Below are 72,089 nucleotides of genomic sequence, written 5' to 3'. Positions count from 1 at the left end.
AAAATAGTTCTCTGAGTTTTGATGGTTAAGTATTTCACTTGTGGAACATGACAATATATCTTGCCAACCAGAATAATACTTATACAGTGTATGATACTGTATTGTTTTAAAAGTGATTTCCCTTTTCACATTCTTCATTAGTTACATGCAATTTAATAATTTGAAGTTACTTTTGAACATGAGATTACCTTTCCATCATGTTTATTTGGCAAAATTAGATTTGTTGGGCTATTCCTAATAGTTTACATGGAAAGAGAAACAGGGATTTAGATGCTTGTATATTAATGGAAAACAAGTGGATTTATCTGGCTAATTCATGCATCAATTTTTTTTATTGTGTGCACCTACAAACAGAGTTCTTGTTCTTCTTGAACTTAGAATAGCATGTGAAGAGAGAATGTGATCTGAGCAAAGACACAAATATACAATCATAAACTATGATGTGTGGTGTAAGGGGAAAGAAATAGGTGCTGTGAAAAAGACAAGGGTTGGGGAGGGCTTAAATTGGGTGGCTAAGAAGGGTCTCTGAAGAGCTGACGTTTAATCTGAAACCTGAAACCAATCACTTGGAAGAATATTACAGGTAGAGGACCAGGATATGGAAAGGCCCCAACACAAAGTCTTACGGCTTTTTTGCTTCATTTCTGAGGAATACTCACATTTCCATTTCTATTTCACCCATGATATGAGACATATCTTGAGTAGTGGAAGGACTAATTGGCCTTCATTAATCCTTTTTTCACAGCCCATCCTATTTGAAATGTTAGTGTGGCCTCCAATGTCAGCAATTCTAGTTCAGGACTCAATATGTAGGTTTAGGTATTTTCTACTACTGATATTAGGTTAAATTAAATTAAATCACTTTTTTTTTTTTGATAAAAAACAGACAACTGCTGGCAATTTCACTTGGTTCAGTCTGTATATTGTCAATATCTTCTGTGGATCCTGGAAGATGTCTCATACCAAGTAGATCACTGGGAGAGTGCTCTAATACCAAGTAGATCACTGGGAGTTTTTGGAGAACAAATTGGAGAGCATAGACTTATTTTGAATGTTATTCACCATCTCACTTTCTGAAGGTATTGATGTTGCAGAGAGAATTTGGCTTCATGAAAATTCAAATTTTATCAAATTATAGATTATCAAATTATGGAAAGGAATTATGCATACTTTTTACCTTTTACATTTTTCTTACACTGGTGCATAAAAACTCCAACATTAAAACAGATTTTAAAAACAAGAGTATTTTGAAATATTTTTAATGCCTCAGAATATTATGTTCTCTTTTTGTATGCACTGTAAAATATTTTGGAAGTTATACTTTATCAATTGGTTCAAAGTTATAATTTGTCCTTTATTTTACCATATTTCTACATTTATTATTATATTATTATTATTCCTTTATTTATACCATAGAAATAGTATTTCTATGCTTCTATCATAATCATGTAGAGAACTATTAAAATATAGATTATTGGTCCCAGTTTATGCACAATTGATACCAACTGACTCAGAATCTTTGGGAAGCTACATATTCCATAATCATTGTAGGTAATTCCTCTGTACCTTCAAGTTTGAGAAAAACTGTTCCAACCAAATAAAATCATAGATAATTGTATTTTGTTTTTTCTTTGTTCATTTTAAGTACTTCTGCTGTGTCACAGAAGAATATATGTAGGTGGAGGTTACATACAATAGCAGTTATAAAGGACAGGATAAAAGCTCCAAAATGCAAAATTATGCTTGTACTTAGAAAATAAAAATATGATATATTAAAGAATGTATATTTCTAAAGCTAAGCACCTGAAAAGTGAAATTTTCAAAAGATAGGAATAATTCTTCCCAAACAGAGAAAGTCTCTGTGGTCAATTTTACTGTTATAAACCAACCACTAAAAACAAACAAACAAACAAACAACCTGGAATATAATTCTAGCGGTAATTTCTAGCTTGTAGTGTATATACCTTGCAAATTTTTGCAAAGTGCTTTCAATTACATTATTGGATAATTTCTCCATTATTTGCATCCAGTCTAACCCCTTATATTCAGTTTACTTTCTTACTTGCTTGTAAAATCACTCATAGTTTTATTAAATTTGTGTTTCTGTTAAAACTCTTTGGCTTACTTAGACATTGTTAACTTATGATCAAATCTCCACTGAGAAAATAAGTTTTTAGTTAAAGTGGATAAACTTTACTGTGATTTCTGCTTCAAACTCTTTTGGAAACTTTACCTTTATTTGTGGTATCTGTGTCTGGCTAGAGAAAGCCATATGGCCAATGAAAATGTGCAGAAGTCGCCAAAAACAAATCCACAGAAAGCTGGTAAACTATAACTTTGGACTGTGATGGCCACATACTGCTTTTCATCAGCCAAGAAAACCATACTAGCCAAGTTTTCCTAATGATTAAAAAAAAGTATAAAACCGCAATTGTATCTTCTTGCAGAAAGTCCTGGTGGTGAGATATAAATCCTGGGTACAGGCCTCATTGATCCTCTCAACACATAAAAATAAGGAACTCCGTCTCGCCAACTTATTCTTAGGACAGTGTCTTTCTTCTCATTGAGGTGGTCATGTCTAGTGGTAGTTGAATCAGTTGTGCAAGTCAGTCTTAGGATTTATTTACTTCTGCAGCATTGAGATTTTATTTGAAAGGTCCTCAAGACTTTCCCTGCCTTCCGAATGTCTTCCCTTGCTTCAGTTTCTTACACTGTGGGCTAGCTTGGTGAGGATATCTTTGCCTTGTAATAGTTATTCACTTAAAAAGCCTTCAAAATATTAACCAGTCGCTGAAGGTTCTTTGAAGAAAAATATGACTGCTCGTGTAAACAATTAATGGTTGTTAAGCATGGCAGTGTATATTATGACAAACAACACATGCTACATTATGCCAGCTGGTGTAATGATGTGATAATGGCTGACTCATTAACTCTGGCACACAGTTTACGATGCCCTTCTATGACAGGATTAATTGATTCACACATACATTAAAACAAAAATAACTACACTGAAATTCAGCTGGAAGCCTGGCTCCTCATTTGTCATAAACCCTGCTGTTGGTGATAGCTGACAAAGGCCCGAATGCTGAATGGGTTGAGGTTCCCTTACTGACCTCATCTTTGTTTCTGACTGAGAACCAGAGCCTTGGAAATATATCAGAATGCTTTCAGGTAAAGGCTTTCCCTTGAGAAGAATTCACACAGGAAGAAAATATATACACACATATAGTTTTAACAGTGAAATGGCTCAATATACTTTTTAAAAGCAAGTCCAGTAGGAAAACAACCATTATAAGGTGTGTCTTACTACTAGAAATATAGTTTAGATGCTTTTCCAAAATAACAAGATATTTAAAGAATTTTTTTTCAGATTACCAAATACTTTGCAGAGTGCCTTTTAGAACTGCAATTAATTCTGACTTATATTAGCCATACTAATAAACAGAGGACTCAGCAGACTGCTAATTTTTTTCTTATTTGCCTCAGTTGCAATTTTGTCTCTTTATTGCATTTTGTGGATTGGTAATGCCTAAAATTTGAACCTGGGCAACTTTTCTTCACCTATCTAATAATAATAATCTAATAAAATTGAAGGTTCACTCATTTTAATATAAAATCTCTGTTTATTGTTATTCTAGGGTACTTTCAACTAAGAAATAAGTTATTTCTTTACGAAATATCCTTTGTTTCCATTGATAACATATATATTGTATTTAACAATTCCTAATTTTGTTAATAGAAACTGAATCATAGAGTATGACTTTCATTTCAAAAGTTCTTTACATATACTGTTCTTATGTATTATTATTGTTACTAGCAATTACGGCATTAATGCTAGAGAACATAGAAAACCTGAGAGTTTATCTGAGTGTATTTTTTTCAACATACTGAAGAAAAAAAGTGCTAATTTTTTAAAAGTTAGAATTCCTTTTATTATTTTTAGTCATTTACCACTTTTGTTTTCAGAATTAAAGGAGACATGTCACATCTCTTCTTTATGTTGAAACTGAACATTGTTCTAAGCTGGTCAAGTAACCTAGTGATCAGTTAAGATTAATGAGAGTTAAAGCTTAAAGAGAGACTCAAGAGTCATCTTGGAAGAAAGAAATGGAATCATTAATTTACCTCTCTTTTTTTTTTTGCTAATTTTCATTACAGTTTAAGGTAGTAATTCCAAACTTTTTCAGGCTCTACGCTGTCAGCACAAAGCCCAATGTGACGCTCAAACTCGTGAACCCCAAGCTCATGACCCGAGCCAAAGTCCAACACTCAACCAACTGAGCCACCAGGCACCCTTAGAAATTTTGACAAAATTTCACCTTACTACACAATTCTCTCATGGCTGTAAGTACTTTATAATTGTAAGTAAAATAACTTGTCCCATTCCTTCAAATTCAACTAATAACCAAAAAGAAGTGTTCAAAAAAAGAAGTAGAATAGCATATGCAAAGCAAATGAAGCACTTATATCAAATGAGATAATTAGCATAAAGGACTTAGAAATGTGTCTGCAAATAGGAAATGGTCAATAAGTGTTAGGCATACATTACAAAAGTAATCATCAAAGTGACACAGATAATTGCATGACAAATAATTGTCCATACTCCCTCAAAGAAATGAAAATTCTCTCTCTCTCTCTCGCCCTCTCTCTACATATATTGCTATGGTCTGAATGTTTGTGTCCCCCCACAAATTCATATGTTGAAATCTTAGTACCCAATGTGATAGTATCAGGAGGCAGGGCCTTTGGGAGGTGCTTAGGTCATAGGGGTGGAGCCTTCTTGAATGGGATTAGTGCCTTATAAAAGGGACACCAGAGAGCTCTCTTGCTCCTTCCTTTTCTGCCATGTGAGGATAGAAAGTTGGCGATCTGCAATTCTGTGATCAATGGACAGATGGGAATTTGTGGGAATTATGTACGAATTATAAAGTGTGGCACTATAAAACTAATAAGACACTTAACAAACAGGATGAGATTCTAGGGCGTGGGTGAAAAGCACTTATAGGTGTGTTAAATTCTATCTCTCCTAGCATCACGTCAAAAGATAACTATTTAAAACTCAATCAAACAAATAAACAACAACAAAAAAACACCCATGAACTCTGACCTCTTAAATTAAAGTTTTTATGTTAAAGAAATATTTGGAAATTGCAGTGTTTTATTGTAGACAAACATCTGAATGTCCTTAATCTCTTCAGTTTCACTTAATAATTTTTCCATTGAAATTCAAATAAAATTAATTTCATACTGATCAAGTATCACAATCACCCTTTTTTTTTTTAAGTTTACTTATTTATTTTTGAGAGACACAGAGACAGAGGGAGCACAAGCAGCAGAGGGGCAGAGACAGAGGGGGACAGAGGATCTGAAGTGGGCCCTGTGTTGACAGCAGAGAGCCCAACACAGGGCTCGAACCCATGAACCGTGAGATCATGACCTGAGTGGAAGTCTGACATTTAACCAACTGAGCCACCTAGGCGCCCCCACAATTGCCCTTTTCTTATATCGGCTTTGCCTTGATTAAAGTTTTAGTGAGGTGTCTTTCCTTCCTGTGAGTTCTAATTATGTCCCAGCCTGAGCAAGCACTAAAAAGCAGGACTAACCCCCTGTATCAGTTTATTCCGAGAATCTAGCTGACCACAGCAAGGCACCTTTCCCATTGGACCCTCTTGGTCATTTCTCCTTGCTTGTCCACCTTCCTCTTAAAAGTTTCTGCTAATATTTACTTTCCCCTTGTATTAATTTCCTAGGTCTGCTGTAACAAATTAGCATAAACTGGGTGGCTTAAAACAACAGAACTTAATTCTCTTACAGTTGTGGGGGGCTAGAAGTTGGACAGGTCTTCAAGATGTCTGCCATGTTCCCTCTAAGATGCTGGGGAAAATCCTTTCTTGCCTCTTCCTAGCTTGTGGTGGTTGGTGGCTGTTAATCATTGATGTTCCTTGGTTTACAGTTACATCATTCCAGTATCCAGCTCCTTGATATTCTCTCCTCATATCTTCACACAGATTGTATAGTGATATTGGATTAAGGGTCCACCCTACTCCCATATGATCTCATCTTAACCATGTGCAGTGACTATTTCCAAATCAGGTCCCATTCAGAGGTATTGGGGTTCAGGACTTCAGCATATCTTTCTGGGAGACACAATTCAACATGTAACACCTCTCCTTGCCCTGCATGTGAAAATACTTTTTTTCTGTCTGATTTTGAGATGCTTGAAGATTTCTGAGATTGCAAGTTTCTCCCTATTGTAATGATCTTTCTTCTGATAAGTCTCTTTTTATCTAAGTTTGAATTTGCTTTTGACAATACTTTATACTAATATAGTATGATTCCATGATTAGATAAAATCTATTTTATCACCTTTCTATTAACTGACACAGGATTAATGATCAATAAAAGTTGATGATTTGGGAGGTTTTTTTGTTTTTAATGATGACATGTGCCATTTTTTTCAAAATCATAAAAGGCATTTTTTGGACTAAAACCTTCATGAAAAAACAAGTTTTTTTTTTGTTTTTTGTTTTTGTCTCTCTTGCAGAAAAGACTGAAAGAAAGACAGCTGGCAGTGAAATGCTTATAAAACTGGAGCCTACATCTTAATTGGTTAATTCAAACAGGGCTGCCTTAGATATTAGAGACAATTCATATGAAAATTAAAAACGCAGCCAATCATCTCTACGATTGACTTTGATTTTATAACATTAAACCAAAATCTGTGAGTCTAATGATCTACACTGTATAGAAGACATCAGAACGTTTTATTCTTTGTCCAAATATTTGTTATTATAACCTTTTGGTTTTGAAATGATTTCCTTTCGAATTCATAATACATTGTGAGAAGTCAAATTAGCATGCAGGAAACTTGGTGAGTAGCCCAGAAATGAGCCTTTAACATGCAGTCTTTAGAGAGAGGTTATGTTAAACATATAATTAACCGGTCACTGAAGACGTACAGGAGTATTTTTGCAACAAATCAAATACGGTGGAACCAGGATCCTCAAATTTCAACATTTTCTATCCAGATAAATGACAGTAAACTTCATAAGGGAAAAAGAGTTTTAAGCCAATGATTAATCTTCAGTGAGTCCACAGTGGAAATGAAGGTAATGAAGCCATCAAGATGGCACTAAAGCAAATTTCGTAACTAGAGTTAGGAGTAACTTGGAGTGACAACAGTAAGTGTTGGAGTCACAGGAGTTCAGTAACTTGGAAATTTATGCAGGAAAATAATCCGAGAAGGTAAGAAGGATCCATGGTGGTCACTGAGGAGGAATAATAGAAGGGGAGCTCTGCAATTAATCACAGGAAATCAAGAGATGCCTTTGGAGTCAGACAAGTACTACATCTGCTCCTTAATATCTGCGTAATCTCCCAGGCTGTGTTTCCTAGCACTAAACTGGAGATAATGGCAGATAACACTCCAAGTTGTTATAAGGATTAAGAGAGAGACATCTATTAAATCCTTATTACGTTGTGTACTTCCTAGTAAATATTAATCTTTTCCTAATTTTCCCTCCTCCACACAATTTAGTTTCTATCCCCTGGATCATAGGTTAGATTGACCCGATTAGATTACAACTCCCCGTTCAGAATCAATTCAGAAATCCCATTCAGAAAACAGCCTGAACCACACATTTATTTCAAAATTATATTCTTTCAAAGAAATTGCTGTTGAAGTTATTTTTACTCTGAAAAGCATCTGTGCCTTTCTCAGTCAAAACGTGATTTTTTTTCTATGTGTATGAATTTATTATTTAACATCTTCATAAAAGATATTTTCTGTGGGTTAAAACTATGAATGAATGATATTTTAATTAATGCATATGATAAATAAAGTAGCCTTTGTATCCACAGTCATTGTGCAGATGGGTGTTTCTTGTCGTGAAAATCAAAGAAAAAAAATGATTGCTTTGAGTTGTAACCTGTGTTCTTTACATATGGTGTTGACAGTGGCTTATTTGTGAAGAAAACAACTTAAAATATGTATTATGCATGACAGAGCAAAAGTTCTAGTGATATGTGTCTGCTCAGTATGACATTATCCTGCAACATTATACTTCATTCATTCATGCATTCATTAATTTATCCTGTGCATTTATCAAGGTATTTATTGCCTTCTACCCTATGCCATGTGCTGTGCTAGATATAGGGTCACTATAGACAAATGCCATGTTCCGGAAATTAACGTAAGTTCCTGTGTCTAGAACACAGAGAGTGGGGGTGGGGGTGGGGGGTTGGTGGGAGACCAGGTAGGACCAGACCACATTGCACCATGAAGGTCCTGTTGAAGGTTTTGGTATTTACCCAAAGAATAGTTCAAAAGAAAACAGGAGACATGATTAAATTTGCATGCTAACATGCAAATAGCTCTGGTTCTAAAATGCAGAAGAACCAGGAGAAGTCCAGAGTTGGGATGCTATTAAATACATCTGACGAGAAACAGCGGTAGTTTGAACTAGGGGTAGAAGCAGTGATGGAAAACTGTGAACGGATTTAAGAAATGTTTATGATCTAAGATTGGTAGAATTTTGTGAAAATGTGGATATGCTCTAGACAGTAATGAGATATGTGGGAGAGAGATGTCAAACAGAATTGTCAGGTTTCTGGATTCTGACACTGGATAATGACACCCTTTGCTGAAACAGACACAAAGCGCTGTAAGAGGATCATGTTAGGGAATGAAACCTTTGGGTTGTGTCTACTCTCTTTGTCTTCCCATATCCAAAGTTTATAATGCGTTATTTCCTCTATCATTTTTTTGCCTTATTATAAAAGTAATCCGGTTCATTGCTTTAGAAAAAAGGAAAGAAAGAGAACTACAGAAAAAGACTAAAAAAAAGGCTGTTGTTCTATCAATTTTAATAAAGCAGTTATAGCTGAAAAAATTGACTAGCTGGTATATGGATATTTTACTTTACTTGAGATTTAATTATTAGAAGACTATACTTGTTTTCAATTTAACTTTTTGAAAAGAGTCTAAAATGTAAATCCAAGATAAATGTAAGATGTAATTGCTAAAAGTTATAAAAAAAACTTGTAATTAACCTTAAAACTGGCTAATACTCATTATATTAGAATTTTCTGCTCATTTGCAACAAAGATGAACTACCTTGCATTATCTTCAGAGTCTCCCTATTTATTCAAATTCATTGTTCACATCATACGTTAATACAGCTGGCATTCTGAGAGCTTGTCATGATGCCTCAGGAGAGTGATGACATATTCGGACACACAGAGATTTTTTTTCTAGTTTATATAATGAGATAGTTTACACTTGGGATTTTAAATTGCAGACAAGACTCTAGCTAATGTTCCAATGTTCAATAACTCTATCTTTATTAGGCAATATTGAGTTTTCCAAGACAGGTTTCCCCCGCTATCTGAAAGTAGAGCATTCCCATGAAAGCTTTTGTAAGCTGAAATGGGATAAATCAAAGAAGCAATTACCATTTCATAAAAGCTAAAATGTTCTTCCGAGTCTGTTAGCAAGAACAGGTGTTTATGTAGGACTTTCTTAAAAGCAAAGTGGTGTAAGTGAACTTTCAGATAGTGGGGGAAACCAGTATATTTTATACACAGTGGTTCTTTAGTAAAATCATGAAGTGTGTCATTTAGGAGATGTATGACATCTTGAATAAAGGAAAATCAGACAAAAATAAATACAGATGAAACAAAGCATACAACCAATTTTCTTTTGTTTTACATCTGGCCATAGTTTGAGTGATTTCTTTTTTTTTAAGCCTTATTTATTTATTTTTGAGGGGTAGGGGAAGGGCAGAAAGAGGGAAAGAGAGAGAGAGAATCCCAAGCAGGTTCTGCATTGTCAACACAGAGACTGATCTGGGGCTTGAACCCATAAACCGTGATATCATGACCTGAGCCAAAATCAAGAGCTGGATATTTAACAGACTGAGCCACCCAGATGCCCCCATAGTTTGAGTAATTTCATTGACCCTTTAGCTTTCAATCAAAAAGACTAACAGAAAACTTATTCAATAATAGATTCAATTCCTCAGAACACACAGTATTTACAGTGGATAAAATTTAGTGCCTTCAGAATTCTAGGCTTGGATTTTTTTTTCTTTTTTTACTATGTGTCATACCTAACTTATAATACTACCAACTTTCTGACAGTCACTCAGTTGTAGAATGTGGTAAAAGGCATAGGGGGATGGGACAGCTAAGTGGTGTTTAAGATCTGTTGTTGATTTGTTGAGAAATATTAATATTATTTAAAAATTTTTTAAATTAAGAGAGAGTTTCTTTGGAGCAAGTTTAGAGTTCTGGATATTATTTCTGTTGAAGAAAGAATATAACAATTTTAATTATGAGGAAAAATTCATTTTTTCCTTAGCTATCATGCTTTTTTCTTTTTTTAATTGAACACCTATGATCTGCCAAACTCTACTACGAAAGAACAAAAAGGAAAGAAGAGAGCCCGTACCCTAAAGAAGCTTGTAGTCTAGCAGACAAGAGAAATAATCAAACACATAATTAAGATGTAATTTGACGTACGTTCCTAGAGGAGCATACATTTTATGGAACTCCAAACAGGTAGCCCAAATTTCAGCTGGGGAAGGAGACCGTGTTACCCTAGGAGTATCTTCAAGTTGCATATGATAGAATTCTGATTCTGACTCAGCCAAATTTGGATGTATTTGCTCACCTAACTGAGCAACTGCTCTCACATCTACTTGGGATGGACTATTCCTATCGAGTACAAGAAACTGTGTCAAGATAGGGACAGTGCCCTCCATTTTAGTAGACTTGAGAAGTGGTCAAGTTTCTCACCTCCGTCTCTTCTCCTGCTCTGTCGGGCAGCAATTTCAGAGCCCAGAAGCAAGGGATGGAAAGACCAAGAACCAAGAGTCTTTTCAGTGATTGGAGGCCCAAAAGGCTGTGTTGTTTGTATACTGGCATGGCTGGTTGAGTCAAGGAATTTATTATAGTTGGAAGTCACTTTGGATAGCAATTTTCAAACCTGGCTGCAGGTTAGAATAATTTCCATAACAACAACAGCAACAACAACAACAACAATGAAGTCAACAAATTAAATAGAAATTTCTGATGATGGAGCTCCAGTATGGGTATTTTAAAATATTCTTTGGATATGGAAAGGAAAAGAAACTTTGTGGTTGTTCTAGTCCCAGATGGTGTAGAGATGGCTTGCTTACAGAGGAAAGGGCACAGGCACGATTCTGTAAAGAACAGTGACCAGAGCAAATATCATTCTTGTGAGTAGGATGCTCCTCAATGTTTTGCTCTAAGGAAGTGACCTCAGCATGAAGGTTGGAGCGACCCTCAAAGACAAGAGGCTAAGAGCTTGGGGAGATGGCAGTTTGCAAGACATCTTCAAGAAATAACACTTACATGATCTTGTCTTTATTTATATTCCCAGTCTGATATAATAATGAGGAAATGGCTATCACATTTGCACATTTTTTACTTATACTGTGAAAGAGTACATTCTCCAAAGGTAAAGTATTTTACTCACCATTGGATTCCCATACCTAGCTGACACAACATACTGGACACAGTAAATGACAATTAGATGAATGAATTTAGTGCTATCATAGCATGATCTCAAGTTTTCTATCCTATAGTTAAAAGGATTTATTAGAAAACCTATAGGATTTTCTATTTGTGAGAATAGAAGACCTACCAAAAAATGTACTTCTATAATATTTCTGTTTTCAGAGGTAGCAACTCAGAAGCAAGTTATATTTCAAGATTGACCAGACAATCTATGGGAATGGAAACAATGAAATTCATATCCATGCATATTCATTTAAAAAAAATCAAAGGACCTCCAGCTCAACACATTTTTCTGCTATATTTTAAAATTTTCCCTATGATTTCATCCTAGAAGAGAATAAACAGGAATTATATCTTTCCATATAGTTTATATATTCTGTTAAAAACATTCATGAAACATAATAATATCAGCCCATTAGGAAAAGTCAAGTTTAAAATGCCACATTTGTTGGACATTTGACATGTTTTGTTTTCTGTCGCTTAGTATTCATCTTTAAAATTCATTTTGATAACAGGTCTAATACCAAATACATTTTTTCCTGCTGACTATTGCACACTCTCTCTAGTAATAAAGGTTCTGGATCCAGGCAAGGGCAATTCTTTTGAGGACACATAAGGCAAAAGCTTATAATGCAGTTTACTTGTCCAAAGAGTTCTTGGCTCTGCAGTGTTGACAATAACAGAAATGTGTTTGGACATCCCAAACCCAGTCAGATATGACTAGGAAGACAATGAAAGGAACAGATGGATATCTTTACAAAGCAACAATTTCTGAGCCAAATTGGGGTCATGCCCATTTTGTTCAGGAGATGTGAGAAAGGGAGCAGAAAAGGGTCAGGGAGAAGGACTTAAGGATCTCTGTGTGAAAGCTCCCTCTACAGAATGTTAAAGATTCTGGAAACTAAAATGCATATTATTTCAGGTTTATTATACAGAGAATACTGACATTTGGAACTCTTGTCTTATGGATAATATACCACGTTTAAAGGCAAGCAAACTAACCAACTTTGAAGAGTCTATTTCAGCACATAAAATGTGAGTTCTTCATTATTAAGATATATTTTCCTCTAAAAGAAAAGAATAATTGAACTAGCAAGATAAACCCTATGTCCTAAGACTTCTTTGGAGTTTGGGGACATTTTAATGAGAATTCTATTATGGATCATTCAATCTCCCTATTTTGTTGTTCATAGTCAATGATACTTTCATATCTGTGCAATTAAACTTGTATACCAATATAATATAGGAGTGGTGAAAGAGTCTCACGTGCACTGATTTTTTAAATTGTGGTAAAATATACATAACATAAATTTTATAATATTAACCATTTTAAATATACAATTCAGTGGCATTAAATACATTTACATCTGTCACTACTGTCCATCTCCAGAACTTTTTCATCATCTCAAAATGAAACTCTATATCCATTAAACAATAACTGTTCATTACTCCATTTCCCCAGTCCCTAGTAATCACTATTTTTTTAATGCTTATTTATTTTTGAGAGAGACAGAGACAGAGCTTGAGCGGGGGAGGGGCAGAGAGAGAGGGAGATGCAGAATCCGAAGCAGGCTCCAGGCTCAGCACAGAGCCCAATGCGGGGCTCGAACCCACCAACCGTGAGATCATGACCTGAGCTGAAGTCGGATGCCCAACTGACTGAGACACCCAGGCGTCCCCCTAGCAATCGCTATTATACTATTATACTATCTCTAGGAATTTGACTATTCTAGTCCCCTCGTAAGTAGAATCCTGCAATATTTGTACTTTTGTGTCTAATTTATTTTGTTTAGCATAATACCTTCAGGGTTCATCCATGCTGTAGTATGTTTCAGAATTTCATCCTTCTTATGGCTGAATAGTATTCCACTGTATGTACTTAACCATATTTGGTTCACCCATTTATCTGTCAGTGGACATTTGAACTATTTCTACCTTTTGGCTACTGTGACTATTGCTGCAATGCACATTGGTGTACACTTATCTGTTTCAGTGTATGTTTTCAATTCTTTTTTACCTAAAAGTGGCATTTCTGGATTATATGATAACTCTATGTTTAAGTTTTTGAGGAACCATCATACTGTCTTCCACAGTAGCTGCACTATTTCTCATTCTTACCAGCAATGCATAAGAGTCCCAATTTCTTCACATCGTTGCCAACACTTTTTATTCCCTTCCCTTCTCTCTTTCCTTCCTTTCTTCTTTTTTTTCTTCTGATAATAGCCATCCTAATGGGTATGAAATAGTATATTTTTGTAGTTTTGATTTTCATTTCCCTAATGACTAGTGATGTTGAGTGTCTTTTACTGTGTTTATTGGCTTTTGTATCACTTCTTTGGAGAAATGTCTATTAAACCCACTTTTGAATTGGGTTGGTTTTTTTGTTTTTGTTTTTGGTTACTGAGTAGCAGCATTTCTTTATGTATTGTGGATATTAATCCCTTATCGGATATATTATTTGCAAATATTTTCTTTCATTCTGTGCATTGCCTTTTCACTCTCTTAATAGTTGTCTTTTGACACACAAAAGTTTGGTTTGTGATAAAGCCCAGTCACTCTATATTTCTTCTGCTGCCTGTGCTTTTGATGTTATATTCAAGAAATTATCGTCAAGCCCAATGTAAGAATTTTTTAAATGTGTTTCTATAGTACTGAAAAAAGTTGATTAACTTCTCTCTCCACTCTTTTTAGTTATACTTTTTTCATCCTCTTAATCACACAAAGGATATATAGAACTATCAGCCAGGTTACCAAATAATTCCTTAGTTTATAAGCCATGCTTATAATACAGTAATTAAACCTGTACTGGTATATGACTATTCTTTCTCTCTTTTATTAACTCTTCTGAGATTCAAATTCAAAAGTATCAAAAGCAAAGAATTGCCCAGATTTTCTGTATTTATACTAATGACAGCAATAATAGCAAGGAATTGATCTAAGCACTTTCCCTATGTTAGTTTTTTTACTCTTCAATTGATCCATTTTTTTCTTACAACTATTATTATCATCATCATTACTATCCTCCTCCTCATCTTTATTTTAGAATTGAAGAAACTGAGGCACAGGGAGATTAAGTAACTTGGCAGAGGTCACACAGGAAATGGTAGAGCCCAGATCCAAAGCAAGCAGTATATGCTCCTACTGTTCCTCTATGCTGTCTTCTTTCAATAATAAAATTAGCAGTCAAAGAAGCACAGACATGAGATTTTTATCATGTTACCCACCCCAACATAAACCTTTAATGGAGCTCTAGTCCCTGTGGGAAAAAGTAAGGCCTATGTTCTTCGACTCGCATTCAAGATTCTTCAAAATCTGGCTCCAATTTTCATCACCTACTTCTTTCCAACATCATCTGCTAATAAGTTAAGCTAATAAGCTTACACTATAAAACTTGTTTCTGATGCTATTGCTCATATCATTTCTGACAACTAAGTTTATTTTCATCTCTCCAACTTTATCAATTGATATCCTATCCATTTTAGAAATTTGGCTCACATCTTAGGAGTCTGGCTCTGCCATCGCAATATTTTTCTTCTGAATCCAGATACAGGTATCCTTTACCTCCTTTTCATTTACTGCAAATGCAACCCACTCGTTTGCACATGCATTCTTTCATTCAATCACTAAATAGTACTTTTCAAATATCAGCTTTCTTCAAGGTTATTTATGTATATGACGTATTGATGCTACTAGATTATAAAGTCTTACTAGGTAGACACCATGTGGTTTCCACTTTTATATTTTCCATGGTGCCTCACATAGGAGGAATCTAGTGAATACAATGGACTGATTCATCGATAAGCTGAATTATATACCCAAACTAAGTTGTTTTTATGAGACATTATTACTGGGAAGATAAACCCTCTTTTTTCAGAAGCTCCTATAATGGTCAATGAGAAACTAAAGACTAGAAAAGGAAACTCATATATTTATTGACTACTCTATACTACAATAGGCATCAATCTAATTAGAAGAAAAGATACAAGATAATAAAATCCTGATTTTTGAATGAATGGTGGGCATTGTGGGCATTATAGATACAAAAACTTTTTTTAATAAAAAGATTTTATTAATCTGACTGATGCAGTTAGAGTTATCTTTAGAATAGTGTACTAGGGTTAAGTGTAAAGAATTAACGAAAAGCAACACAAAGAGCAAATAACATTAAAAACAGAAGTAACTTGAGTATTGAGAAGATTTTTCAACAATTATAATGCAATTTCTAAAACAAGCTAGTGATCAAATTTCTCAAATCTTTAAATCTTCCCAAGAATCCTACTTATTCATCCCTAGATAATGAAGATAACATCTACTTCAAAACATTTTTTTTAACATTAATTTATTTTCGAGAGAGAAGAGCACGAGTGGGGGAGGGGCAGCGAGAGAGGGAGACACAGAATCCAAAGCAGGCTCTGAGCTGTCAACACAGAACCCGATGCGGGTCCTGAACCCACAAACCGTGAGGTCATGACCTGAGCTGAAGTCAGGCGTTCAACCGACTGAGCCACGCAGCATCTACTTTTAAAGATGAAAGAATGATATTCATCCTGTGAAAGTGTTTTCACTTTCCATCAACAATGTCTTATTTTATGTCTCTAATTTTGGCTGCCTAGAAAATGTGACTTGTCCTGACAGCTTCCAGAAGAGCTAGCTGTGTGGTGAGTGAAAAAAATCACACAACTTTCAGTCATGGGAGCCGAATTCCAGTAAGAGACGATCAAGCTCTCAGGTATTTGATTAGAGGACCCTCCAGCTGGGAGGTATGGTGGCCAGGTCCATGGTGGTAGCAGTGGGTGAAGTGAACCTGTTAGAAGAGGTTGAAGGCTGACCGTACATGCGTGGAGCTTAAATGCTACGCCAGTTAGCTTACCTGGGAAATGGTGAAATTAGCCCAAGCTTTAAAGCTGTACGAGAAAATGATCAGATTTCTGTTTTGAAAAAGGTAGGGCTGCATCTGGACTGTTGGCAGCAGAGGTCTCCAGCTGGGCCCTGCAGGCTCAGAGCCACCAGACCACACCCTGCTGAAGGCTTGGAGTTCGGGTCTGACTCAGGCGCTGGCCCAGAGTTCGGTCTGCCCACACGCCCAGTGAGGAGGCTGCCTCTCCCGTGCTGCCCCGGAATCCCCAGAACAACTCTGGAATGAGAGGAGTCAAATGTCAAGAAGAGATGCCCATCGTGGAGATGACAAAAGGAAAACACTGCTGAAAATAATTCAGGAGCAGACGAAGAACACCAGCTCCTGGAGGCTCCAACTGTTGCCTGGACAATCCAGATCTGCAATTATCAAGAACACATGTGGCAACATCGAAAGGTCAGCGCACACACACTCCTTCATGATGGGCCACGACTAGAGGAAGATACTCAAGAAATGTTCACAAGAACAACGAAGAGGGCTTTGGGAGATTGAGGACCCCGAGACAGCACCTCCTTTTCCAACTGGGCCTGCCTTTACCCAGCTGCCTTGCATAGCGCAGCAGAGAGGCCTGTAAGGCTCTGCATGGAGAGAAGACCCCTGGGCTCCCTTGCACAGGGCAGGCGAGTACTTTCCAAGCCAGGTTTGTGGCGCTTGAAAAACAAAGCAAAACAAAACAATAAATTATGTAAAATCAGAGAGAGACGGAGATGGAGAGGGAATGGAACGGGAAAGGAGGAAAAACTATGATGGAAATGGAGAGGATAAATTTGAGAGATGGAACAGGAAAAGTTAGGTTACTGAACTACTGTATCGAGCCCCATTATTGGGAGATAATGGTGATGCCTGAACCAAAAGAGTGAATGAAGGGGAAGAAACAGAGAAAAGACATTTTGTTTTAATTTGTTTTCTAGTTAAATTATTGAACTAATTTGAACAACTACCATTGATGTGCATATTTAAAGCTTACTTTCTTTTTTTCCCCCATTTTTATCTTTTGTCTCATATTTGCTAAACAGTTTTCTTTTTTTATTCAAGTATAGTTGACACACAATGTTACATTAGTTTCAGGTGTAGAAAATAGTCATTCCACAAGTCTGTCCATCATACTGTGCTCACTGCCAAGAGCTATAGAGAAGAGTTCTTCTAAGATCTTTATGTGGGACTAAAACCAATTTCGAATGTTGAGGGGAAAATCCCATGTTACCACTAAATATCTAAATATTCTTCTTAAAATTGAAATCCTCAAATAAAGGCTGGTGTATGCTATAGAATAAATTTCCTTTAGGTTCTAATACCAGTATTTCAGGTACAAACTAGGCCTGAGACCTTGGCCCGTCACCTCCTTTGGATGCTGTTTTCTAAGTATTTGAAATAAGGGGCCTGACATAGAAGGTCTCTAATTTCCAGCTAAAATTCATTAGAAATCTGTTAATTTCTAGCTAAAATCCATTAGCAATCTGTTTTAAATTAAAGTTTGATTTTTCTAAGTCTTAGGTTGTCTTCTCGTAGCAGGCTCTCACGTCTGGAAAGTGAGAAGTAAATGCCTCAGTTCTCCAATGGTATCTTTCAATTACAGACCAGAAATGAGACATTATGAGATGCTGTAGAAACTATTTTGTGAAAGATCTATACACTTTTTGTCCTCGTTCTTCTTATTTGTAAGCATAGCATGATTCTCATTATATACATCGGGGCTGGTAAGAGAAGGTAAAAAGTGTAGTGAAGTCACACAAAGAGACGGGAGAGGGACATACCTATAAACAGGCAAAGTACTAACAGTGATAGAGCTGCAGCACAGAAGCTGTGAGGGAATGAATGAAAGATAGATAAATGATCGTCCAAGTACTTACCGAGGCAAACATTTGGTACATAATTTGTTTTTGATACAATTGTAATGAATGTCATTCTTCTCTACGGAACCACACGCCAGATCTTTAGCACATCGCTGCTTGGTGCCCAGTGGGCAGCGAGTGCCCGATTGCCAATGCCACTTTTTAGCGCATGTTCATCTGCAGGATATTAAACAGATTGCCGTCCTTTTGATGTTTGTGAATATGAGTAGTAAATACCATATGATAGGACTCAATAGATTTGTTTCAGGAAAAAGAAAAAGACAAAGAGGAGGACAAAGAATGGAAGGAAGAGGAGGAGGAGGAGGGGGAGGAAGAAACTTCTCTCTCTTCTGGAAATGAAGGCATCAACTGAGTGAGTCTGAAAGCATATCAGTGCTATGGAGGTGAGTAGCAAGGTTTATATCTAGAAAAGAATGGTACATCTACTAATGCACCTCTGAATTTCTGTCATGATTCATGACTAGGGAAATGGCTCCCCAAAGAGTTTGTAAACATTATATTTTTCAGGACTATAGAAAGTCCCTAGAGAATAAAGAATGGTTTTATTGTAGTTCAGAATCTTTCAGAATGTGCCCAGTTTAGGTGGCCACAAAAATCGCATGCGTGTATGAGTGTGTGAGTGTGCACCAAATTGTTTGTTGGCTAAGACCTAACTCTAACTTTCATAAAAGATTCACAAACTATCCCTTTGACTTTCATCTTGTTAAAAGTCAAAGTTGTTTGAGGTAGACGAAGTCCAAGAAAAGCTCTATCAGTTCTGTGAGGCTAAAGGAACATTAGATTACAAAAACTTAGATCTTAATCTTGCTGTTAATGTGTTTCTGCTTTAAAGTTTTCACTTATTTGTGTTAGAAGATGTTGGATTAGATGCTCTCTCAAGGCCTTTCAAGCTCCAGGCTCTTCTGACATTGTGAAAGTAGTCTTGGAGTTTTCTTTGAAAACATTGCTTTTCAAAAATACTGAATTCTATGTAAGTAATCATATTCCCACAGGATTTAGCTCTTAAAATGCAAAACTATATATATATATTTTGGTTTGGGAAGGTGATTTTCTTGTGTTTTGGGTTTTTTCTTCCCTCAAAGTTCTTCACTGTGAAACGGAGCTGATAGTAGATACCCATGGCCTATTTGAAATAGAGTTAAAGAGAAGTGATTAGCTTTTTCAGTGAAATACACTTGAAGGCAGACAAAAATTATCTTATAACCAGAGATAGAGAGCAAGAGCCAAATCACAGCTTCCTGCTCCAGGATGTGCTCCCATCCTCTGCTCTGGTAATTTGGCTAAATCCATACAAAGGTAGCAATAGGGAGGTACAGTTATGTACGTCGGCCACATCAGTTCAGAGAACAAGCTAGACAAATTGGTCATCCTTATTTACAATCCCTAGAAAGTTTTTGGCTTGGTTTTTGCTTAACTCATTTTTGAAGCTACTGCTACAGACATATACTAAGTGTCTCTGTATTATTTTTGGCTTTGTAAATGTTTTGCACACGTGGATTTTCTATAACACTTGAAAAACATATTTTAATATCTGAATATAAAAAAGATTCATGGGTTGTTTACAATAAAATGAAATTCATAGTTTAATAAAGGATTAACATGGGGCCCCTGAGTGGCTCAGTTGGTTAAGCATCCAACTTGATTTTGTCTCAGGTCATGATCTTGCAGTTTGTGAGATTGAGCCCTGAGACAGACTCTGTGCTGACAGTGCTGAGCCTGCTTGGGATTTTCTCTTTCTCTCTCTCTCTCTCTTTCTCTCTCTCTCTTTGCCCCTCCTCCATACATGCTCTTTCTCTCTCTCTCTCAAAATAAATAAATAAACTTAAAAAATAAAGGATTAACACACTTTTATCATTCTGTACTTTTCCCACCAAAGGTCTTTTTTATTTTTCTTTTTATAAAATAAATCAGCTTGTTGAGGGCTGGAATGACAATGAACTGTAATGTATGCTAAACAGATAGAAGACAAGGATCACGTACAATTTTTCCAAGGCTCAAATAAATTGGGCTGTAAAAGTTGTTGATTGAAATTCTGGGGGAATATTTAAACATTAAGTTTATTAAGTTTGTTCGTTTTGTTTTGATTGAAACAATCAGAATAGATAGAGAGCTGTCATTTTAGTGGGAGGTTAAAATAGGCGACTGACTGAGAGTATATTGTATTTACTCCAGACTTTGCTGAAAGATTACACTAGGGGATCTTTTTAGTTCATATGATTTTAAAAAAGGACACAGAAACAAATTTTCCATATCTAACAGTCGTGGAGTTGGTGCATAATGTCCCATCTAAATGGGGATTGTTTAATGTAGCATTTATACTTAGGCATTGAGAACAAGGGCTTACCAGTGAGGGAAACAATAGCTTTCCTATAAGATTATGGATATTAATATCAAATTGATAAGACAAGCACCAGAAATTAGGCACCAACAGATAAGAATTTAGAATTCTCTACAGGGCCAGGAGGAAAAGTGGGTTATCCTTCTAAGTCTGATGTATATGGCTGCCACTTCAGTAGCTAAGGTAGAAGTGATTTAGTGGTTTGGTGCTGTTTACATGGATACTACATAGGGTGTCTTTAAACTAGATTTAATAGTACAGCTTGTTTCTCTTTGGATACCTTTAACGTTCCTTTCCCTTCATAGCCTTTGTTTCTTTTCTTTCTTTTCCTCCTTACTTACCCTGCACCGCCCTGCAAGACTGTCTTTAAATCACAAACTGTTCATCTTTGGAAAACAGAATTAGAATTAGATTCTTTTCATTCTCCTGGTTAGTGTTTGAGCTCATGCTTTCTCACTCACACATATGCCTGACATTAAATGATGGCTTGCTGTTTCATAACATGCATGCGATGAGAACTGATCATCATAATTTAACTATGTAGTTCTGCTTAGTGGCAATATCGAGAAATTATTAATTAGCTAATTTTATAATAGAATATACAGAAGCTCCTTTATAGCCTTGAGGCAGAATACTGTAATTTACCAATATCATATATGTTAAATTATGAAAATGAGACTTATAAAGGCAAAGATATAAAAAAAGGAAAGCTGATAATCACAAGGTTGTAATATTGAAGAGGTGAGAATGAGATACTGAATTTGAGGATTTTAGCCTGATTTTCTTATGATATCTTTGTTTGTGACTCTTCATAAGGTCATTTGCCATGGGTCCCAGGCTGAGAATTATGGTCAGATAAATGAAATGGGAAATTAATTTGTTTTAAATGACACTAGACATTATCATGTACTTCTCCAGCCTAATCACACAAATGACTTCAAATAAAGCTCATAGACCTTTTAGAGACAGAAACTGGCACACTCCATGCGAACAGACTGTAGAATCAGCGAGGCTACATCAGTATGCATAATAGAGAAGAGCAAAGATGAACTTACTTGAGCAAACTTTGGTTCTATTCCTTCAGAGTTTGAAGATACATTTTCCCCTCTTTTTTCAATGTTTTCAGTTATAATTGACATGTAAAGTGTTCACTTTGATTAATTTTGTCATATATATTCACCTTTGAAGCTATCACCATAATTAATATAATTAACATGTTCATCTTCCCCCCAAATTTTCTTTGTGCCCCTTTGTAATCATGCTTCCTACCCTTCCTGCCAACTCCTCATCCTCCCATTTCCCAGGCAGCCATTGACCTGCTTTCTGTCATTATACAATGGTTCGCATTTTCTAGAATTGTACATACATGGAATCAAACATATGTATATACTATTTTGTCTGGCGCTTTTCACTCAGAACAATTTTGAAATTCATCTATATTGTAGTGTACATGAAGAGTTGCTGAAGGCCTTGTACTGTGTAGACACACCATGGTTTGTTAATCCATTAACCTGTTGGTGGATATTTGAGTTAGGTCTAGATTTGGCTGTAACAAGTAAAGTGATATGAAAAAATCTTTGTATGAACATATGTTTTCATTTCTCTTGGGTAAATATCTAGGATAATATGATAGATGTGTATTTAATTTAAAAAACCTGTTAAACTATTTTCTAAGATATTTGCACCATTTTACATCTCTAGCAGACTCAAATAAGAAATTCAGTTCTATTATCTTTACCAATACTTGCTATATATCTTTTCAATTCTAGGTATTCTGATCAGTGTGTAGTTGTATCTCATGATTTTTCTTTCTGGTTGATACGGTGAAGTACACTGAGCTTCATGTTCCCCTACTTTGTCATGATGTCTTATTTCTTTTATATATTGTTGGAATAATTTTGCTAAATTTTTGCTTAGAATTTTTGCATCTATATTTACAAACAGTATTGACCTGCAGTTGCTTTTTTCTTGTAATGTCTTTGTCTAGTGTTGGAATCAGAGTAATGCTGTAATCCTGTCCTCATAAAATGAGTTTGGAAATGTCCCTTCCTTTTTCAGTTTTCTGGAACAGTTTATTAGAATGGGCATTATTTCTCCATTGTTGAAGCCATTTGGGCTTGGAGTGTTCTTTGGGGGTGGGGAGTAAACTAGAATCTCAATTTATTTGATATAGGACCAATTCAAGTTTTCTATTTTTTTCTTGAGTTTTGTTAGTTTGTATTTTTCAAAATATTTGCTTATTTCATCTATGTTGCCAAATTTATTGGCATAAAGTTTTCATAGTACTCCTTTATTATCATTTTAATATATTTATGATCTATGGTGATATCACTCTCTTTCCTGTTATTGGTAATTATTATCATCTTTCTCTTTTTTCTATTCAATCTGGCTAAAAGTTTATTATTTTGTTGATATCCTAAAACAACCAACTTTTGGTTATATTGAGTTTTGCTATTTTCTATACCATTGATTATTGCTCTCAACTCTTTTTTCTCCTACCTACTTTGTATATAATTTACATTTTATTTCCAGTTTCTTTACAAGCTGAGATTATTGATTTTAAACCTTGTCTCTCTTCTAATATAGGCTTTTAGTCCTATAAATTTCTCCCTAAGTACTGCTCCAGTAATAACTCATAAAATTTGATATGTTGTATTTTTATTTTCATTGTGTTCCAAATATTTTCTGTTTTCCCTCCTTATCTTAGGGTTTATTGAAAAGTTTATTATTTAGTTTGAAAATATTTGGGGATTTTCTAGAACTCTTTTTTTATTGATTTATGATTCCATTGTGCTCAGACAACATTTTTGTATAAAGTTCTTTACATTCATGAAGTCTTGGCTAATGTCCTCAGTGAGGTCTATTTTGGTAAATGTTTCATACGAACTTGAAAAGAGTATATATATTCTATTAGTGGGTAGTATTTTCTATTAATGTTAATTCAGTTGTTTGATAGTATTGTTCAAATCTTCTATATCTTATTAAATGTCTACTTGTTCTATCAAACGTTGAGGAGACAATGTTGTGCTTGTAGATTTGCTTTTTCTTTCATTTCTATCAGAATTTGCTTCATGTATTTTGAAGCTCTATTAGGTGCATAAATATTTAGGATTGTTATGTTTCCTTGGTGAATTCACCCCTCTATCATTGCAAATGACCTTGTTTATCACTGGTAACATTATTTGCTCTGAAATTTACTTTCGGATTTTAATATAGCCACTTTGACTTTCTTTTTATTATTATTAGCAGGATATTTTTGTATCCTTTTTCTTTTTAACTATTTTCTTTTTATATCTAAAATGTGTTTCTTGGAAGCAGTATGTTTTTGAGTCTTTATCTAATATGATAATCTTTCTTTGTAATTAAGGGAATTAGACTATTTATATTAATATGCTTATTGATATAGTTACACTTAAATATATTTCTTTGCTATTTTTGCTTTCTTTTACATATGCTTAAAAATCCATACTATAATATTATTTTTATTTGAACAGTCAATTCTTTTTTTCTATATAAAAATAACATTTATTGTAGTATTCCACAGTGTTTGCTCCCAGCATATATCCAGTTAAGGCAATTAAATAAAAGGGGAAGGTGTAAGAAATATAGTTGAAATCATAAGATAGTTCTCGGTGTGTCAACATAAAATATGCATTTAAGTTTCAAATACTGTCTCTTTAAGAAAGAGTTTTCCCTGGTAATAATCTGTAAAATCACCGCCCAAATATACAAATGTTTATATTAAAATATTTGTGTACCTAATGGAACACTTAAGACTACTACCCTTCTTATAAGCTTATTTTATAAATGGGTTACTCTATATGAAGTATATGAGAATGTATGTTATACATACTAAATAAATAAAATGGAGAGTTTTTTTTTAATGGGAAAGTCTTTTTACTTTACACAGAAGATCATGTAATTAGTGGGACGATGTAAAATGTCTGAAGAATTTTAATTTGGCAAATATTTTCCAGGACAACATCTAAGCTATGAGAATACTAAAAGTCTATTGTAAAAACCTATGTTCCCATTAAACATTCAGAAAGATACTATGGTCTCCCTAATATATATATATATATATATATATATGAAAGAGGACTTGGGGTGTTTACTAAAAACAACAACAACAGGAAGCCCCTCAGTTTTAGCAAGCTAGTTACACCTCTTAATCAAGTGTGTGTAGCACAGAGAACCAAATATTTGTCCCTAAGTGTTAGAAAATATTTGACAAAATATTCTACAGACAGAATCTGAATATCCTATATCTTAGAGGGCATGGAGCAGGATTTTATGACAATAGAGGGGGTTAATCCCTAGAGTAGCTGGCCCAACCTTAATGGTTGATGTTAAAAAACACACCACATTTTCTTGTAGGTTTTTTTTCTACTGTAATTTATTCATTTCAAGCCACAGGCCTACTTTTACAGTTCCCTATAAGTTATGTAGCAACTGGTTTACAAATAAAATCAGAGTCTGTAACAGTGTCATCATATTAAGAGACAGAATTGCTGGATCCTTTCATAATATAAAAAGCTCACATCTTGGGAATCCATGGTTGGTATTATTATGGTATACCTGAGACGTATCTTGCTCCAATTAGCATTACCATGCTACTCACTATAAAAAAGCCCAAGGGCAAACTAGAGAAGATAGTAGGATCACTACTTTCAGGAGTCTGAGTTGTAACCCAACCCATTGACTTGATCACAGCTTTCTTCCATGTAGAATAACGAATTTCACATTCTGTGGCCTTGATCTGTGGTTCAAACCGTTCCATAATGACAACTGACAAATCCTCGGGTTTAAGACTCCAAACGCCCACCCCTTCTGCAGCTCCTGCTGCCATGGCAGCTCCCAGTGCGGTTGTTTCGGGCATAGGGGGCTTTACTACTGGAATATGCAGAATGTCTGCTTGTAGTTGCATAAGAACTTTATTGTTGGTCATTTTTCCATCTACCTGCAAATGACGGAGGGGAATTCCACAGTCATGGTTCATGGCATCCAAAATCTCTCGGGTTTGGAAACAAACAGATTCTAGTGCAGCAAAAGCAATATGACTTTTATTGATAAACTGAGTGAGACCACAGATTATTCCTCTTGCAGTGGGCTCCCAATAAGGTGCATATAACCCTGAAAAAGCTGGGACAAAGTAACAGCCATAAGAGGTACCTACATCTCTAGCAAGTACTTCAATTTCTTCTGAGGTGTTTATAATTCCAATATTGTCTCTTAACCAGCGAATAACAGCACCAGCTATAGCAACAGAACCTTCCAGTGCATAACATGCTGGCTTGTCTCTGCCTAGTTGATAAGCCACTGTGGTCAGAAGGCCATGTTCAGAAAACACACACTTATGACCGGTATTACACAGTAAGAAACAGCCTGTTCCATACGTGTTTTTGGCTTGTCCTTCTTGGAAGCACATTTGTCCTACCAATGCAGCAGACTGGTCCCCCAAGCACCCAGATATTGGCACCCCTTCCAAGGTCCCAGCTTTCATTAGGCCATAGATCTCAGAAGAACTCCATACATTTGGAAGAATGTCCATTGGAATTTCAAAAAAGTCACAAAGCTCTTTATCCCATTCTAAAGAATGGATGTTGAAAAGCATTGTCCTACTTGCATTTGTTACATCTGTACAATGGACACCACCATATACTCCTCCTGTCAAACTCCAGATAAGCCATGAATCAATGGTACCAAAAAGAGCTCTACCTTCTTCAACAGCCTTTTGAACTTTCCTCACATTGTCGAGAATCCAACGAAGTTTCACTGCACTGAAGTAAGTGCTAAGTGGAAGGCCTGTCTTGGACTTGACAAAGTTATTATTTTCTGGAATTTTCTTCCTAAGATTTTCAACAGTGGACTGGGTTCTTAGATCAAGCCACACCACAGCATTGTAGAGCGGCTCTCCAGTTAACTTGTCCCAGATTACTGTGGTTTCCCTCTGATTGCTGACACCAATAGCTTTTATGTTGGATATATCAATGTTCAGTTTATCAAGTTTCTCACATGTTCTCTCTATACACTCATAGACAGACTGAAGGATTTCCTTAGGGTCTTGTTCTACCCATCCTTCTTTTGGGAACTCTTGTGTTAATTCCACTTGATGGCAACCAAGTAGATCCGCTGTTTTTGAATTGAAAACCAGAAAGCGAGTGGAATTAGTTCCCTGCACCACTGCCCCCACCAAAGGCCCCACAGCTGCTTTCTTCGGGGCTGCCATGAAATCAGTCGGTCAGCCGTTTCCCCGAGTGATTAAAGTGTTCCAGGGGGAGGGGCACGCAATAGGAACGTCAAGAGCGTCAGGAGCGTCAGGAACCTGTGCGCAGGGGTTGCCTGTGCTCAACCGGAAGCTATGGGGTAACCCTTGACCTTTAACTGGCTATCTGCTCACCCCACCCCTCCGGCCTAGACCCTGCCCTCAGCCACTCAATTATCTTTTAAGGAGATTTAAGCTACAAAAAGATCACGTATTTACCTACATAATTACTATTACCAGTGCTTTTCATTTCATTCTGTGGATTCATGTTTGTGTCACCATTTCCTTTCTGCCTATAAGAGTTCCCTCAACATTTCTTCCAGTGTGGGTCTGCTGAAAATAAATTCTTCCAACTTTACAATGTCTGAGAAGTATTTCATCCTAATATTTAAATTTTGGTTTTTTTGCATCTAGAATTCTATTTTTTTTTTTTTTTAATTTGAGGACCTTGAAACTATTCTCCACCACCTTCTCTGTTGTGTTGTTTCAGTTGTGAACTTTGCTACCTCCATATTTTTAAGATGCCTGTTTTCTTTAACTGCCTTTGGTTTTTCTTTAAATCAATAGTTTTTATCAGTTTTATGATGATGTTATATGGTATAGCTTTCTTCTTATTTCTTGTGCCTGGGTACACTGGGGCTACTTGGATCTGTTGGTTTATAGATCTTATCAAATTTGGAAAAACTTAGGCTATTATTTCTACAAATATGTTTTATTTTCTCTCTCTTCTCTGCTTTAGGGACTTTAATTACATCTATCAGAGTTGTCCCACAGCTCATTATTACCTTCTCTATGGTTCATTTTATATAGTTTCTATTGCTATGTCTTCAAGTTTACTACTCTTTTCTTCTCCAGTATCTAATGTGCTGTTAATTAATCCTCTATATTTTTCACCTATACATTGTAATTCTCAATCCCAGAAGTTCAATCAGAGTTTTTAAAATATTTACTTAAGTTTTTGAATATATGGAATAGTTGGGATAACTTTTAATTATATTTTCTGCTAAATCTAACATCACTGTCAGTTCTTGTTCAATTTTGACTAATTTATCTTCTTATTATGATTGGTATTTCCCCGCTTCTTTACATGCCTAGTAATTTTTTTATTATGGGCCAAACATTATGAATTTTAGCTGGTTGAATTGCTGGATATTTTTGTGTTTCTGTAAACCTTGAGCTTTGTTTTGGGATGCAGCTAAATTAGTTGGAAACAATTTGATTTCTTCGCTGTCTTTCTTTTCGGATTTGCTGCTGGAACAAGGACAGTGCTCAGTCTGGGCTAATTATACTCCTTTACTGTGATGAAAACCCTCAGTATAGGCTACTCAAGGCCCATGAAAATGAGGTTTTAATGGCTGGTGGGAATAGTTCCTGTTCCCAATACTGGGTAAACACTGCTTATCTTTACTGGACACTGGTTTCTTTTCTTTTCTTTTTTATGTTTATTTTTGAGAGAGAGAGAGAGAGAGAGAGAGACTGCACATGAGTGGGGGAGGGGCAGAGAGAGCAGGGTAAAGAGGATCCAAGGTAGTCTCTGTGCTGAGAGCAGATAGCCTGACGCAGGGCTTGCACTCATGAACTGAGAGATTATGACCTCAGCCTAAGTCAGACACTTAGCTGACTGAGCCACCCAGGTGCCCCTACTGGACACTGTTAATCTTTAATCTTTTCATGTGCATTTTTCCCCAGACTCAAATAGTTTCCTCATACACATGGATTGATCAATACTGAACTGAATTCTTAGGGGATTCTCCAGAGTTCTCTTCTTGTACAACTCTTATTTTCAATACCATGTCTTGTACTCTCTAGATAGCTTCATCTGTCTGGGTGCTTAGCTCTGTCTCCTCACTACAGGGCTTTTACTGGGCTCTACCTGGGTTTCCCCTTCCAGTGCTTTGGCCTCAGAAATCTCTCAAGGAAATAAGCTGAGGAAGTCATAGTGCCCATGCCACTTGTTTCTTGCCACTTAGGGATCACTACCCTTCATTGGGTAGTGGGTAGGGATCCTTTTTAAAAGGACAAAATATATGAAATAGTTCACAGAATTCTGTGACTTCATCTTAGTCACAATAGAAGTCTGCCGGATAGAAGTTTAAATTTTCAGATTGATTGGAAAACTAGTGAATAAATATACTCACTTATTTAAATTTATTAAATATCCACTCAATAAATGACAATTTTCTATATTAGGACATAGACTATGCTTTTGAGTTATCTCAAAGACAAAGCTTATTTATTTTTAATGAAACCAACAGAACAAGATAGAAAATAACATAAAAATCACCAATAATAATGTTGTTTTACTATTTTAACTAGATCACATTTTCCATTTAAGTAAACCTTTCAAGGAGTTTTTGGAAGTCAGAAAAGCAAAATTAGCCACCAGACTTAATTAGAATAGTAGGCAATTGAAATCATCAGAAGATGGTACAGATTTTCCTGATCATGTCTTTGTTTTGATTTTAAAATTCTACCAGAGATTTTTCTAAGCAAAAAATTTGAAGGCAACACTTACCAGTATGCCAGTTACCATACTAGGTTTGAATTTGCTTGAAAAAGATTGTTTTTTAAGTTTTTAATGTTTTTTTTTCCTTCCCAAGTATTTGGCAGTAGTAAACATTATGTGTATAGATTAATCTACACAATAGAAAGATTTGACCCAAGGTTTTTTCTCTACATCCCCTATCCCCTGCCACTCCAATATATATAGACAAACATTCCCAATCCCAGTAGTTTTTAAGTTTAGGAATGCTTTAAGCATTTTGTCTTTAATCCAATTAACTCATTTAGAAAGACATCAGTTTCTGTTTATAAAAACAACTGCACATTAGTTTATGTATTAGTTTCACTTTATTGGCTACTAAATTGTAGCCACTAAATAAATAATAAGCTCCTCAAGTTAGTTTAGAATGAAAAGTTGACCAGATTGATTTAACTTTCTTAGAGTAATTGCAAGCTATCGATGGATTTAACCAAGCTGACTGAAAATGCTTTATTTTTTAACTAAGAAGCTTAAACTAACTCCACTAGTTTTCAAGAAAAATTAAGAACATATACCTTTTGTTTGTCTGTAATACTTCCCCATGTTCTCAAATAAGCACCTCTGAAATACAGTGGCACCATCTCATTTATGAAGACATTCAACTTTACAAGGTAATTGTTATTTCATTGTATTATATCCCATACAAATGCAGATGCTTTAATGGTGGACATACTGTTCAGAATAGTCCCACCAAAATCAGGCATTTCTTTTAAAAGTTTTTAAGTATAGGATTGTTAAAATTAGAGTTGTTAAACAAATTGACTTTCTATTATTATTTGCTTACCTTTCAAGCTACTCTTCTGGAGGGCAATTACTACCTAATATAAAATCTTTTCAGTGATGACCATACTGTAAAGTTTAAAATGTATTTGTTCATTCAGTAATTTGACAAAAGTTTTGAGAGGTTGCTGTATGTGGATTCTATTTTAGGCAACAATATAGCAATGCATAAAACATTCTTCCTGCCCTTATTACAACATCTAACTTAAGAACAGTCTGAACTAAATTTACTCATCTATATTGACGTATCTTCCTTTATATATCATCTTTTAAAAACCCATTCATTTAATTATTATTTTTCCGTTGTCAAGCCCATTAAATTATAAGTTAAATGAGGGCAAATATCTTGGTTGTTTTATTCAATCTTGTATCTTCAGTACTTAGAATAGTGCTTGAGCTGAAGCAGAAACTCAAAAAGTATTTGTTGAATGGGATAATGAATGCCACTGTATGTGCCTCTTTATTATCATAAAGTCAAGATCATTTTAATTTTGATTGCTGGATGGGCTATTGGTTATTCATTTTACAATATAATATAATGAGATTGATGAATAGATAAAGGGATGGATAAATGAAAAAATATATGATAAAGGAGTACAGTAAAATATTAATTTAGAATCTATGTGGTAGATTTGATGGTGTCAGTGATAAAGTTCTTTCAACTTTTCTGTATGCGAATTTTTATAACAAAATATTGGGTAAATGTAATGCAAATACAAAGCTCATCAAGCTGCAAAACATAGTTAATAGGCATCTATTTCATGTAGGTTCTTTTGTTTGTTTGGAGAAACAATTAAAAGGAATAAAAGAGTCACTGCCAAGCGTATGTTAATTTGAGAGATTTTGTAATCGAACAATCTAGTTAAAGTTGTTCATCTCAAGAGAACCATTAATTGTGAATCATTTTTATTAAGATATTTGTGGTTTTATTGTAGGAATTTTCTTCTGTACTTTATAAACTCTGTAAATCCTAGGAAGCCAGCTGCGTCATTAACTCCTTGGCTTTTAACAATATCTAGCATTCTCTTTTCAACCTATAAAGAGTGAGAATCAGTTTTGAAAGTTTCAATTTCACCACATTTGGACTTACCTTGGTCTTGAATTTTGAGAGTGTGTGCCCTGATGAATTACATAGTTTGTGGCTAGGAAATTTAACTTTTTTTTTTTGATTGTGTCATAACCAATGCATCATCACAGTTGGTAATCTTCAAAACACTGACGCATTTTTCTACATGCTGTTCCCAAATGTGCTGGACCAGCTGTTGAGAGCCATGCCATCCAATCGCCTGGAAGACCTCTTCTTGGACCACAAATCACCTAACGTAGTATCCCTCTTTGTTCTAATAAAGAATGGAAAAATTAAAGCAAGCTACCGTGGTTTATTACTCATGTTTTCTCTGTTAAGCATGGGCTGTGGGAATCACTGCATCCACATTAGGAGGCCTTGGCATTCTAGGTAAGCACTCATAACAGACAAGCGAATGAGTTTAATATTCACGGCTATGAAAGTGATTTTATGAATGTTTGATTCTTGAAATTTTTTATTGTGTGTGTATGTGTGTGTGTGTGTGTGTGTGTGTTCTTTGTCATTTTCCCAGTGAAAATTGCCCTGACACTGTTCTCAATGTTAATGTATTCCTGCTTACATTTGACTTTGGAATATGTTACGGCTAATTATCATTACACAGGATGAAAGATCAGAGCCCTGAGTGAGGTGCTTGGGTTTGGGAACAAAGGGAGGCCAATTCAGCATCTTGGCTCTAGGCCCAACAATTGTAATCAAACATCTTGAAACTGGTGGGGTCTTTGCATCCACTTTTTTTTTCTTTTTCTCCCTCACTTTTTGAAAGGGGGTAAGGGAATGGGGTTAAGGGTTTGAAGGGGCTGAAGTTTCCCCTTGAACATGATGTCAATATGTTGGCATGTCTCCTTTTATTAAGATGCCATCCAACTGATAACAAGTCCTGCTGTGTTTTACCAACATAAAAAATTAGACTGGAGACCGAGGAGCGGCAGGTGGCTTTTGGCACCAAGAAATAATCACACTTGATGTGGAAAGTAAAGTAAAAGGAGCCATCTGTTCACTGCAGGAGGACGTGAAAAATCACATTAACATATTGTCACTAACATCATGAAATACACAGTTAATAATAAATTTAGTTATCATGGCAAGTCGCGTTGGATACTTACTCTGAAAATTCAGAATGTGAAAGATGCTCTTTCTTGCCCACCCCCATCTTTTTTTTTTTTTAGAAAAAAAATACAGACGTTAAATCTTTCTGTGTGTGTGTGAGAGAGAGAGAGAGAGAGAGAGAGAGAGAGACAGAGATGGGGGGGAGAGGGAGAGAGAGAGATAGACGGGGTTGGGTGGGGAGGCAAGTGTTTCATTTTAAAGCCTGGCTGCGGTTCATTGTTGCTGACTAAGTGAGCAAAAGGGCCTCTTGTAAAGATAGAATGAATGACTTTTTTGATTCCATCCAGCTATCATCCACCATGTTACTCTATAGCTTCTTACCTGGGTGGAGAAAAAGAGATGTAGTAGAGAAAAAGGTTGTTTCAATGATGTCCCTTGTGCAAGATCCAGAGCATGCAAACCCTTCTGTGATAGGCATGAGGGTGGCAGAGCACAGCTGCAGAGAAGAATCAGACAGTGTGGCCTTTTCTTGAATGTCAGATGGGCATCTGAATCTGCCTTTAGTTAGTGAAGAGTTCCTGCCACACATTTTCCTGGTGGATTTTGTGTGAGATGTTCTCTTCAAGAGAACAAATGTGTGAAAGCAATATGATAAGAATGTACTCTCGTGCTGTGTGTGTGTGTTTATGTGTGTGTGTGTGTGTGTGTCCATGTATTATTTATAGACGTCAAAGAAAAAGAAGTTACAGAGGCTGGAGGTCAAACTGAACTTGGAAAAGTGGGAGTTACTGTTGCTAAGTTACTAGAGGTATGTTTACACCCCTTTTACTGTAACAGTGTGGTATCTAGTTTCTTACAGTCATTGCTTACTATCAGTATAAATTTGCGACTTGAACACATTATTTGTATTATTAATATCAAGGTCTCACTCTCATATTTACAAAATTACAGTTGTCATATAATAGAATCCTTTTCATTTATTTATTTAGTTTGTTTCAAGTTTTTATTTAAATTCTAGTTAGTTAACATAGAGTGTACTATTAGCTTCAGGAGTAGAATTTAGGGATTCATCGCTCACATATAACATGCAATGCTCATCACAGGTGCCCTCCTTAACATCCCCCACCCACCTCCCCTCTAGCAACCGTGTTTGTTCTCTATAGTTAAGAGTCTATTTTATGGTTTGCCTCTCTCTCTCTCTCTTTTTTACTTTCCCCTGTGGTCATATGTTTTGTTTCTTAAATTCCATATATGAGTGAAATCACATGACATTTGTCTTTCTCTGACTGACTTATTTCTTTTAGCATAATACACTCTAGTTCCATCCACAACATGGCAAATGGCAAGATTTCATTCTTTTTAATATCTGAGTAATATTCCATTATATATATACCACATCTTCCTTATCCATTCATCAGTCGATACAAATTTGGGCTCTTTCCATAATTTGGGTATTGTTGATAATGTTGCTACAAACATCGGGGTGCATGTGCCCCTTTGAATCAGTATTTTTGTATCCTTTGCATAATACCAAGTAGTGCAATGCTGGGTCACAGGGTAGTTATATTTTTAACTTTTTGAGGACCCTCCATACTTTCTTCCAGAGTGGCTGCACCAGTTTTCATTCCCACCAAGAGTGTAAGAGGGTTCCCCTATCTTCACATCCTCATAAACATCTGTTGTTTTGTGTGTTGTTAAATTTAGCCATTCTGACAGGTGTGAGGTGGTATCTCATTGTAGTTTTGATTTGTTTTTCCCTGATGATGAGTGATGTTGACCATCTTTTCATGTGTCTGTTAGCCATCTATATGCCTTCTTTGGATAAATGTCTATTCATGTTTTCTGTCTATTTCTTATCTGGATTATGTTTTCTTTGGGTGTTGAGCTTGATAAGTTCTTTATAGATTTTGGATACTAACCCTTTATCAGATATGTGATTTGCAAATGTCTTCTCCCATTCCAAAAGTTGCTTTTTAGTCTTGTTGATTGTTTCCTTTACTGAGTAAACCAACCAGTAGTTTTTTCCTGTTTGTGGTTGTTGGTCTATGGCCAGTCATTATTGCATTTGCTAGAGAGCAGAATATATAGATACCTTCAAAAATATCTATATGCAATAATGTAATAACATTAGAACAAGATCAGGATTTTAGTTCCAGCTCTGATTCTCATTAGCTTTACAATCTTTAACAAGTCAAATTACAGGCCCTTTTTTTGTCAGGGGTAAAATTTAGGTAACCTCTAAAGAAACTTCCCCCTTCTAAAATCTAAAGATTTTTTAAAAAATGTTGCCAATGACACTTGGTGTTTAGGACTGACACTTGGTGTTTAGGACTGACACTTGGTGTTCAGGCAATCACTAGATAGGTTGTGATGGCATTTGGAGAGAGATTCATTTTGTTGGGAGTAAGGGAATGGTGGACTTTTCTTCTGTTACATAATGACATTCTGTCACTAACAATGACTGTTATCATTTATTCCTGACTTAGCTGTAGATTTTACTACCTCACTTCAGTCACAATTGTGTCTCATGAACAGAAATGTACATTTTTTGTTCTTTAGAAATGTTTCTAGGGGCGCCTGGGTGGCTCAGTCAGTTAAGCTTCCGATTTTTGTATCAGGTCATGATCTTGTGGCCCATGAGTTTGAGCCCTGCATCAGACTCTGTGCTGACATGTCAGAGCTTGGATCTTGCTTCAGATTCTGTGTCTCCCCCTCTCTCTGCCCCTTCCCTCATGCTCATGCTCTGTTTCTCTCTCTCTCAAAAGTAAACATTAATAAATGTTTTTAAAATAATAATAATAAAAGAAATGTTTCTAAAACTGATGCAATTAATATTCTCTCTTGGATGTTCTGGATACAGAATGCACTATCCACTGATGAATAGCCACAGACCTGTTCATGTTCTCCAGTAGTCTTGGATCATGTACTATTTCACCTTCTTGGATATCCTCCCTTCTCTCCTATCCTATCTCTCTTCCAAGTTAATTTCAACTTATTTTCCCTTTTCAAGGAAATTTTTCCTGATCCTTTAACCTTAGTTAAATCTCTTTGCTGTACTCTCTGACTGTAGTTTGTACTTCCCCTTTTCTAACTGTCATTGCACTTGAATTAATCGTTCAGTATACGGCATCTCTGATGGACTATAAACCTCATGAAGGCAGCCCCCTGCCTCTCTGTCATGGTTGCCACTAATGCCAGGCATAGAAAGCCATTTAATAAATACCATTTTATTGATTTATACCAACTTTCAGGTTTGATCAGGTTTCAGGGAAAATAGAATGTGTCTTTGGTACTGGCGTCACCCTATAGTCATCCTGAAAGTCTTAGGTGAACTTTTGGGGACTGTTCCAGAGGTTAGCATTTCTATTGGAGGCATAGATAGAACTGAACACTATTTTAGGATTGGAATGTTTAAGGGATATATAGCATGTATATCAAAACAGTTCATGGCTCTTCCAAGGCTCTTCGTTTCATTTTTATAATAGCCTGAAAATATATTATCAAAAGATGAACAATGTACTCGGTAAATCCTTAGCTGGTCCTGGAACTCATCCAATAGTCTGAATCTATTAAAACATTTTAAGTCATACCTGGAGAAAGTATCCATCAGTAGACCAGAGTTCATAATTTTACCAAATTTTATTCAGCTTGGGGGAAACATATAAGTTTAATTCTGCAGAGATAAAAACTGGCAGAGAAATATGTTTTCTAATATCAAGTAGGAACTATATATCTCTTCGTGTGTTACTTTGCTATCACGTTTAGAATGAAATGAATTGGCCCAGTGATTAAGTATGATTTGAAATGATGAAATGAGTTATTGGTATCCTCCCAAAAGTTATTGTCAGAACAGTTATGTAGAGTATTATATATATTACACTGAAATATACATGCTTAACTCATTGAATATTTAGTATTTTAATACATATTTACTCACAAATGTTTATTAATAATAAATAATCCCAATACTAGGAGACATACTTATTGCCTTATTGTATAAACTGAAAATCTAGTAAAAAACAACCAAGGGGAATGGAAATGCCTATGACAATCATCTAAAAAGGTAGATGAGGCTAGGAAATAATCATCACGAATGATATTCAATTACACTCTGTAAGAAGTTGCCAAATGTTTAGACCTAGGTTGGGAATATTTTGCCACAATGCATAAAAATTACCTCAGACCCTTAGAGGCAGTTGTACAAACTGACAAGCATTTGTAGAATTGACAGTCCCCCTTACCCAGTAGATATTTCATTCCCCGCATGCTGGGCTTCTTTGCAGTTGTTGAAAACCAAGGCAGATGGGCACTCCAGTCAGCCTGAGGGGACAGGAGTAACACACTTCAGAGCATCAGGTGCCAGGAGATTCCTTCTTTTCATCAGACGGGCTAATAGACCCACGGAGGCCAGGAATTCAGTGATGTCCTGGAGGGTCTTGCAGGTGGTCATTCATTGAAGTGCCTGGTAGACTTCCTGCAGACCCCTGGTTTCACAGAGGGTGTTGAAAGTGTAACTCTTTCACGGTGACAGCCAGGCTCTGATATGAAATAGCATATTAGAGAAAGTCTGATGGTGTTGCAGTATGGAAAGCATTTGGACGTTGATGCTGATGAAGAATCCTAGTGTTTTTCTTTTCTCTCTCTCTCTCTCTCTCTCGATGGTAAGAACACTCGACATGAGATCTGCCTTCTTAATGGATTTTCGAGTGTATAATACAGCATTGTCATCTATAAGCACAATGTCGTAACTTCAATCTCTAGAATTTATTCATTTTGCGTAACTGAAATTTTGTACATGTTGAGTTGATTAGCATCTCCCCATATCTCTCTCCCCCCAGTCCCTGACAAACACCATTTTGTTCTTTGCTTCTATGAGTTTGACTATATTTTATATCTCATCTAAGTGGAATCATGCAGTGTTTGTCTTTCTGTGATTGGCTTCTTGTCTCTTTTTGTTGGCTATTTCCACATATCTTCGATAATCCCATCTATCAGTAAGCACCCTGTGCTCTTCTTCCTCGGAACTTCTGAGGCACACAGTGGCTCTCCATTCAGCACTATCACTTTCTTTTTGATACCTAATATTCTCCTTTTCTCTGACTATGGTGTAAGATGCCTAAAGAGAGAAGATTGCTTGGGGCATTTTATAGTCTTAGTAATGCCTTGCATGTAAGAATAAGAGTTTTATATTTTTGTGCTTCTCCTTTTTCCTTCCTTCCTTCCTTCATTTGAGAAATATTTACTAAGTATCAACTGTTTCATAGTTGCTGGGATAGCCTCTGGAATACAACTGTGGGCTACACAGACAGAATCCTTTTCATTGTGAGTTTCTAGGGAGTAAATCAGACCAAAACAAAAGTAAACAAATTACAACCCGTAATATGTGTTAAAAGGGAATGGCTAAATGGCTAAGACTGTGAGTATAAATGAGGATGGGAGAAGGGACTGCTTTTTCTTTTTCTTTTTTTTTCTTGCTATTTCTTCCCTTGCTTTTATCTTAGTTATCTCCTCTTCCAAGTCAAATATTTTAAATTTCTTCTTTCAGTTGGGTGTATGTCTACAGAATAAGAACTATGAAAGACTAATCACTATTGTTATTACTTTCCTCTTCCACTAGACCTCACTTGTCTGTGTATAAGCAGAAGGTCCATAACTAAGGAGAAGCCAAGACTTTTTAGTGCCCAGATGCAGTATGCTTTAGAGTAACACATTCAACAGAATGAGTATCATTAAATTAGAATATAGAACATATACTTTGCTAACACTGAAAAGTTAAATATTTTCAGATACTTAACTTTCAGATACTCTCTTATTGTTAATATCCCCATGGCATACAGTTTTTACAAGCCAAGAGCCATGCTTACAAAGCCCTTAGAAGGTTCATGATAAGTATGTACTGAAAGGCAGAATGATAGGCTCTGAGTGAAAATTATTATTATTCCTTAATTGATTATTCAAGTTCAAGACTGGTTATACATGCCATTAAGTACTCTCATAGGTTTGTAGTAGTGATTTCTACATGTATTCATATGTACTTTTAGAGCAGAACTAAACAGATGCACAGGCTTACTAGTAAATTAACCTGAAAACTATGTTACAACTAATAAGAAATCAAATATGGAATGTGGGGTCATGACTAATAAGGAAAATGATTCTTTTTTTTTAATGTTTATTTTTGAGAGAGACAGAGAGACAGAGTGAGAGCAGGGGAGGGGCAGAAAGAGAGGGAGACACAGAATCCAAAGCAGACTCCAGGCTCTGAGCTGTCAGCACAGAGCCTGAGGTGGGGCTTGAACTCGTGAACCGCGAGATCAGGACCTGAACTTTTGAGCTGCAAGATCAGGACCTGAGCCACAAGATCATGACCCCAGCTGAAGTCAGAGGATTAACTAAGCCACCTGGGCGCCCCAGGAAAATGATTCTTGAACACACATAAATACCAGCAAATTCATCAAATAATCTGCTTTTATAGTCTGCAAAAGGTAGACCTTCAAGGGAGCTGTGTTTACAAATTGAACTTCAAAAAATTGAGAGGGGGAAAGAACTTAGAAAGAAATCATAGTTATAAGTTTAGAAAATGGAGTATCTATAGAGATACTGTGAATATCTATGCTTTACTGTGTTTGGGCAGCCCTAAAAAAAATTACCACAGACCAGGTGGCTTAAACACATGAAATTTCTCTTCTCACCATTCTTGAGGTGAGATCACAGCGATGCAGGGTTGTTTCCTCTCTTTGGCTTGTCTGTGGCTGCATTCTCCTCTTTGTCCTCACATGGGCTTCTCTCTGCATGTGTCTGTGCCTGTGTCCTAATCTCTTCTTAGAAGGACATCAGTTAGATCAATTGGGATCCACCCATATGACTTCATTTTACCTTAGTCACCTCTTTACAGACACTGTCTCCAAATACCTTCTCATTCTGATGTTCTGAGGGTTACGACTTCTACATATGAAATGGGGGAAACACAGTTGAACCCGTAACAGATACTAAAATAACAATTACTAAATTGTCAGAGTCAGGGTCTATCCAGGAAAATGGGAACCACTTCAATTATTATTGAAGAAATAACAGAAGGAATTTAGAAAAAGAAATTGATTTCATACCCGGTGGAAGACTTGCAAATCCCAATGAGACTGTGAGGCAACTCGAGGATTAAAAAGTAGGAAACTCCTGATAAACCTAGAACAGAGAAACAAAGGAAAGAAGTAGCAGAGACAGGGATGGGATTACCTGGTAGAAGCCTGTCTAAAGGGCCCAGAAACACTAAGGCCACACAAGAAAACAGCTACTTCCAGAGATGGTGCTCAAGGCAGAGGGAGGGAACAACATCTTGGTTGCTCCCTTTCTCCTTCTCTCCGTTTTTCTGCCAGCACTCTTTAATTACCAAACCTGGACAGAAGTCAGCTGACAAGGGAGCCTGGCAAATACAGCTTCATGGGAGCTGTCCTGCTTTACAGAGAACAGGAGGCGAGCAAGAAGGCAATTTGAGGCCAAATAAACCCGAGCCTGGCTCAAGTATTAAAAAGAAGAGAACAGGGGCACCTGGGTGGCGCAGTCGGTTGAGCGTCTGACTTCAGCCAGGTCACGATCTCGCGGTCCATGAGTTTGAGCCCCGCGTCAGGCTCTGGGCTGATGGCTCAGAGCCTGGAGCCTGTTTCCGATTCTGTGTCTCCCATTCTCTCTGCCCCTACCCCGTTCATGCTCTGTCTCTCTCTGTCCCAAAAATAAATAAACGTTGAAAAAAAAATTTTTTTAATAAAAAAAATAAAAAAAAAAAGAAGAGAACATTATAAAGCAATTCAAAATGGTCCTCCAAATGACTGAAGGTAGATTTACATACTTATATCAATGTTTCATGACTGTTGTAAAAATTCACCCAAAGATGGTCAAACAAGATTTACTTTATTTTATCCTCATAATTTCTTTAAAAATATTTCTCCTCTCTTTGCCCAGAAGATCCGTTCTGTCTCCTATCCCAAAATCTGTAAAGTTTCCCAAATTTTCCTTTCCTCCTCTTTTCTTCTTTATCCATATTACACTGTCTACATTGGTCTCAAGGCATTATGACTTTTCCCGTGTATATTAGCAACCATTAATATACACAATTATGTGTTATTCAAATCAGGGTCTGTGTCTTTATATTTCATGCAGTTTTTTTTAAAGAGGGGGCAGGGGGAGAGAGATTGAGAGAGAGAGAGTGAGAGAGAGAGAGAGAGAGAGAAAGAAAATGTTAAGCGGGCTCCACACTCAGCATGGAGCTGGACAAGGGGCTTAATCCCATGACCCTGGGATCATGACCTGAGCCAGATTCAAGAGTCAATTGCTCAAATGAGTGAGCTACCCAGGCACCTCTTCATGCAATTTTCAATACAGTAGCTTACACATTATTGACTATCTGTAAGTATATTTAGTGAATTATGTACTTAAGGAAACTCATAATATTGGCATTATTCATTCCTACTTGATATTTTTAATTTTATTACCCCCCCTACAATTTTTTCATCCTCTTTACCATTTTGGACAACAAAGCTATAAGAACACAAAGATTTGTTTTCTTTTTGATTCCTTTTTAAAGGAATATTTATTTCATTTTATGATTATAGAGATGAGAATCTTTAGCCTGAGATTCAAAAAACACCCTCTTGCCTCATCTAAATATCTAAAAGCGCATGAAACTTTGAATGAGTGTTTTAAGCTAATTGTCCTTCCCACCCTCCCCCTTTTTTCCCATGGCCACTTTTGTAGATCTTGAAATAAATCTATTCTTTACGCTAACATTTAATACTAGCTATGGGCCAGGCATGCTCTAGGTTTTTCTCTAGCACTTGAAATATATCAGGAAACAAAATACATTTTTCTTTGTAGGCTAGTGAGAGTAACAATAAGCATAAACAATAAATGGCAAGTTTACTTGAGGCCATGTATAATATGAGGAAAAAATAAAATGAAGTTAGTAAAATCAGAAGTGCCAGGATGGAGATACGGGCTGGTTACCTTTTAAATAGAGCAGTTACAGTCAGCCTCATCGTGAAGTGAAGCTAGCAATAGAGGTGTCTAGACGAGGAGCTTTCCAGGCAGACAGAACAGAGCATAGAAGCCCTAAGGTTGTAGGGAGCTTAGAATAGACATTTCCAGACTTAATTTCAGGGAGCTCACAGTGTCTAAAAAATTTTTTTCAGTGTCTCTAGACCAAAAGGAATACCTCATGGTTTTGTTCATTAAGTAGTTTGTCATAAACAACTTAATAAGCATTTCTGTCCAAGTAATTTAGTAGTTGTTTGGAATACTAATTTACACATATATTACAGAAAACCAGTAATTTTTCATTCTCAAACAACCATGATTACTTATAAATGGACCGTGTGTGCCTACTGGGGACTCACGTTGTTTGAGGTGATAGGATGTGGTTAAATTTTGGGTATATTTGGAAGGCGGGGCTTGTAAGATATGTAGATGGATTTGATGGAATATGAGGAAAAGAGAGAAGTCAAGGTTTTGGGGCTGAGGGACTGGAAGGAGGGAGTTAATGAAGAGAGCAGGTGTCGGGAGCTCCATTCTAGATATGTTCCATTTCAGATGTCAGATATGAAAGTGGAAACGCCAACTAGGCAGCTGGGTATATGAGTGTGATGTTGAAAAGGGAGGCAGAGATGGAAATGTGCTTTGGGATGGTAAGAGGTATATAAATGGTATGTACAGCTGTGGAGCTAAATGAAATGTTCTGGAGAAGGAATGTAGATAAGGGAGAGAAAAGGCCCAAAGACTGAATCTTGGGACTTCGGTATGAATGGGTTTGAGAATAAGGGTAAAACTAGAAAGTAGATAAAAAAAATAGGGGAAAAAATCCAAAGAGTGATATTCCGGGAGCTCAATGAAAAGCAGGTCATCCATTTTGTCTAACAGCGTGGAAAGGTCAATAAAGACAAATAAAGTGCAGTTGGTAAGACACTTCAGTAAACTCAGAAATGGAATTCGTTCTTTTAATAAAATAACTGGTGTTACTGTGTCACCTGTCAATCAATACAAAATTGCTGTAAGTCTTTCCCATTAAAGTATGAGATTTTATAGTTTATTAGTAGTATCTAGTAAGATGGTACATTGAGTTTAAAACCAAAGTAGATGAGTTTTAAACCTTAAGAAAGTTAATTAAAAATAATCACAGGAATCTTGATAGACAAAATTTGTTTTCAACTAAAAAAAAATTGGCAAGAGAAATATGTTTGAGGTCCAGCGATGCTTTTGCATACTGACATAATACATATCAAATGATGCTGAATATTTGCAGAACATCTGGTAAGAGCAGGTAGCACTTTTATTTTCAATATGTTTCAAATGGCAGTTTGATACAGCTAGAAAATAACAATTTTAATGTTCATTTAAAATTGTCTTGGCAAAGAAGCTATTTTATTCCTATTTGCTCTAGCTGCTTGAGTTGCTTTACTCATTTCAAAATTCCCCTAAATAAGTTTGATAGAAAATACGTTAAATTACATTTTATTGTAAAACAAAAACTCAACTATCTCACGTTCGTATCTATTTCTAATCTATTGTCAATAGATTTATTCTTTATTCCTGAGGTGTCACCACTTGACGCCATGAAGATTGTTATTATTGTGATTTCTGTACGTTTTCATAATTGAATAGACCTCTTCTTGTCTCTCTCTTTCCTATCCAGCCTGAATCTCATGACATTTCATCTCAACTATACGTTCACTGTCTGTATCAGTCTTGGTTCAGTTAGGAACACAGAGCCACACTAGACATTTAAAACATGTGGAATTTAATATAAAGAATTAATGATGTGACAGATGAGCTAAAAAACCTAGCAAGGGATGGTGAAAAATTCAGAGATTAGTAAACACAGGAAGTTGTTACCCTCCCCAGGGTTGAAGAGAAAACATGAATGGGTAGCATTCTCATAGTCCTGAAACGGAGGCTTATTGAAGGAAAGTGGAACAATGATGAGGGTCATTTGGTGGGATCTGGTGTCTTGAAGGGAGAGTATGTGAAAAGAATTGGAGGAAATACAGCTGCTTCCAGAAAGACCAGTCAAAGCAGAGCAAAGAGGTTATTAAATACCCTTGGTGTGTCTATCATTAAATCCATCAGAAAAAGAGAAACAACACTTTGTTGTTGTTGTTGTTAATTATTATCTAACCAGGTACACAATATTTATTGAGTGAATGAGCAGATATGTAACTGATGTAGTGAGAAAGGTCCATTTAGTCCTAGGCAAAGCCCTGAATGAGAAATCTGGAATTCTTTAAATTTCAGTTCTACATGAGAATAAAACCAATGGAAGCCCAAGAGGGAAAGAGATAATCCCTCACAGATGGCTCAGACACAGATCCATCAGACAACTGGCCCCACTTGTGAATGATTTAGGCCACACTTTTTCGAGTCAATAACGTGTCATTCCAAAGACATCATCCCTTTTTTTGAGAAACCTTTTACTCTGGTGAAGAGACAAAATTTCACATAGCCAGTAATCATGCTGGAGTGGGCCATAGCCCGCTCAATGTACTGTGCACTGCCTGTAACAAATGCATTTCTGTCGTTGAAGTCTGTGTAAAAGTTGGCCTGTTAAGAGACAAAGGAAGTGGAGGGCTCGATGTATGGCAGCTGGTCAGGGAGGGGCAGCTCTTCGAGCAGGTCCACATTGGATAGGGCATCTTCCAGGATGACAGTGACAAGAGTGGTCATGGTTGCAGTTTCCATATACCCAACTGGGTCTGTGGCAGGTCCAGGGGTGGGCCTGAGGCTATCACAGAGCCTCTCAGAGGTGCAGGATCTCTGCCCCTCCTGGCTCTTTCCCTCCCTCAACCCAGTCCCTTCCCGTGCAGCTCCTCCCACACCAGTTATTTCTAACAGTGGAGATTTAATATGGGTAACTGGCCATATGGATACTGGAGTACTGTGATATTAAAAGTAGGATACCAGGATTGCACAGAGACAGTGATGAAGAAGCAACCACCACCAATCCCAGGGCTGGGGTAACAAAGGGAAGAGGTTGGGTATATTGGAACCTAACAGCTCAAAGGGAGGCCAGCAGAACTCAGGCCCAGTCCTCTGCAAAGTGGATGCTGCCAGGCTGTTGCTGGAACCTCAGGGGCTTGGAAGGGAGTCCCCATGCACTGGGACTCGGATCTCTGAGGAGAAGACTGGAACCCTCTCGGACTGCATCTTCTGAGGAGGTGTGATAAGGCTGTTTCTTGGAGAATGGAAAAAAATCAAAACTAGAATCATTTGCTACCTGAAGTAACCACCACTGTGGGGATGAAAAACCACTGCTGAAGAAAGTAAACACAAGGGAGCTCAGCTTCCCTCTCTTCTTCTGCCTTCCAGACTACTCTTAGAGCTCCCAATTTATAATGTCCAACAGGGGTCGGTTGGCAAAAGGGAAAAAAAGTTTGTAAAACCTAGCTAAAGCATCCAGAGCAGAGTATAAAACTGTGGGTTTGGGGCTGAGAGAAAATAGTTTCGTAACGCAGCCATTTCACCCCACTGTCCATCTTCCATCTTCCTCCTGTTGACTGAATGTACCTAAAGCCGGTTGGCAATGGCATCTAGAAAACGTAATTCCCTACAGAGCAAGGGAAGGGCGGGAAGTGGTCTGAGAACAACACACAAATGACTGCCACACCGGTGTTCTATATTCTTTTGTACTACTGCCATCTACTCCATAGATGAACAAAACTCAACTGGAGATCAAAGACACCATCTAGCTTCTGTGCTCTGTACCCAGGGGTTGGCAAACTAGGGCAAGTCAAACCCACTACTTTTTTATGGACTGCAAGTTCAAAATTACCTTTACGTTTTTTAAATGATTGAAACAATTAAAGAATAGTTCATGACATAAAAATCATGAAGTTCAATTTTCGGTGTTTATAAATAAAGTTTCATTCTAACACAGGCAAGATTTTTAATTTATGTGTTGTATGCTTCCATACTACAAAAGCAGAGCTGAGTAGTTGTAACAGGACCACACAACCTCTAATGTGTACTACTTGACTCATTACAGAAAAGGTTTGCCCAGTGTTTTATACCCATGAAGTGTAGCACTACTGGTAGAAATCATACAGCCAGGCTGATTAATATTCACTTTCAAGGCCACCTGTTATTCCTATACTTGAACTTGGTCAATTCCCTCTTCTCTTTCCTTTAACATCTAGTACAGATCTTTACTTTCCTCAAGTCTCTACTCCACCCAACACTTTACTCCAAGCCATGGACCATGTTTCATCACTTCATTGACAAAATTAGGATAAAAATAAATTGTTTTTCACTTTCTGCTCGAGTTATACACTTCTATACTTCCAAACCCTGCCTTTACTTTTTGCGGTCTCAGAGAATGAAGTATCTCTCCTTATTTTTTTTTTAAGTTTATTTATTTATTTTGAGAGAGAAAGAGAGAGTGCAAGCAGATGAAGGGTAGAGAGAGAGGGAGAGAGAGAATCCCAAGCAGGCTCGCACCATCAGCGCAGAGCCCGATGTGGGGCTCAATCACACCACCTGTGAGATCATGACTTGAGGTGAAATCAAGAGTCAGGAGCTTAACCGACTGAGCCACCCAGGTGCCCCATCTCTCCTTAATTTTAAGAGTCCCCATTTCACCTGTGCTCTTGACTTCATCCATTCCACCTGCCCCTTGACCATTGTTCCTACTCATATCTTCCATCTTCTGACATCCTTCTAGAGGCATTACGGAGTAATGGTCAAGAACACAGACTTTTAAATTTGGCCAACTTAGGCTCTGATTCTACCTCCATTACTTTCTAATTCTGTAACCATTAACAACTTCTCTTAATCTACATTACCCTCAGCATGCTCCTTTGTTAAAATCGTTCATAGAAGTATTGTAGGCATTAAGTAAAATGGTACGTGTTAGTACTTATTGTAGTACCTGGCATTTAATGTGTTTAATATATTTTAGCGATTTTCAAAATACCAATAAATTTTTTCTACTACCACTCCAACCTCTAAAAATACTCAATCCTCTTTCAGCCTAGAGAGAAAAAAAAAGTAGCCTTCAATCCTCCGCTGCCTTCTGTTACCACTGTCTTTAACCTTCCTTTTTTCATTTGAATTCTGGCCCCTGGTAGTCTGTCCCTATTTTCTCACCATTTTACTCTTTTTTTATTCACTCTTTAAAGCATTGCAATTTGATTTTCTCCGTTAGTCTTCTAAAAATGTTCTTGAAAATGTCTTGAAAATGTCAGTGATGATATCCCAATTCACAAATCCACCCATACTTCCCATCTTTATCTTATTTTATCTCTCTGCAGTCTTGCGAGTCTCAGTCTTGTTAATCATTCACTCTTTTTGAAATTTTCCAATCCCTGCCTTCAAATAATTACATTTTTCTGATTTCTCAGCTGTTTCTCTCTCTCTCTGGCATTTCTTCATTTGTCCGTCCATACTTTAGGTCTTCTCTGTCCTCACTGTTCATGTCACATCATGTACTTATCAGGTGGTTTTCTCTAGATTTTCACAAGGTTTCAAGCTAATATCATGTGCATATAAAACTACAACTACAACCTAGGTCTTTTTCAAGCCCCAGAACAATATAGCTAACAGCCTGTTGTACATTCATATCAGTATGACCCACTTTTGAGTTGAATATGTCCAAAAACGCATGTTTTTCAATAAACCTGACTCTTCTTTATTTTCTGACACAATCCTTGGCTATGATCACTCAACCATAGACCTCTGAGTTATTCTTGATTCTTCTCTTTCCCTTGCATTCCAAATTCAGTGAATGTCCAAATGCAGCCAATTTTCACTCTTAAGTATCTCATGTAATTTTCTAGCATGAGGACTCTCTTCCTAGAGGTCTCCTATTTAACCCTCACCATCTTCAAACTTTGCTACAATAACAGCTTCCAACCAAAGTCCTCTCTACCTTCAATTTTGTCTGCATCAAAAACAAATTCCATACAATAGCCAGCTCTATCTCTACACATATCTGAGTATGCTGCCTTTCTTGCATAAGCTCTCAAAGACTCCTTGGAGAGTATATGTTAAAACTCTATCCTTTTTCACTTGCCATAAAGCATCCTCTGCTTTGGAGAAACTGTCTTCCTCTCTAGCCTCATCTCCTGCTCCTTCCAAATCATATTTTGTATTTCTGCAACACTGAACTGATGGCTGAGGAAGAAATAAGGACCATCAAACTCTTCTTCCTCTCTGGACTTTGCTCATGCTATCTTCTGTGACATCCTTCCTCCAGCCCTCTGCCTAAATGCTTCTGAATCCATTAGAATCAACTAAGAAGCTCACCCCTGTAGGTCTCTTCAGGCTACATTAGGCTCCCTCCCTCTGTTTCTTTCTAACCATTACATTTTCTGTTGCATTTTTATATGGCATAGTGTTTGGAAATGAGTTGGCTTTTCATGTTACTTAATTTGTGTTTGTGTGTGAAAGATAATCTCTGAGTTTATTCAATGCCTAGTTATCTATGGGTTTATTAAACACTTATTTAAGTGTCGCTGACAAGGTAAAGCGTTAAGTGCTGGGATTCACAAACGTCAATAAGACATAAATCTGCCTTTCAAGGGCAGATGATCAAGTAGGAGCAATGTGGGAAACAAAGAGTTAGTTTACAAGCCAGAGCAAGGTAGAAAGTGCTAAGTGCAGAACAGCAGTGAAGATTAAGCACTGAAAGAGCTCATGTGAGATAATGATTGCTTCCATACAGCATATTTTGCCAGGTAGTCATTCGAAGCATAACCCAAATATTTTGACATTATATCAATTTGATTCAAGAGCTATGACTTATGGTCTTATTGCAAACAAAACGTCAGTGTAAATATGGCTCGTGTTGCACAACCTCACACCCATTGTTTGACCAGTTGTATCGTGGACTGAATTCCTTTGCCATCTCTAGTTCCCTCCTGCTCCAGAAACCCTTGCCCAGTATGCACTGGCAAATCTGACAAAATCACTTCTTGGGGCGCCTGGGTGGCGCAGTCGGTTAAGCGTCCGACTTCAGCCAGGTCACGATCTCGCGGTCCGTAAGTTCGAGCCCCGCGTCGGGCTCTGGGCTGATGGTTCAGAGCCTGGAGCCTGTTTCCGATTCTGTGTCTCCCTCTCTCTCTGCCCCTCCCCCGTTCATGCTCTGTCTCTCTCTGTCCCAAAAATAAATAAAGGTTGAAAAAAAATTAAAAAAAAATCATTTCTTATTTTTACATTTTTCTCCAAGCATTTGAGAAGAGCAATATGAAAACAAAGACATAAATGTCATTTTCAACAAGGAAGTAGGAAGTGACAGAATGAGAAAAGTGAGGATGACTCTCAGTGGCAAAGGTGCCCAATACAACATCGTGAGAATAATACTGTTCCATGAAATACTTAATGTAGGGACAATTACCTCCATTGATGCAGGAGGAAATTGAGGCTCACAGTTGTGAAATAACTTGACTTAGTTCACATATCCCATATCTTCAAAGTGGAACCTAGTACCACAAAGCAGAAAAAGAAAAGGAGGAAGGGAAAAAAAAATAAGACAAAATATTCATCACCATCTCTAGTCATGAGAAATCCCTTTTATGCAAAGTGTTATGAAAGTTTATTATGCTGTTTAGAACAATTAACTTTATTGGGACACCTGGGTGGCTCAGTCAGTTAAGTATCCAACTTCAGCTCAAGTCATGATCTCACAGTTCGTGGCTTCCAGCTCTGTGCTGCGTTCTGTGCTGAAAACACGGAGGCTGCTTGGGATTCTCACTCCATCTCTCTCTGCCCCTCCCTAGCTCACTCACACACACACTCTCTCTCTCTCAAAAATAAATGAACACTTAAAATATAATTACTTTATGTTTGATGTGTGTGTGTGTATACATATAAAATTAGAAACAGAAAATGTAAAGGCTGTCCTAATTTAGGCATGTCTTGGTAATATTTCTTGGTGACTGATATTCAACCACTCTCCCTCTATACATGTACGGTCCCCCAACTCACCCCACCCCAATCTAGGCTCAGCTCACCTTTCCCATTGTATATCACACTACCCTGAGCAAAATCTCTCCAAGCCAGCACTCTAGACTACTCCCTGTTTGTGAAGCACACAATAACCTCCTATCTCCATGCTCTGGTTGGTGCCGTTCCTTTGGTCTAAAATTCTGTTCCATACATAGTTCGCACATCAGTTTCAATTTTTGAAATCTGGATTACACATCAACTTCTCTAGAAAGACTTTCCTGATCGCTAACTGGAAATATTTACTCTTTCCTCTACACCTGGACCGTAACAATAACAACGAACATTTGAATAGTGTAAAGACGGTAAATTTAGGTAATGCTTTCAAATACACTATCCTATAAAGTATGGCTCACAAATCATCTTGTGAACAAGCGGCATAAGATCCACTTTATGGTAAGAACCTGAGGGTCAAACTGATTTATCTATTGGCCATAATATCTCCTTAGACATAGGCAAGAGGTGTGTCTGTCATGAGCCCTACATTCTAAGACTCCAGTCTGGCCTTCATCTGGCTGTGCTCCTCCCAAAGTGTGAGGAATCTACCAGGCTAAGAGGAATGTATGTTCCTCCCTTTCCGTTCCAGGGACTGTGGAATTTCTTGACTGTATATCCTACAGCCCACCCACAGCTCAGGACTGCTTGGCAACGTTCCCTGGCTCTGTCCTCCTCAGGGCAGACAGGACAGTTGGTATGTGCACCCATTAGCCAGGAGTGGCCCAGGGACAGATATTTTTAAGGAAGGTGCACTGGTCTTGGACATGGACCAGGAGTCCACACCTGTGAGTTGAGGTCTCTCACATTTTGGATGGGAACTAAGGATGGGAACTGAATGTGCTATCAACTGGTTATCCAGAGGTCAATTTTCCTCATGCTTGTGTGCTCTAGAGGAGTCTGAGAATTCTTAGTTTGAACCTGACCTTCCAGGTTGTTATAATGTGTATTTGTCAAGGTGGGATAGGGTGGAACATATTATATTTAACAATTTGTTAATTTGTAATTTTCAAGTTTTGGACATAGGGTATCACTTTTCATTCATTCTTTTGCCCTTAGTTCCATAATCCTAAGGACAGGCCTTTGCCCCAGGTCACCAATAAGCCAGAGACAGAACCAAGACTCTCTCCAGGTGTTTTTGTATTTCACTATGATGTTTCCACTACAGCAGTGTTCCCCAGACTTAACTGATCATAGGAATCATTAAGGTGCTGGAAGCTGGCTACAGTGCAGATTCCAAGTTCCTTCTTCAGACAGTCCAACTTAGTGGTTTGGGTTAGTGCCCAAGAATTCAACAAAAGACTCCAGGAGAATTTTATGCTCAGGCAAGTCTGAGAAACACCATCCTACTCAATCAACAATCAGCCATGGTTATTGTACCATATAAATACCATTTAAATACCATTTATACAGCACAATAATCAACAGTGTACATTAATCGGCCATTGTGCCATTTAGATAGTGCTTATAATAAACCTTTCAATGCAAACATTTGGATGCATGTTTTATTTCTCCTAATAGATATTCATCTCCCTGACAGAAGGAACAATTTCATGGACAACCTTTTATCTTGTATAGCATCTCCCCTAGTACTTTTTTACATTATAGGAGTGGTAAACATTTACCAGATACAAGATTAATGCTTGGAATCCTTTTGTTTAGTATCTGTCAATAGTAGATATGAAAGTGGTATAATTTTTATGTCTTCTCATCATACAGAGGCTATGAAAATTAAGAAGATTGCCCTTGTTTGTGTTAAGTATTCTTATACATATTTCTATCAAAGTTTCATATTCTATCGAATGGCTGTTCCATTAGCTGTGAATTGCTTTGATTTCTGCATGACCTAGTGTGGTGGGCATAGAGACGCACTGCTGAGATCTCTTTTCATTAAGGACTTGTTTTCCAATCTGTTGACTAGGCACAGCTGGAACTGAGAAGAATGACCATTGCAGCTCATGGTGTGAAAATTTCTGTGGACTGCGTACATTCTAGAGTTCTCTGTGATGTTGGCCAAGACTTTGTTGGGCCTGCACTGAAGTTCAACTTCTCCCTCTGCCCAATTCTGTTTCCTCCTCCTTCTTTCCAGCTATGTCCTAGCAAATATGTGATACACTAACCTATGTCTCAACGTCTGTCTCCAGAGAATCATGCCTGTGACATACAGCCTGTTGGAGAATCAATAAATATTCCTTGAATATATGGTAGATATATAGTAACAATGATAGCCAACATATAAAATGTGTACTATGTGCCAGGCGCTATTCTGAGTACCTCATATATATTATACATACATCACTGAGGCAAGTACTATTAATACCCCCATTTTACAGATGAGGAAACCGAGGCACAGATGGGTTACATAACTTGTTCAGGGTCACATACCTGATAAGTGGAGCTAATATTGGAGCCCAGGCAATCTGGTTTCAGACCCTGTGTTCTTTTTTTTTTTTTTTTAATTTTTTTTCAACGTTTATTTATTTTTTGGGACAGAGAGAGACAGAGCATGAACGGGGGAGAGGCAGAGAGAGAGGGAGACACAGAATCGGAAACAGGCTCCAGGCTCCGAGCCATCAGCCCAGAGCCTGACGCGGGGCTCGAACTCCCGGACCGCGAGATCGTGACCTGGCTGAAGTTGGACGCTTAACCGACTGCGCCACCCAGGCGCCCCTAGACCCTGTGTTCTTAATCACTAGACTAAAATGATTCTCCAAAGATATTTTACTAATATCTTTATCTGGATAAATGAATAAAAATACAATTCTGTGGACTAAGTAGCCCAGTTAATATACTATTAATTAATTTATGCTTTGGGGTATCTGAAAATAGAGATATTATTACTAGATTCTATTACACTTGTTTTTATTCTTCAGAACAAAGTTTAGAAAAATGAATAAGAGGAATTTTTAAATTTACCTGTTATGATACTTACTTTTGATTTTTCATCACATATTTGGGAGAAAATTCATGATTATTTTGGTATTCTGGCTTCACTGTTCTGTCAGGATGACAGCCATTCTTTTGTACAAGCCCTCTTTTTTGGAAATGATTTGGAAAAGTCTATACCATGGCCTGTGACTCCCTATTCTTAGCATGTGGGCTGACTTGTCTGTGGCTCTTGCTTCTTCTCGGCCCACAGCCCACCTTGGCCTGCATTGAAAGGATATAATAAAGTGGTCTTGGCAGTGGCACATAGGCCAAGCTCGAGTTAACTCAAGGGTGAATTTTGTTCCCATTTTCCACGTGTGGGTTGCTACCTTGGGCCTCATTTTGTGGCTCACATCCTGCACATACCCACTTCTTCAGTCACTTGGCTCCTGTCTTGTCCCACTTCTTACAGGAATCGTTCCTTTGTCAGAACATCTGGTCACCTCTTTCCATGTGTATTTGACTGCCGCTGTCTGCTTAGATAATCATAGTTAAAGGAACCTATAATTAAATTACCATCAGACACCTACCGTGCCTGGCAGATATTCTACCTAGTTTTCACTGTATTTTGGAACTTTTGCTAAAGGTATTTAACCAGTTGCCTTTGCCCCTCTATGAATTGATTTTCTAGTTTCTGTCTTGCTTTATATTTTCACTTGTCTGATGCTATCATGACTGATTCCAGTCTTTCACCTTTATTCATATTCTTATTTGTTAACTGAGTCTATAGTCCACTGGGAGAGATTAATTCTGGTCTTATTTTATCTAACCCAATTTTTCATTGTGTCTCAGTTATGTTGGTCTTAAAATCACTGATCTTAAAGTGGTTTGTTAAGTTATTGCAAATTGAATCCATAAAGAAAATTATCTGAAGACATCCATGTTGGATGATAGTTCACCATTAGGCCTGTATTATTTAAATAATTGTCCTATTGTTTCTTGACTTTGCCAAAATATCAAAACATAGAAGTAATTTCACTTCATTGTACTCAAATCTTAGTAGCAAATTACTTACTGGCAAATATTTATTGAATGATCGCTCTGTGCCGGGTACCATCTAGGTAGGGCTAGGTTCCGGGTACAAGAAGTGAAATGTTTTTGCATCTGCATTTCTTACTTTTCACATGCCTGTACTTTTTAGCCAAAACTCATGATCACTCTTTGAAGGTGCTATGAGAAACATTATTCTTATCACAAAAATGAATTAACAGAGACTTAGAGAAGTTCTAGTGACGTGTTCAAGTTCATACTGCAGGATAGCATTGAGATCAAGGCTTCAAACATCCTGTCAGTCTTCTTCCCACTAAGCACATAAAAGATTAGATATTAAGAGATTAAAACCCAAAGGGAAATGAACATTAGACATATATCATGTGGAATTTCCCACGTCAAACAAACTCGATCAGAGGAACTCTGACACATCTACAAAGCAAGTTAATGTTTGGACCCTTGTCTTTTTTTTTGTTTTTTTTTTTAAGAGATATTCTAAATTACTTCTTTTTTTTTTCTGAAAATATGATGAACACTTTGGAAATTATTTCATTTCCATCGTGCATTTATTAGTAGACATGCTGTCATCCAATTCACTTGGATGGTCATTTTTTTATAAGGCCTTCCTTGAGGCACCTTGACAAGTAAAACTATAAGCTATTTCACATAAGGAGATGTACAGCTGGGAGAATCTAGCCCACTGGTATTTCTGGGATACTTACTGGAATGATACAGTAAATACAGTCAATGCATGGAGAGACACAATGTAAACTGTTACTTTGAAATGCTTGCTTTTGGCACAACTTCATCACAGGCGTTTTATAATTTACAAAGCAGTATGGAGTAATGTTGACAACTTCTGTGTTTACAAATTCACTGGTTCCTCTTTCCTCAAGGCAGGGTTTTTGGTTCTGGCAACTTTTCAGATGTTCATCACTTCTTCCCAACAAGTTTTTGCATCTATTACTCTTTATTAGAATAGGTATTATTTTATCCCAAGCTGAATGGGCGTCATTGAGGCTATGCAACTGACGAGAAGAAATACTTATTATCCACCTGGATCTGAGGCAAGGTCCTGGTGAAATGCCTGCCTTCATTGCATTTAATACATCAAAAGAAGGATTTTATTCTAGCAATGACTGAAGAGTGTGAAAGCATGAATTGTGATTTCAAATAATAACCTTCATCCTTTTCAGTGTGAAGGACTGAGAGAGCTTTTGAAAAGAGTTACTTAGGTAACTGTAAGAAAGTGAGATGTAATGAAAAGAGATCTAAAGCTGTTACCATTGCGGTGTTAAGGAATACCTTCTTTGGGAATTTTTAAGATTCCTGAGATAAAAGCTCAAGGATGGTTAAGATGCTGCCACACCAATAAACTGAGAGAAGGGTCAAGTATTAATTATTACGTAATTATTATTCTTACAATAAAAATATTGGCAAGAATAACAGCTGACATTTATTGTGGGCTTATCCTGTCTCAGACAGTGTTCTAAGCGCCTCATGTGGGTTATCTGATTTCATCCTCAAAACAACTTTATGAGGCTTTCATTTTCCCCATTTTACAGGTACAAAAATCAGAACGCAGCAAGTTTAAGTAATTTGCTGAAAGAGATACAACTAACAAGTGGCAAAGTTTGGGGTTTAGTTCAGGAGTTTGTGCTAATTAAGTGTTAAGCATTAACTATTCGTTGCGCTGTAGTTACGGGTTATTGCCCTCAGGGGTTTATACCACCAGCAGAGAAAAGGCTAAAGGCACAGCAGTGTACGGTATATAGCACTCACTACTGGCTTCTAAATAAATTGAGAGATATATCGCATTTATGTATTGGGATACTTGTCCAATATTGTTATTTTCCCTAAATTTAGGTATAGATTCCCATAGGTTATTTTGAAGCAATAGGCAAGTTAATTCTACAGTTTACATGGAGATGCAAAATGTGCAGAATGACCAGATTTAAAAATTAAAGACTTACACTACTTGAATTCAAGATTTGATGTAAAGTTAGAAGCAAAAATACAGTGTGGTTTTGGAGCACAAAGAAATAAATGAAACAGGGGCGCCTGGGTGGCTCACTCGGTTGGGACTCCAACTTGGGCTCAGGTCATGATCTCACGGTTTGTGGGTTCGAGCCCTGCATCAGGCTCTGTGCTGACAGGTTGGAGCCTGGAGCCTGCTTCAGATTCCGTGTCTTCCTCGGTCTCTGCTCCTCCCCCACTCATGCTCTGTCTCTCTCTCTCTCTCTCTCTCTCTCTCAAAAATAAGTAAACATTAAAAAAAATAAAGATAAATGAAACAGAATAGACAATTTCAAAATAGATGGATCAATCATATAGGATCAATCAACTTTTAGAAAACAATGCAAAGGAAATTTTAGTGGGAAAGAAAGCATAACAAACTCATCTGTATGGAAAAGTCCAATGTCACCCTTCACACACACACACAATCACTGGAAATGGACCATAGACTTTAAGTGTAAAATCTAGAATCAAAAGCTTCTAGAATAAAATGTAATATAATATATTCACAACCCTTATATAGGCAAAAGTTTCTTGGAAGATACACAAAAGGCACAGATCATAAGGAAAGAAAGTTAAATTGAGCTTTACCACCATTAAAAACTTTTGTTCATCAAAATATACAAGTAAGAAAACTAATATAAAAGGTCTTATATTGAGAATGTATAAAGAACTTTTAGAAGTTGACAATAAAAACTCGAATAACCCCATTCAAAAATGAGCAGAAGACTTAAAAACACACTTCAGGGATTTTCAAATAGCCAAAAAGGTATGAAAAGTGCTTACCATCACCATTTGTTGAGGAAATGCAAATTCATAATGAGATGGCACTTCATGCCCACTGGGATACCAACACTAAATGTTGTCACATATGTGGGGGACCTGGAACTTCCATACATTGATAGTGAGAGTATAAAACGGTAAAATATGTCTGCCCTACGACATCACAACTCTACTCTCATATATTGATTGACGAGATATAAAACCATGTCTACACAAAAGTCATACGAGAATATTCTTAAAGTCCAAAATTAAAAAATAACACAAATATTCATCAAAAGGCAAATGAATAAACAAATGTTGGTATATACATTACTACTTAGCAATGAAAGTGAATAAATTACTGATACATGCATCAAATGGACTAATTCAGGTCCTGACACTATTTATCTGTTTGCAAAATTCTTCTATGAGTGGAAACAATACATTAATGGCCATTACTCTTTACTTTGAGTATGTATAAAGAAATTTTAAAATGGAAAATGAGCTACTTTAGTTTATACACATAATTGAACTAAATGAAAATTCATGCTGGGTTGCTTGGATGGCTCAGCCAGTTAAGCATCTGACTCGTGGTTTTGGGTCAAGTCATGATCTCACAGTTCGTGAGTTCGAGCCCTGTGTTGGGCTCTGCAGTGACCTTGTGGAGCCTGCTTTGGATTCTCTGCCTCTCCCCCCCCCCCCCACCAAATAAGTAAATAAAAAACATTTTTAAAAAGTCATGTTTAAGAACGTTATATGAAATGCAACTTCTGTGACTGCACATATTAGAGTCTTCAGGTACATTATTTTATTTTACTTTTATTTATTTATTTCTTAATGTTTATTTTTGAGAGAGAGAGATAGAGTGTGAGCAGGGGAGGGGCAGACGGAGAGGGAGATGCAGAATCTAAACCAGGCTCCAAGCTCTGGGCTGTCAGCACAGAGCCTAACGTGGGACTGGAACTCAGGAACTTTGAGATCATGACCTGAGCCAAAGTCGGATGCTTAACCGACTGAGCCACCTAGGCACCTTGTGGGTACATTGTTTTTAAAACAACTACTGATAAAACTTTCACCAGATTTGTTTCTTAGGGTTTTCAGGGGTGAATGATATCACCATGGCAAATGTAAGTATTTTTTTTGTGAAAGTTATTTGTTCATTAACTTTCCTTAGAGAAGTACAGGTTACCTGGGTGACTCAGTTGGTTGAGCATCCTTGACTCTTGAGTTAAGCTTGGATCATGATCCCAGGGTCATGGGATGGAGCCCTGCATCAAGCTCTGCACTGAGTGTGGAGCCTGCTTAAGATTCTCTCTCTCTTTCTCTCTCTCTCTCCCTCTCCCCCACACATGCACTCTTTCTCTATCTAAAATCCAATAAAATAAAACAAGATAAATGCAGTTCTTAATTTTTCATTACAGTGTACTGGGGTTTTATTGAGTCCATTACTGCCAAGGAATTTAATGCAAAATACAAATGAATGCCTATAAAAAATAAAAGAAATACTTGTGGCTTTAAACTTACAATAGTTACAACATGACTATAGCAAAAGGGTATACTATAGCAGCAATGTTCAATAGAAATTTGGGCAATGTTGGAAATTATAGTCATACTGTCCAATACCAGAGGTCATTAGCCAAATGTGGCCATTGTGCACTTGGAAAGGGGCTAGTGTAATTGAGAAACTGAATTTCTAATTTTATTTCATTTTAATTAATTTAAATGTAAATAATCATGGCTAGTGACTACCTGTTAGATGACACAACTCTATATGCTCAGCAACAGGCTTACTCAGCCTCTGTTTCCTACAGACACTGTAGCTACAGGCTCACTGCGTGCACAATTAACCTGTCTTTTTCCCCGACCTCACCTACTGATGACCCGAGAGCTTCATGCATCTTCCAGGCCGTGGTGTGGGCCAAAAAACAACTGGATAGAACCCTAAGTGGACCTCTGGTGCAGCCATGTCAAATACTTTCCCCATTGCCGTCCAAGATCACAAGGCATCAGCTGTCCCTAGCTGCTGGAGTTTCAACTCGAACTCTGTTTTTCTTAGAGCGCTCAGTAGGTTGTCCTTGAAAGGGAGCTGTTTGTTATACTGCATGTAGAAAATATGGAGATTCTTGTTACTATTGATTGCCCTCTACGTTTAACCACAATGTTGCTGCACATGCTTCTCGTAAACTATCAGGTGAGATCGTAGCAAGAGCTAGAACGAGGTGTAGGGGAAGTATAAGCCACCTGGCTTCATTGATGCATCTATTAATAGCAATCCTTACTTTCGAAAATATAAAAAAAGGCAGGAAAAAAATGCTACTGTGGATGCATACCTGGGCAACATATAATCTGGGACTGTCCCAGGAAAGCTGGGACACATGGCCACCTAAAGGACAAGACATTATCTTGCTTCTAACAAAAATTCAGTTGTGGAGAAGAATAAATAAAGGCATAAGCAATTCATAATTGGAATAACTTCTAGAAAATATACAAAGCAGGAAAGAGGTGAAATGCACTTAAAACCATTGCATTTTGGGGGAAAATCTGCTACTAAATTATCATCTGTTCACTCAAAACAAAGTGAAAAATTAAATGTATGTGAAATTCACAGTTGAAAATAGTTTATTTTTTGTAAGACAACAGTTTCTATTAAAAGTGCAGCCACGTCTCCTTCATCTGTGATTAAAGACAAATTTTTGGAGTTTCTGGAAACCAGAGCAAAAAAGAAAGAGTAAGAAATATTTCTACTTAGAAATTCATAGTGTATTCCTGAAAAGTGTTCAACTTTTAATTAAATATTTTGAATAATAAAGAAGGAAATCTTTTAAGACATGTTTTTAATGAGATTAGTGTACCCTCAGCTTATTCAGCAACGTGTAATGAAACGAGCAACTGATCCCGAAATAAAAAATAGCTGTCACATGAAACTGTCAATTCAATTGATATTTTGAGGTTTTATTCCTTCTTAGCACACATCTCAGTTCAGCTTACACAATTATAAAACGCATCTTCAGCAAAATACCTGCACAAATTCATCTGCCTCATTTGAAGGATCTGGCTTCCAATGGTCCCACCAAATCAGTGGAAAATTTAATTGAATTAAAGCAAAAATTCAAAAGGAAAGTGAGCATTATTTACACTTAGTCATCTTTTGAATTTAGTAGTGATGACGACTTGTAAGGAACTGAAAGATGTCTGAAGTGCTGTCACTATTGTTAAATCAGTAGTCATGTATTTTTGGAGAAGTTGCAGGTTTATGAAATATGTTGGTAGAGCAAAGGCACTAAACACAGGAATCCTTGACTTGACCAGAACATGTTGTATCCATTATGTGTTAATGGTGAAAATGGAGGAGATCCTGGAGGTTATCAATACATGAGCCACTGTATTGAAAGCTCCTCAAACATGGAAGCGGCCATTGAATCAGTCGGTATGTGGAATACTGATTTCCAAATTTAAATTCATCTTAGTTTAAAATTTACGCATATTAAGGTATTAAAGGAAGTCTTGGTGAAAATATTTAAAGTAAAGCAATATGCTTGTCCTTTGTGTTAAAAATCTTCTTGTTTGGGGGCGCCTGGGTGGCTCAGCCTGTTAAAGTGTCCAACTTCAGCTCAGATCATGATCTCACAGCTCGTGTGTTTGAGCCCCATGTGGGGCTCTGTGATGACAGCTCAGAGCCTGGAGCCTGCTTCAGATTCTGTGCCTCCCTCTCTCTGTCCTCCTTCTCCACTCATGCTCTGTCTCTGTCTCTGTCTCTGTCTCTCTCGAAAAGAAATAAACATTTAAAAAAAAAACAACTTCTTGTTGGGAAATCTAGAAAACTTTCTTGTTTGGCATCTGGGAGAACCAATGACAAATTCAAAGCCATTTTTCTTTCTGACAATAAAAAATTTGAAAAATCGACAATAGGTGAGACAGTAATTTTAAATTCACTTTATTAGAATGTCAAAACTGTTTTTATATTTAAATGTTTCAACCAATTTAATTTACATAAAATTATTATGACCAGATGAAATGGAATTTGGAACTATCATTTAATTGGGGGAAAAAACCTATAAATGACATTTGAGTAACTATGTACAAGAGTTTTTATCTTAATATGACTTAATATGATACTGTAAACATAAGTTTATCATACCAATGTATATCTTAATTTCATTAAAAGCTACTTAATCATCTTGGTATTATGTTTATACTACAAAGCTTTCAAAATCATACTCCTTTCAACACCAAATTATTATATATTGTTTGTGTTTGGTCAGTCCCTTGACTCACCTTTATTCCAGCCCTGTTTCGTGGCCTTCATATTAGAAAGTATGGGACTAAAATAAAAGGTTTTCTACTCTTAGTCTCCTTCAAATGCTAACATCTGTAATTTTTGTTTGAAATTTGAAACGGGTAGTTTTGTTTAATTCCAGAGCCTCCTATTTCAAAGAACATTTTTAACTTTGAATAATTTTTCCCATTAATCGGAACCATTGTTCCATTAATTGGAACAAGAAAATGTGATTATCTTGTATCACTAAAGAAAACAACAACAACAACAACAACAACAACAACAAAAACGCTACAGGTCTATCATACCTTCCCTGAAGTGAAAAAAAAAGTTTGATACGCACTTGGTACTTTTTAAATTTCTAAAGCTAGCATCTTTTATCCCTTTTTTATAGATAGCTAGATAGCTAGATGATTGATAGATAGATGAATAGATAGAGATAATGATAGATAAGATACACAAATAGACGGTGATAGGTGGATTTATATCTTGTTTTTCTGATTTATTTATAAACCTCCCATTCTTCTCCACCAAAATGTTCATCCATTTCATGGTGTGGAGAGTGGTCACTTTCTTTAAGAGTTTCCATGAAATGAGAAATGAACCTTCTTTTTACAGAGAAGGTAGCATGGTACTGCCTGGTATGACATAACTCTATTACAACATTCCTTGAAATGTTTTATATCCCAGTACTTATTAGACTGCCTGTTGATAGTACGACAGGCTGTGGGACAAAAGGTGCCCTTCAAATGCCATATTCTGATTGGTCATTGCCTTTATAATACTGCTATCATCCTTAACACATTCTTAATACAACTTTTATAAGTTTATCCTTCTACGTCTCACTTTTAGTTTTCTGAATGAACTTATTTTCTATCATGTGGCAATTTGGGTAACATTATCTGGTGTTTGGCCAATAGAGGGAACTTTCATGATTATCTAGTCCTATCCAAGTGTTCAGATATGTCTTTAGCAAATCTATGAAGGTAGAGACTAAATAGACATTTCTGTTATGTTCTTGTTTAAAGGAAGGTCATTCTCTATATCCTGAGTGGTAAGACTGATGAAAAAATGGCAAAAGATTTGATACCCTAGGACTTAAGTGGATTGCCAGGTTAGTAACTGGGAGAATTTGCTCTTTATAATTTAGTTCAAGAGAGAGCATGCTCTCAATGCATGCTCTTGTGCTCTCAAAACATCCTGTCAAAAGACCTCGCTGAAATTAATGGCTCAGAACTGAGACTAAGCTTTCAAGGATGCTGCAGTGATTTATTGAGTGGCGCCAGTCTCCTTCTTCGTTGGGTGGAGAACACTTGTCTTCATGTAACAGGGCTAATATTACTTCAAGCTGTTGTCAGTTGACTTGGTAAAATTGCTTAGATACACCCCCCATGCAGTTAGCTGGTGATGATTACCCTTAAGTATTCACAGAGCAGAAGCCCTGGGGAAACACTAATTAGCTGCCCCGAAAGGAAGATGATCAAGCCTCGAAAACAAATCTCCTAAAGTCTCTGGGCTGTAATGAGTTCCAAGCCCCAGTGACAAGGCCTGCTCTGTGCTGTGCTGCTGCATCGAGGTTCAGCAATTTTCAAGGAGAAAGTGATTGGAGTCAGGCCCTGGGCTGCACGGACTTGACTAATCACCACACAGAGACTTCGGGTGCTCTGGAGCCGCAGGAGGGAATTGGCTCTTGTGAGCTAAAGGAGACATTGGCATATGCTGTTGAGGAGTTGAGGAGGGGGATATCTGCTTAAATATAGATTTAGGGTATATTGAGATCCCTTTGGTCTTTGCATAGTATAATACCTTGTTCTCTTTCTTTTAATTCAAACAAACAAACAAAAACAAAAAGTATAGCTTCCCCCAACCTGGCTAGTGACTCTGCTAAGGTCAGTGGCTAGCTTTGTTTATAGCTTTGTTCCTCCTCCATTAACAGAGCAGTAATCACTTTGACAATAGAGAAGGGGTAGAGTGAGGTGTGTCAGCATTTGACGCATGCAGGCCCATTTGGTGTGGCTTCTCTGCGTGAATGTGACTGAATCTTTGTCAGAGACAAGTGCAATTTATCAGGTCACCAGAATGGAGAACTTTGGGGAAGCAAAAGTTAATGGGAGAAGATCACTCTCCCCTGCTCCCTGATAACCATAAAAAGTAAGAGAAAAAGGAAAAGCATGGATTCTGAAAATGATTGCTGGAGGGGACTTGGGACCTCCTCAGTCTCTCAGTTCTTGGTGGTGGAGGAAGGTAGGAGGGGCTTTCTCTGGCTCTAAACTGAAACCCTGAAGTTGAGAAGCATGTGGAAAGACCACGCATACCCACTAATGTCTAAAATAAATCTGAATCCTTGATCTACAGGAAGCAAAGGGCAATGTTCACATCCACATGGGAAAGCAATGATTTCCAACTGCTTGGAACATAGTGGCATTTCATCTATTGATAGCAATTTCTAACATGGCCTTTGGTTGGCCTCACAGCAAATATGACTCAATTATTAATTTTTTCTTAAAGTCCCAGAAAAGGCCAGGGGCACCTGGATGGCTCAGTCAGTTGAGAGTCCGACTTCAGCTCAGGTCATGATCTCACGGTCCGTGGGTTCGAGCCCCGCGTCGGGCTCTGTGCTGACAGCTCAGAGCCTGGAGCCTGCTTCAGATTCTGTGACTCCGTCTCTCTCTTCCCCTACCCTGCTTGTGCTCTCCCTCTCTCTCTCTCTCTCTCAAAAATAAATAAACATTAAAAAAATTGTTTTTAAGTCCCAGAAAAGGCCAGAAGATATGGCACGTGAAGACTAAGTATGAGGAAGATTTTTGGTTTTGTTTTTTTGGTTCTACGGATTTTGGAGATTGTATATAATATACATTGAACATTGGGAATGACCATGTTTTGGGTAAGTTATATATTAGAAGTAACTGTACACATGAAATATTCGTACATTTAAAGGATTTGGGTTATAGTTGTTAGAATATCAGGGGACAATACAACAGAAAAGCAGAATAGCATAACCACAAAATGAAAGCACTCAGTTTTTGTTAATGAAAAGGAGAGAAAATGATTTCTAGGTAGGTATTTATCTAGATCACAGAGTAAATATATTTTGGTAAGTAAAATCCTTTGGTTTTATTAATAAAATGGGTAGTTAAAACTTAGCAGTTATGCTTTCTTGCAACCTTGAAGAGTCAAAGTCTTGAGAGTGTGTGGAAATTTATGCAGAGCATGTGGGACAGATTCTCATAAAACCAAATCTTCTCAGGACATCTTACTCTTGCCTACCTTTTTTGGTTGTGCTCTCTCAATTAAAAAAAAAATTATATAGTGGAACTCTCATTCATAGGTGAAATATTTTCTAATTTTATGAAATATATTTTATAATAATCAAGTCAAACCACTTTTACTCAGAGCATTAAAATCTCATTTTATCACACTTCTGCAAAATATAATTTGAAAAAACTCTTCAAAGCACTTTGAAAAAAAATTGTACTGCACAGAGTTAAACAGGCAAGGAAGACTTTAAGACTGTTGCAACAGGGGTCAATAATAGTGCTATAAGTGAGAGAGATTGAACTCAACTCCATTGAAACAAAAGGCAGAAGGGTTTTTAAGCATGGGGTGAGCTAGTGGGAAAGTCCTGGAGAATGTTAAAGGGGACTGGGCTGCCTTGATTAGGCCATTTGTGCTTGCTAATTAGTGCTTATAAAGGTTTGGTTCCTACCCTCCTGCAGAGACTGTGAGATAAATGTATCTTTGCGATTACATTTCAAAGAGATGGTTCCCCAAATCCTCCACAAAGACATTCTTGGGTGGTAAAAGTGCCAAGAAGCTGGGAGAAGATCTATGTCTCAGAGGGAAAGAGAGAGCATTCTAAAATGGCAAGTTTTCTGAAATAAATGCTCTAAGAGAGGCCAGGGGTCTATAGTCAGGAAGATTAGTCAAGCTGAGGGGCAGGTTAAGGCTGTCTGGTATCACTTGCTGATACAACACGGTAACCACAAACGTAAGTGTAATTTATTTTCTTCCAAACTTTGCCTCAAGACCATGAAAGGTTTCATCTTCGGTTCTCCTAGTCACTAGGTGATAGGAAGCAAACAAAAGTTGACTTGAAATATTCAGAGGAATACCTTCTGAGAAATTCATCAAACACAAGTTTTAGAAGTTATTAATAAAATAATTATTACCAATTTATTATAGAGATGTGACTTCATGCCAGGCCATGTGCTAAATCCTTTTCCCGTATTACCTCAGTTTGTTCTCACACTAATCCACTGGTTAGGCGTATCACTGCCGTGATTACAAAAGTGAGGAGAATGAAATCCCCAGAGGGTGTGACTACCTTTGAGTTACACAGGTAATGAAGGTAGAATGAAAACCGCTTTTGGGCTTTTTACCAGAACGTGTGATAAGGTGTATTTTATGTGAAACCAAATATACAATTTTTATATAATTTTATTATGACTTTTAACTCAGCTTGTGAAAAGTCTACTTTTCATAGCTAAGATATACAGATGTGACAACAAGGCTTTATTAATTCTGTGGGTTTATGAAAGTAGTTTGGAAGACCCTGCCGCAGGGTCTGAGGAATACTGTGTAATGTTTTCTGAAGACTTTAAACAGACATACATCCCTGGTATGGCTTAGGTGGATTCTTACATGAACCAAAGGAAAAGGACTCTGAATGCATTTCCTTTCAGACTCAGCATTCAGTGATTCCATCCATATCAACACTGGTTTTCATTTGACTTGATAAGTGGAAGTAGATATATTATTAACTTAGCTCTGACAATAAGCTTCCCTTTCCAATACTTTACCTACTTTTTCTATCAATACTGATAAGAGGTAAAAGTACAGTTGAAAGTACTATTTTTAGCTAACTGTGATGACTTGGATGCATTTTCAGAAAAGTGTACAAAACTTAGTTTTATTATGTCAAAATATTCCCAGTAACTTCATTCAATAGGAAACCATAGTTAATAAAAGAAAGGTTTATAAAAGCTGACGTCTGTGATTCCTTTCACTTGTATCTGTGTAATAGGGCTATATTTTATCAAAAAATTAGATGCTAGAACGTCATCTAGCATCAAAATCTTCTCTTAAGGAATGTAGTGGTGAATAAGATAGAAATATTTCCCGCTCTAACAAAGATTACAGTCCAGTGATGGAGCAAGGTAGGCCTATGCTTTTTACAATTCCTACTTAAGTTGTTTTCTATTTCAAGTAGAAATTATCTTCCTTTTTTAAAAAAATGAAATCAAGAACTAATTTTTTAAAATGGTACCCAGACCAATTATTCAATTCTACAAAGGTGTTGTTTTTTTGTTTTTTTGTTTTTTTGTTTTTTTTTACACCAAGGTGATTATCAAGAAAAGTGTATTTAGGGAGCTCCTAGGTGGCTCAGTCGGTTAAGCGTCTAACTTTGGCTCAGGTCATGATCTTGAGGTTTGCAATTTTGAACCCCATGTTGGGCTCTGTGCTGACAGCTCAGACCCTGGAGCTTGCTTCGTATTCTATGTCTCCTTTTCTCTCTGACCCTCCCTCGCTCATGTTCTGTGTCTCTCTCTCTCAAAAATAAACAAAAACATTAAAAATTTTTGTTTAAAGCCTATTTAGTATTAACTTTTATCCTTGACCTGTTTCTAACCACAACATAGCCACACAAGATACTGAAGCTAGCTAAAGGAATCAAACTAAGTGTTTTCTGGATAGGTGATTAGAACCTGAGAGTCTTTTACCGTCTTAATACTTTATTGTTCGGAGAACCAGAGAAGCTCTTAGTCACCCATAACATATTAAGTCTTTAAGAGGTCTAATAGTAAGAGGATGGGCTACACCCTAGTTACAATGTGTAACATCATTGGCCATAATCAGAATTTCTCTCCCAAGGAGCAGATCTTAAATATTGGAGTGTAATATGACTGACACTATTATTAGGTTATCCTTCTTGTATCTTCTTGGTTTTTCATCCTATATCATACCATTTCACTTACAACTAAAGCTACACCAAAAGAAGTTACATGATTTTTCTCAGAGCGTCTTTGCTAAGGAACTTCAAGTTGGCTACAGGTACTATGCTTCCCATCTTTGACCAGAGCTCATAAAAAGAGTAGTAGTGCTTTAACATATCACTGATCACTATACTTCATTATATTCAGAGTGGCTTCATTTCTGGCTCATGTTTACATTGAATAGCAACAACAGCAACAACAACTTAGGGTATGCATCAAAATCTTATTTTCTTAGACCTTGTTAATGTTTCTGAAGATGCTGAAAGATCTTATATTTTATATAGACCCTATAAAAGGCTTACCTATCTGTCAGTGAGACCTTCTTCACATCATCCTTGGACTTGCCTATATTTAATTAGGGGTTTTCATTAAAATATTTACAAAGGAGATAGGGGCGCCTGGGTGGCGCAGTCGGTTAAGCGTCCGACTTCAGCCAGGTCACGATCTCGCGGTCCGGGAGTTCGAGCCCCGCGTCGGGCTCTGGGCTGATGGCTCAGAGCCTGGAGCCTGTTTCCGATTCTGTGTCTCCCTCTCTCTCTGCCCCTCCCCCGTTCATGCTCTGTCTCTCTCTGTCCCAAAAATAAATAAACGTTGAAAAAAAATTTTTATAAAAAAAATAAAATAAAATATTTACAAAGCAGAGAGAAAAAATTTTTTTTCTTTTTTTCAGAAGGAAAACACCTTCTGATGCTAAACCATCAAATACCTAGATCGCATAAACTGTTTTGAAATGAAAACAGAAATAGTAAGGATTTAGTTGGTGCCTGCTTTTGTAAAAACATACTAGTACAATAGACAGTGGTGTCAGACTGTATTTCATCTATTACAACAGAGAACTATGAAGCAAAACTGTTTGACTATTTTTTGAAGCAAGAGACAGACTACCACACAAAGCACTTCCCTCCTGTGAAATACAAGATGTTGTATGGTGCCTGTTAATTTCCTATATCCTGCCTGTGAGTGGGTGAGTTGAGTGAGCGAATCAGTGGTGATGCTCAGACTTCCCATCCTAAGAAGTTCTTAGGCTATTTAACACGTTCCATGTAATCCACTTAATTGCACGCATAAGCTTGTCAGGAGAACTTGCAGCTAAAACGAATCAATAATGTATTCAGAGCACAGTTGGAAGACACTGATAATGGAGTTTTCAGCTTTGCAGAGTATGCTGGCTGATTCGCTTGTGAGTCTTGGTGGCCTGGTCAATAATTAGGCCAATAGCTTCTGGAGTCTGATGGTCAGGATTTGACATGTGGGTTCTGATTAAGTGACAATGTGACTGAATTAGGAGTCCCGCTGCCATATATTAGAGCCTAAATTTTATTGAGGGGGATCTTCTAGTCTCTTCACTTAATTATGATACCCATAGCCTTAATTCCAGAAATATATTAATGTCCACTGCATAACCTAAAGGCATAAGGTGACTTTTTACATCTTGTAAAACATATGTGTAACTATCGAGCAAATTCTCAAAAGAAAATTAGATCTCAGATATTCCTTTATTGCACTTATTGAGGCTGCTTTTTATACTTTTTCATTTGTGCCATTTAAAAATGAGAGTTGTTAATAATGTTGGAATCTTTTCTCTTTCTGTACTTTCTCACTCTTTCTCTCTCCATGTCTCTGTTCTACTACATCTAATTGTGGTTGTTTTGGCATAAAGACAAATAATTTTACCTCTATATTGGGTTACACTACAATTTCTCACTTTTTCTAGAAATGTTTAGAAAAATAGTGCACAAAATAGGATGACATTAGGAATACACAAGACCAGTTTAATATAAATTCTATTTGTATATGGCCCTAATGATAATGTATAGCAAATATGCAAGGTGACACAATGAATTACACAGTTACTGAATATTCCAGATGGACTTGTATAAAGGAACAAAACTGTTAGGCACCTGGGTGGCTCAGTCGGTTGAGCGTCCAACTTTGGCTCAGGTTATGATCTCATGGCTCATGGGTGCTAGCCTCATATCAGACTCTGTGCTGACAGCTCAGAGCCTGGAGCCTGCTTCTGATTCTGTGTCTTCCTTTCACTCTCTGCCCCTGCCCAGCTTGTGCTCTCTCTCTCTCTCACTCTCACTCTCAAAAATAAATAAACAAAAACAAAAATTGGAAAAAAAAAAAAAAGAAAAAAACTCTCACAAAAATTGCCTTCTCATTCTTAAAGTTTTTAGTTCTGCTTACACACATGTAAATTTCAACTGATTTGGGTTTAGATTTAAAAAAAACTCAGCTTATGCAAAAGTATTTACGGAGTGTCACAGTGGCTGAAACTTGCAAAGGTTGTTTATAAGTGTCAGGTGCTAATGGCATAGAGTGGTGTAAAAACACATACATGGATACATAAACATATACATGCATAAATAAGAAAAGTGAATGTGAGATCATAAAACATACTAATATCATACATAAGTGACAGGAGAGTATAGGATGAACTTTTTAAAAAAATGTTTACTTATTTTGAGAAAGAGAGAGAGAGCATGCAGTGGAGGGGCAGAGAGAGAGAGAGAGAGAGAGAGAGAGAGAGAGTCTCAAGCAGGCTCTGTGCCATTAGTGCAGAGCCTGATGCAGGGCTCAGTCTCACAACTGTGAGATCATGACCTGAGTGGAAATCAAGAGTCAGACGTTTAACTAACTGAGCCACCCAGGTGCCCCTGGGATTGACTCTTGATAGAAAAATCAGAGACACACTCTCAAAAGAGCTGACATTGTGACCTGAGATTTCGGTGGTGAGAAGTCAACCATGAAAAGATGCAGAGGAAAAGCAAATTCTAACACAAAGTTTCTGGGAAGCAAGCAAGCTGACCATAAAGGTGAAGGGGATGAGTGGAGGGATCACAAAATCAGAGATACGGGCCAAATTCCCATTTTAAATAAGCTCATAGACTTCTCTGATGAGTTTTCTGTGCTGAGCAACAGCACTGGCACATAGTAGGGATGCAAGAAGTACTCATTAATAAATAAATGGATGAAAAATAAATTTCATAAATGAAAATACCATAGTTCTGATGTTTATGATGGACTTACATTGCCACTACCCGGTCAAAACAAGAATCACAATGAAAGTCTGGCATTGCAATACCATAATGAATTCTGAGTTCCAATGTGCTACGTGAGAATTAGGTTACCGAAAATTTGTCATTTGTTTGAAAATCAAATTTTAATAAAATGTATTTAATAAAATAAACTACATGTAAAAAGAGAATCATGGAATCAACAAATTTGAAACCTAACAGAGACATCAGAAATTATCTAAATTGTCTTTCTACCTGAAATTTGGTTCAAGGACCAGCAGCATCATCATCTCCCTGGAGCTTGGTAGAAATGCAGAATCCCAACTCTCCAACATACGTCATAAATGAGAATTTAAATTTGAACAAGATATTCAGGTGATCCTTAGGCACACTAGGGGCTGAGTAGTACTGCTTTGGGACAGTGATTTGCAAACACTATCTTTTGTGGTTCTTATAAAGAATCACTGGGAATAGGATTTCTTATTTTTGACTTACTGGGCCTCCACCCATGAAGAGGAAAATTTATGTGTATTAAGCAAACAGCAATTGTCTAGTTAACTCTGATGCATCCTAATGCCTTCATTTGTAGGATTACTGGATTTAGCAAATAATGCAACAAACTTACATTAACAATATTCATTGTTCATCTGAAATTCAAATTTAACAGGGCATCCTATATTTCATTTGACAATATTATTCATTTGATGTGCTAACATGGGCTCATAGTACAAGAGTTCTTTGTTAAATATAAATGTATAAAAAGTAAGGCATGGTACTCATGTCTATTAAATGATATTTTTATTCATATTCTTAATGTGTTGATTTTCTTATGCAGCTTAATCTTGTAAATCAGTTATTATAGATAAGACATAAAAGAGAAAAGTGTGTGTCTCTGAATGCAAGAAAAACAAATAAAATTTATTACAATACAGTTATCTCCTCCTGAATATTCCAATATGTCCACTTAAAGAGAAAAGCCAAGATGGGGCACCTGGGTGGCTCAGTTGGTTAAGCATCCAACTTCGGGTCAGGTCATGATCTCACAGTTTGTGAGTTCGAGCCCATATCAGACTCTGTGTTGACAGCTCAGAGCCTGGAACTTGCTTCGGGTTCTGTGTCTCCCTCTCTCTCTGCCCCTCCCCCACTCATGCTCTGTCTCTGTCTCAGAAATAAAACTAAAAAAAACAAACAACAACAACAAAAAAACAAGAACATTAAAAAAAAAACTGGTTAAGGGGCGCCTGGGTGGCGCAGTCAGTTAAGCGTCCGACTTCAGCCAGGTCACGATCTCGCGGTCCGTGAGTTCGAGCCCCGCGTCAGGCTCTGGGCTGATGGCTCGGAGCCTGGAGCCTGTTTCCGATTCTGTGTCTCCCTCTCTCTCTGCCCCTCCCCCGTTCATGCTCTGTCTCTCTCTGTCCCAAAAATAAACAAATGTTGAAAAAAAAAAAAACCTGGTTAAAAGAGAAAAGCCAAGAATTGGTGGCTTTTTGTTTTTAATCCTTCCTTAATAATACCTTGTGACTGGGTTTTGTTGTTGTTGTTGCTAACTATGGATAACTTTGAATGTATGAAAAAATTTAAAAAGCTATATAATAGCCATCTAAATGGGGAGCATCTCTCACTAAACTCAAGTCTCAACCTAAAGCCCTCATATGATATTTGTACCAGTTTTTTTTTTTAATAAAGGGTTTTCCCCTATTACATAACATATCAGCATTATATTACATTTGGGAAATTCAGAAATATAGAGAAAGAAAAAATTACTCATAACCATATCGCCAGAAGACAGTCACAATATGATTGAGCATACAATTTGCTAATTTTTTCCCCTATCAACATTTTTTTTGTTGTTTTTCACAGTTGTAATAATATTGTACCATAATGGTATATTGTACTTTTGGACATCATGTTATATCATAAGCACTTCCCTCATTATTACAAATACTGTTTCATTCGTCATAGATATCATATCCAGTCAAGCAGATACACTTGTTTTATTTTTCCTTAATTCTTTTGAGTTTGGCAAATATTGTTTGCATTTCAGCCCTTCATTAACCACACTGCAGAGAATTCACAGCAGAAGAGAAGAAGCTGTGTGTGGCCCCTCTCTCCATCTTGGCCCTTATATACTTTTTTTTCTCTCAGGAGAACCATGCAACGTGCCCCCTTAGGAAGGGGCAGGGCTTTGCTTGCTGAGCAGTAGTTACCCTCACTTCCTATGACTGAAAAATGACAGAAATTGCAGCTGGTTCTTACATTCAAGAACTCTGAAAGCTCAGAGAAATTGAACCACATCTGTCACTCCAGTGTGAGTAAGACTAAATCTAATTTGTTGGGTGGAAAGAGTTAAATGAACTTTAACTGAAAAGCTCTCTTTCTCTTCCTCTCAGGGTAGAAAATAGCCAAGGGCAACAGCGGATGACTAATGTGTAGAATATTGCAATTAGTATAGCAAGGTACTTACAGGGATCAAATTAAAAAATTCATTAACGTACGCACTTAATTAAGAAACACTTTTCGGTTTACATGATAAATTATGACACCTATTAAATCTTCCAGTACAAGCTATAATGGCTTCTTTGCTCCCGGGTAGAGAACTATCGCCTTTGAGGTCCTTTGAAACTCCCCAAGGACTGGCAGGATTAGTTACAAGTGTATTAAAAACAATGCTTTCCCCCTGCAAGGTGCAAGAGCGTCTTTATTGGAAACTAATTTAAACTTAAAAAAGCACCAGAGAGCAGGAGGCTATCATGCTACAAGCCAAT

General features: G+C 37.0%; 1 protein-coding gene across 1 annotated transcript; it reads right to left on the bottom strand.

Moving 5' to 3' along the window:
- Window positions 1-25,023: 25,023 nt before the first annotated feature.
- Window positions 25,024-26,895, bottom strand: GK2 (glycerol kinase 2). Its single transcript, XM_043554693.1, has one exon. The coding sequence runs from the start codon at window positions 26,874-26,876 to the stop codon at window positions 25,215-25,217; it is 1,662 nt and encodes a 553-aa protein (XP_043410628.1). The 5' UTR covers window positions 26,877-26,895; the 3' UTR covers window positions 25,024-25,214.
- Between the last annotated feature and the right edge of the window lie 45,194 nt (window positions 26,896-72,089).

Source organism: Prionailurus bengalensis, chromosome B1 (assembly GCF_016509475.1).
Source record: "Prionailurus bengalensis isolate Pbe53 chromosome B1, Fcat_Pben_1.1_paternal_pri, whole genome shotgun sequence".
Lineage (NCBI taxonomy): Eukaryota > Metazoa > Chordata > Mammalia > Carnivora > Felidae > Prionailurus > Prionailurus bengalensis.
This window is presented reverse-complemented; position numbering and strand designations above follow the sequence as displayed.

Coding starts and splice junctions, on each gene's coding strand:
- GK2 (XM_043554693.1), bottom strand. CDS start 26,876: ATGGCAGCCCCGAAGAAAGCAGCTGTGGGGCCTTTGGTGGGGGCAGTG.